The following is a 72,089-nucleotide window of genomic DNA, read 5'->3' as shown; positions in this document are numbered from 1 at the left end:
GATTACAATCACCTTAGCCAAATACATTTAAACTAAGTTTTTCAAAATTCCTGACATTTACTCCTAGAAACAATTCCCTGTCTTTGGTCAGTTAGGATCACCACTTTATTTTAAGAATGTGAAATGTCAGAATAGAGAGAGAATGATTTATTTCCGCTTTTATTTCTTTCATCACATTTCCAGTGGGTCAGAAGTTTACATACACTCAATTAGAATTTGGTAGCTTTGCCTTTAAATTGTTTAATAACTTGGGTCAAACATGTTGGGTAGCCTTCCACAGGCTTCCCACAATAAGTTGGGTGAATTGTGGCCCATTCCTCCTGACAGAGCTGGTGTAACAGAGTCAGGTTTGTAGGCCTCCTTGCTCGCACACGTTTTTCAGTTCTGCTCACAAATTTTCTATGGGATTGAGGTCAGAGCTTTGTGATGGCCACTCCAATACCTTGACTTTTTTGTCCTTAAGCAATTTTTCCACAACTTTGGAAGTAGCCTGGGGTCATTGTCCATTTTGAAGACACATTTGCGACCAAGCTTTAACTTCCTGACTGATGTCTTGAGATGTTGCTTCAATATATTCGCATAATTTTCCCCTCCTCATGAGCGCCTTTATTTTGTGAAGTGCACCAGTCCCTCCTGCAGCAATGCACCCCAAAAACATGATGCTGCGACTACCGTGCTTCACGGTTGGGATGGTGTTCTTCGGTTTGCAAGCCTCCCCCTTTTTCCTCCAAATATAACAATGGTCATCATGGCCAAACAGTTCTATTTTTGTTTCATCAGACCAGAGGACATTTCTCCAAAAAGTACGGTCTTTGTCCCCATGTGCAGTTGCAAACCGTAGTCTGGCTTTTTTATGGTGGTTTTGGAGCAGTGGCTTCTTCCTTGCTGAGCGGCCTTTCAGGTTATGTCGATATAGGGACTCGTTTTACTGTGGATATAGATACTTTTGTACCTTTTTCCTCCAGCATCTTCACAAGGTCCTTTGCTGTTGTTCTGGGATTGGTTTGCACTTTTCAAAACCAAAGTACGTTCATCTCTAGGAGACAGAACGCGTCTCCTTCCTGAGCGGTATGACGGCTGCGTGGTCCCATGGTGTTTATACTTACGTACTATTGTTTGTACAGATGAACAGTGGTACCTTCAGGCATTTGGAAATTGCTCCCAAGGATGAACCAGACTTGTGGAGGTCTACAATTTTTTCTGGGGTCTTGGCTGATTTCTTTTGATTTTCCCATGATGTCAAGCAAAGAGGCACTGAGTTTGAAGGTAGGCCTTGAAATACATCCACAGGTACACCTCCAATTGACTCAAATGATGTCAATTAGCCTATCAGAAGCTTCTAAAGTCATGACATCATTTTCTGGAATTTTCCAAGCTGTTTAAAGGCACAGTCAACTTAGTGTATGTAAACTTCTGACCCACTGGAATTGTGATACAGTGAATTATAAGTGAAATAATCTGTCTGTAAACAATTTTCGGTAAAATGACTTGTGTCATGCACAAAGTAGATGTCCTAACCGACTTGCCAAAACTATAGTATGTTAACAAGATATTTGTGGAGTCATTGAAAAACACTTTACATTTACATTTTAGTGACTTACAGTAGTGAATGAATACATTTCATACATGTTATCTCCGTACTGGTCCCCCATGGGAATCGAACCCACAACCCTGGCGTTGCAAACACCATGCTCTACCAACTGAGCCACTGTTGGTGTGTTAATGACTCCAACCTAGGTGCATTTAAACTTCTGACTTCAACTGTAATATCGTATGCTTTCTTGAATTTGCTCTGGATTCAGGGACTGTGAAAAGACCCTTGGTGCAATGTATGGTGGGATAAGTGTCTGTGTCAGAGCTGTGTGTAAATTGACTGTGCAAACAACTTGGGATTTTCAACACAATGTTTCTTACAAAAAGAAGAAGTGACGCAGTCAGTCTCTCCTCATCTCTTAGCCAAGAGAGACTGGCATGCATAGTATTTATATCAGCCCTCTGATTACAATGAGGAGCAAAACGTGCCGCTCAGTTCTGGGCCAGCTGCAGCTTAACCTGTTAGGGCTAGGGGGCAGTATTGACATGGCTGGATAAAAAACATACCCGATTTAATCTGGTTACCACTCCTACCCAGTAACTAGAATATGCATATACTTATTACATATGGATAGAAAACACCCTACATTTTCTAAAACTGTTTGAATGGTGTCTGTGAGTATAACAGAACTCAAATGGCAGGTCAAAACCTGAGAGATTCCTTTACAGGAAGTGGCCTGTCTGACCATTTCTTGAACTTCTTTTCCATCTCTATCATTTACCAAGGATCTCTGCTCTAACGTGACACTTCCCACGTCGTCCATAGGCGCTCAGAGCCCGGGAAAAAACAGAATGTCGTCATTCCAGCCCCAGGCTGAAACACATTATCGCCTTTCTCAAGTGGCCGATCAAGGGACACTGGGCTTATGCGCGTGACCCCGACCGCCCCCGCCTTTGGGATTTTTTCCTCTGTTTGCCGAAAAGGAGATTCCCTGTCGGAATATTATCGCTTTTCTACGAGAAAAATGTCGTAAAAATTGATTTTAAACAGCGGTTGACATGCTTCGAAGTACGGTAATGGAATATTTAGAATTTTATTGTCACGAATTGCGCCATGCGCGCGACACTTCTTTACTATTTCGGATAGTGTCTGGAACGCACGAACAAAACGCCGCTATTCGGATATAACGATGGATTATTTTGGACCAAACCAACATTTGTTATTGAAGTAGCAGTCCTGGGTGTGCATTCTGACGAAGACAACAAAAGGTAATCAAACTTTTATAATAGTAAATATGATTATGGTGAGTGCTAAACTTGCCGGGTGTCTAAATAAGCGAGCCCGTGATGCCTGGGCTATGTACTTAGAATATTACAAAATGTGCTTTCACCAAAAAGCTATTTTAAAATCGGACATATCGAGTGCATAGAGGAGGTCTGTATCTATAATTCTTAAAATAATTGTTATGCTTTTTGTGAACGTTTATCGTGAGTAATTTAGTAAAATGTTAGGGAATTCCCCGGAAGTTTGCGGGGGTATGCTAGTTCTGAACGTCACATGCTAATGTAAAAAGCTGGTTTTTGATATAAATATGAACTTGATTGAACAAAACATGCATGTATTGTATAACATAATGTCCTAGGGTTGTCATCTGATGAAGATCATCAAAGGTGAGTGCTGCATTTAGCTGTCTTCTGGGTTTTGGTGACATTATATGCTGGCTTGAAAAATGGGTGTCTGATTATTTCTGGCTTGGTACTCTGCTGACATAATCTAATGTTTTGCTTTCGTTGTAAAGCCTTTTTGAAATCGGACAGTGTGGTTAGATTAACGAGAGTCTTGTCTTTAAATGGCTGTAAAATAGTCATATGTTTGAGAAATTGAAGTAATAGGATTTTTAAGGTTTTGAAAATCGCGCCACAGGCTGGCAGTGGCTGTTACGTAGCAAGCGTCCCACCTAGCCCATAGAGGTTAACTAGGTCTTTCCTTGCAGTGCTGGACCATATGACTGGACAATAATCAAGATTAGACTAAACTAGAGCCTGCAGAACTTGCTTTTTGGAGTGTGGTGTCATAAAAGCAGAGCATTTCTTTATTACAGCCAGACCTCTTCACATCTTTACAACCATTGAATATATATGTTTTGAACATGACAGTTTACAATCTAAGGTAACGGCAAGTCATTTAGTCTCCTCAACTTGTTCAACAGCCACACCATTAATTGCCAGATTCAGCCGAGGTATAGAACTTAAGGAATGATTTGTACCAAATACAATGCTCTTAGTTTTAGAGATGTTCAGGGCCAGTTTATTACTGGCCAGCCATTCCAAAATAGACTGCAACTCTTTGTTAAGGGTTTCAGTGACTTAAAAAAAATTAATAATAATATTTCACCTTTATTTAACCAAGATAAAGCACAGCAGATTGACACATACAACAACACAGAGTTACACATGGAATAAACAAACATAGTCAATAATACAGTAGAATTAAAAAAAATATGTAAATAAAAAACTCCATTAGCTGTGGTTGCTGATGCATATATGGTTGAATCATCAGCATTGTTTAATGCCAGTGGCAGGTCATTGGTAAAAATAGAAAAGAGTAGAGTGCCTAGAGAGCTGCCCTGCGGTACACCACACTTTACAAGTTTGACATTAGAGAAGCTTCCATTAAAGAAAACCCTTTGAGTTTTATTAGATAGATAGCTCTGAATCCACAATATGGCAGAGGTTGAAAAGTCATAATGCATACGTTTTTTCAACAACAGGTTATAGTCAATAATATCAAATGCTGCACTGAAATCTAACAGTACAGCTCCCACAATCTTCTTATTATCAATTTCTTTCAACCAATCATCTGTCATTTGTGTCAGTGCAGTACATGTTGAGTGCCCTTCTCTATAAGCATGCTGAAAGTCTGTTGTTAATTTGTTTCCAGAGAAATAGCATTGTATTTGGTCAAACAATTTTTTTCCAACAGTTTGCTAAGAGCTGGCAGCAAGCTTATAGGTCTGCTGTTAAAACCAGTAAAGACCACTTTACACTCTTAGGTAGAGGAATTACTTTGGCTTCCCTCCAGGCCTGAGGATAAAGACTTTCCTCTCAGCTTAGATTAAAAATATGACAGATCGGAGTGGCTATAGAGTCAGCTACCATCCTCAGTAGCTTTTCATCTAAGTTGTCAATGCCAGGTTTGTCATTATTGATCGATAACATTTTTTCCACCTCTCCCACATTAACTTCACAAAATTCAAACTTGCAATGCTTCTTTTCTTTCATTATTATTATTTTTATACATGAATACAATTGCTCGTTGTTGGCATTTCCTTCCTAAGTTTGCTCACTTTGCCAATGAAATAATCCTTAAAATAATTGGCAACATCAAATGGTTTTGCGATGAATAAACCATCTGATTCAATGAAAGATAGAGTTGAATTTGTCTTTCTGCCCATAATTTCATTTAAAGTACTCCAAAGCTTTTGCCATCATTCTTTATATCATTGATCTTGGCTTGATAATACAGTTTCTTCTTCATTTTGTAGAGTTTAGTCACATAATTGCAGTAATTTGCAGTAAGTAATCCAGTCAGATGTGCAGCCAGACTTATTAGCCACTCCTTTTGCCCCATCTCTTTCAACCACAGTTTTCAATTCCTCATCAATCCATGGAGCCTTAACAGTTCTAACAGTCCGTTTCTTATCAGGTGCATGTTTATCAATAATTGGAAGAAGCAATTTCATAAATTCATCAAGTGCAGTGTCTGGATGCTCCTCATTAATCACATCAGAGCAACAAATATTTTTAACATCATCCACATAAGAGTCACAGCAAAATCTTTTGTATGATTATACACACTTATACACTATTTTAGGCCCACCTGTTGGAACTTTGGCTTTCCTGGATATAGCCACTATATTGTGATCACTGGATCCAATGGGTACGGATACAGCTTTAGAATAAAGTTCTACAGTATGAGTAAAAATGTGATCGATACATGTGGATGATCTTGTTACTGTAGTGTTTGTAAACGCCCTGGAAGGTTGATTAACAACCTAAACCAGATTACAGGCACTGGTTACAGCAAGAAGCTTTTTCTTGAGAGGATAGCTTGATGAAAACCACTCAATATTCAGGTCCCAAGAAAATAGACCTCTCTGTTCACATCACATACACTATGAAGAATTTCACACATATTATTTAGATACTGACTGTTAGCACTTGGTGGCCTATAGCAACACCCCAAAAGAAAAGGCTTTAGATGTGAAAAGTGAACCTGCAAGCACAACAATTCAAAAACACTTGATATAAGATTTATATAAACTCAGCAGAAAAAGAAACGTCCTCTAACATGTGTAAATATTTGTATGAACATAACAAGATTCAACAACTGAGACACAAACTGAACAAGTTCCACAGACATGTGACTAACAGAAATGGAATAATGTGAACCTGAACAAGGGGGGGGGGAAATCAAAAGTAACAGTCAGTATCTGATAGTAGTATGATCAAATTAATTATCTAAGTGAGTCTCAGAAACGGCTAATATATGAATGTTATCTGATGTTAGCGAGCTATTTATTTCATGAATCTTATATCTAAGGCTACATATATTAATATGGGCTATTTTCAGCCCTTTCCTGGGTAGCTTATCTTGTTTGGGATAGGGGTTCCGCTAGCGGAACGCTTCGACAACATCCGGTGAAACTGCAGAGCGCGAAATTAAAAGAACAATATTACAAATATTTACCTTTCATACAAGTGCAATACACCAAATTAAAGCCTAACTTCTTGTTAATCTAGCCACCGTGTCAGATTTCAAAAAGACTTTAGGACGAAAGCAAACCATGCTATTATCTGAGGACAGCACCCCATCAAACAAACACATGACAATCATAATTCAACCCGCCAGGCGCGACACAAAACTCAGAAATAACAATATAATTCATGCCTTACCTTTGAAGATCTTCTTCTGTTGGCACTCCAATATGTCCCATAAACATCATAAATGGTCCTTTTGTTTGATAAATTCCATCGTTATATCTCCAAAATGTCCATTTATTTGGCGCGTTTTATTCAGAAAAACACCGGTTCCAACTCACGCAACATGACTACAAAATATCCTATAAGTTACCTGTAATCTTGATCCAAACATTTCAAACAACTTTCCTAATACAACTTTAGGTATTTTTTTATTTTTTAATCAATAAAATTTTAAGATGGGATAAACTGTGTTCAATACAGGACAAAAACAAAGTGGAGCGCCCCAACCACAACAGTACAGTAGACTCGACCCTCGTTCTGAACAGCAATACTTCTTCATTACTCAAAAGAAAAACATCAACCAATTTCTAAAGACTGTTGACATCCAGTGGAAGCGATAGGAACTGCAAGAAAGTGCCTTAAAAATCTAGATCCACATAGAAAACACTGTCACCTCAAAAAAAAGAAATCCTGGATGGTTTGTCCTCGGGGTTTCGCCTGCCAAATAAGTTCTGTTATACTCACATGCATAATTTTAACAGTTTTAGAAACTTTAGAGTGTTTTCTACCCAAATCTAATTATATGCATATCCTAGCTTCTGGGCCTGAGTAGCATGCAGTTTACTTTGGGTACACTTTTCATCCGGACGTGAAAATACCGCCCCCTATCCCAAACAGGTTATCAGAGATAGACATAATACTGAAAAGAGCAAACAAAGCAAGATAAAAAAAATATTTATTCAGCAGTCCATTAACTTCTCTAGGGCCAGTGGAACGATTTCGTCCGACCTACGTAACAGCCAGTGGAATCCCGTGGCGCGTTATTCAAATACATTAGAAATACCTTATCTAACCACACTGTCCGATTTCAAAAAGGCTTTACAACGAAAGCAAAACATTAGATTATGTCAGCAGAGTACCCAGCCAGAAATAATCAGACACCCATTTTTGAAGCTAGCATATAATGTCACATAAACCCAAATCACAGCTAAATGCAGCACTAACCTTTGATGATCTTCATCAGATGACAATCTTAGGACATTATGTTATACAATACATGCATGTTTTGTTCAATCAAGTTCATATTTATATCAAAAAACTGCTTTTTACATCAGCATGTGACGTTCAGAACTAGCATACCCCCCCGCAAACTTCCGGTGAATTTACTAAATTACTCACGATAAACGTTCACAAAAAACATAACAATTATTTTAAGAATTATAGATACAGAACTCCTCTATGCACTCGCTATGTCCGATTTTAAAATATCTTTTCGGTGAAAGCACATTTTGCAATATTATAAGTAGATAGCCCGGAATCACAGGGCTAGCTATTTAGACACCAAACAAGTTTAGCCCTCACCAAAGTCAGATTTACTATAAGAAAAATGTTATTACCTTTTCTGTTCTTCGTCAGAATGCACTCCCAGGACTTCTACTTCAATAACAAATGTTGGTTTGGTTCAAAATAATCCATAGTTATATCCAAATAGCGGCGTTTTGTTTGTGCGTTCAAGACACTATCCGAAAGGGTAAAGAAGGGTGACGCGCACGACGCGTTTCGTGACAAAACATTTCTAAATATTCCATTACCGTACTTCGAAGCATGTCAACCGCTGTTTAAAATCCATTTTTATGCCATTTTTCTCGTAAAAAAGCGATAATATTCCGACCGGGAAATCGTGTTTTAGTACAAAGAGAGAGAAAATAAAAACATGGTGTCGCCCCGTGCACGCGCCTCAGTCTGATGGTCCTCTGACAGAGCACTTACCAAAGGCGCTAATGTTTTTCAGCCTGGGGCTGGAATTACATCATTCAGCTTTTTCCCGGGTTCTGAGAGACTATGGGAGCCGTAGGAATTGTCACGTTACAGCAAAGATCCTAAGTTTTCAATAAACAGAGCCAAGAAGCCCAAGGAATGGTCAGAGAGGGTACTTCCTGTACAGAATCTTCTCAGGTTTTTGCCTGCCATATGAGTTCTGTTATACTCACAGACACCATTCAAACAGTTTTAGAAACTTTTGTGTGTTTTCTATCCAAAGCCAATAATTATATGCATATTCTAGTTTCTGGGCAGTAGTAATAACCAGATTAAATCGGGTACGTTTTTTATCCGGCCGTGTAAATACTGCCCCCTAGCCCTAACAGGTTAACTTCTTATGGGACCATAGCATCCCAACTGGCCAACATCCGGTGAAATTGCAGAGCGGGAAATTCAAACTACAGAATTATAAATATTTAACTTTCATAAAATCACAAGTGTAATACATCAAAAACAGACGCCTCACAAGTCCTCAACTGGCAGATTCATTAAATAGTACCCGCAAAACAAAACAAAAATAAAATCCGCAAAACGCCTAGAAGGCCAGCATCCCGGAGTCGCCTCTTCGCTGTTGAAGTTGAGACTGGTGTTTTGCGGGTACCTTTTAATGAATCTGCCAGCTGAGGACTTGCGAGGCTTCTGTTTCTCAAACTAGACACTCTAATGTACTTGTCCTCTTGCTCAGTTGTGCACCGGGGCCTCCCACTCCTCTCAATCTTCCTGTGACCCATCTTCAATTTCTCAGAGATCGTTTCTCTCACTTTGTCCTCAGACTCCGTCCAGGTCTCATGTGGAGATTCTGCAATTCTGTCCACAACCATGTTGTTCATCCTTGATTGTCCCTCAAGATAGTCTGATTTATCTGTCATTGTTACCATGAATTCACACACAGAACAGGATGTCCTCTCTCAATGACTTACAGATTGCTGCCATCTTGCCGTTCTCCTGTTTCAACTCATTGAGCTGACCCTGGGAGAACTGCAAACTGTTCTTTAGGTCCTGGACCTCTCTGGTCAGGTCGTCCATTATTTTATTAGTAGAATCCACGTGTATTTGGACAAAACACTTGAAGCTATTTTCTTGTTGTTGTAACAACTGCTTGTAGGTCTCTTTTTGTTTGAGACACCAATGTCCTCAACGGTACATCCCGCCGGCTTTGGTCTTTGCCATGGTAGCTAGCAACGTAGGTTACACTGTTACTCCTCGCAGTTCCAGACAGGGCAGGGAAGATTGAAAACAACAAACAGCATGGATCTAGACAGCCACAAACCTGGGACAATTCGCGGTCCCAGCCACAATGGCTGCAATGGCGTTGTGGGCTGCATTCAAGAAAACCCTGCTAGCTTGATATGCAGCTAGCTAGCAGCTAGGCTAGCTGCGACACCAAATAGCTCCTCAGACCCGTCCTTGGTCAGCAGGATCACTGGAGAGAGACAAGCAGTCCCAGCAACTGATGCCAACTGCCTCACGGGATCCAAACTAAGAAGCTAGCACATGAGTGCACATAGAGTGCACATACACTGCTATACAGCATAGTACACTACAGTACAGTAGAGTACAGTACATTAGAGTGAGGTAGTATACAGTATAGCGCTATACAGCAGAGTACAGTACAGTACAGTAGAGTGCTATACAGCAGAGCATAATACAGTAGCATAGTACAATAGAGTGCAGTAGTATAATGTAGAGTGCTATACAACAGAGTACAGTACAGTATATTTCAGTGCTACAGTAGAGTGCTATCCAATAGACTACAGAACAGTATTTGTATTTTTTGTATTCATTAAGGATCCCCATTAGCTGCCGCCAAGTAGTATACAGTAGAGTGCAATACAGAAGAGCACAGTACAGTAAAGTAAAAAAGTATACAGTAGGGTGCTTTACAGCAGCGTACAGTACAGTGGAGTACAGTAGATTGCAGTAGTATACAGTAGAGTGATATACAGCAGAGTACAGTACAGTAAAATAGAGTGCTATACAACAGAGTACAGTACAGTAGAGTGTAGTAGTATACAGTAGACTGCTATACTGCAGAGTACAATAGAGTAGAGTACAGTGCAGTAGTATATGGTAGAGTGCTATACAGCAGAGTACATTACTGTAGAGTGCTATATAGCAGAGTACAGTACAGTAGAGTGCAGTATTACACAGTAGAGTGCTATACAGCAGAGTACAGTACAGTACAATACATTACAGTGCAGTGGAATACAATAGAGTGCTATACAGCAGCGTACAGTGCAGTGCAGTGCAGTAGAGTGCTATACAGCAGGATACAGTACAGTAGAGTACAGTACAGTAGAGTGCAGTAGTATACAGTAGAGTGCTATATAGCAGAGTACAGTACAGTAGAGTACAATACATTAGAGTGCAGGGTATACAGTAGAATGCTATACAGCAGAATACAGTACAGTAGAGTACAGGACAGAGTGCAGTAGTATACAGTAGAGTGCTATACCACAGAGTACAGTACAGTACAATAGACTGTTATACAGCAGAGTATAGTATTTATTTACTTATTTTATTTAACCTTTATTTAACTAGGCAAGTCAGTTAAGAACAAATTCTTATTTATAATGACGGCCTAACCCCCCGGCCAAACCCTCCCTTAACCCGGAGGATGCTGGGCCAATTGTGCGCCGCCCTATGGGACTCCCGATCACGGCAGGTTGTGACACAACCTGGGAACGAACCAGGGTCTGTAGTGACGCTTCTAGCTGTGCAACGCAGTGCCTTAGTGGGGTATGCATAGGTATCTGAGGTGTGTGCTTGGTGCATTCGGTGCAGTCAACCTGTCAATACCTCTCACAAATACAAGAAGTGATGAAGTCAATCTCTCCTCCGCTTTGAGCCAAGAGAGATTGACATGCATATTATTAATGTTCGCTCTCTGTGTACATCTGAGGGCCAGCCGTGCTGCCCTGTTATGAGCCAATTGCAATTTTCCTAAGTCCCTCTTTGTGGCACCTGACCACATGACTGAACAGTAGTCCAGGTGCGACAAAACTAGGGCCTGTAGGACCTGCCTTGTTGATAGTGCTGTTAAAAATCTCTTAAGGATTGGCCCCTTTTTTTCAATTTTCGGCTAAAATGACATACCCAAATCTAACCGACTGTAGCTCAGGCCCTGAAGCAAGGATATGCATTTTTTTGGTACAATTTGAAAGGAAACACTTTGACGTTTGTGGAAATGTGAAAGGAATGTAGGAGAATATAACACATTAGTTCTGGTAAAAGATAATACAAAGAAAAAAACAACCGTGTTTTTGTATTCTTTTGTACCATCATCTTTGAAATGCAAGAGAAAGGCCATAATGTATTATTCCAGCCCAGGTGCAATTTCGATATTGGCCTCAAGATGGCATCAGTGTATGTGCAAAGTTTTACCCTGATCCAATGAACCATTGCATTTCTGTTCAAAATGTTGTATCAAGACTGCCCAAATGTGCCTAATTTGTTTATTAATAACTTTTCATGTTCAAAACTGTGCACTCTCCTCAAACAATAGCATGGTATTATTTCACTGCAATAGCTACTGTAAATTGGACAGTGCAGTTAGATTAACAAGAATTTAAGCTTTCTGCCAATATCAGATATGCCTATCTCCTGGGAAATGTTCTTGTTACTTACAACCTCATGCTAATCGCATTAGCCTACGTTAGCTCAACCATCCCACAGGGGACCCACCAATCCTGAAGGCAGAACAATGCTTTATTATGGACAGACTTCTCCCCATCTTAGCTACTGTTGTATTAATATGTTTTGACCATCACAGTTTACAATCCAGGGTTACTCCAAGCAGTTTAGTCATCTCAACTTGCTCAATTTCCACACTATTCATTACATGATTTAGTTGAAGTTTAGGATGAATGATGATTTGTCCCAAATACAATGCAATTCGTTTGTGAAATATTTAGGACTAACTTATTCCTTGCCACCCATTCTGAAACTAATTGTAGCTCTTTGTTAAGTGCTGCAGTCATTTCAGTCACTGTAGTAGCTGACATTTATAGTGTTGAGTCATCTCTATACATAGACACACTGGCTTTACTCAAAGCCAGTGGCATGTCGTTAGTAAAGATTGAAAAAAGTAAGGGGCCTAGACAGCTGCCCTGGGAAATTCCTGATTCTACCTGGATTATGTTGGATAAGCTTCCATTAAAGAACACTTTCTGTGTTCTGTTAGACAGGTAACTCTTTATCCACAATATAGCAGGGGGTGTAAAGCCATAACACATACGTTTTTCCAGCAGCAGACTATGATTGATAATGTCAAAAGCCTCACTGAAGTCTAACAAAACAGCCCCCACAATGTTTTTATCATAAATTTCTCTCAGCCAATCATCAGTCATTTGTGTAAGTGCTGTGCTTGTTGAATGTCCTTCCCTATAAGTGTGCTGAAGTCTGTTGTCAATTTGTTTACTGTAAAATAGCATTGTCTCTGGTCAAACTGGTCAAACTAAGGGTTGGTAACAGGCTCATTGGTTGGTTATTTGAGCCAGTAAAGGGAGCTTGACTATTCTTAGGTAGGGGAATGACTTTTCTTTCCCTTCAGGCCTGAGGGCACACACTTTCTAGTAGGCTTAAATTGAAGATATGGCAAATAGGAGTGGCAATATCGTCCGCTATTATCCTCAGTAATTTTCCATCCGAGTTGTCAGACCCTGGTGGCTTGTCATTGTTGATAGACAACAATAATTTGTTCACCTCTTCCACACTCACTTTACGAAATTCACAATTACAGTGCTTGTCTTTCATAATTAATATGGTCAGATATACTTGGATGTGTAGTGTCAGTGTTTGTTGATGGCATGTCATGCCTAACTTTGCTAATCTTGTCCATTAATAAATCATTAAAGTAGTTGGCAATATCAGTGGGTTTTGTGATGAATGAGCCATCTGATTCAATGAATGATGGAGCACAGTTTGCCTTTTTGCCCAAAATCTCTTCTTTTTATTCAGTTTAGTGACGTGATTTCTCAACTTGCAGTATGTTTGCCAATCGGTTGTGCAACCAGACTTATTTGCCATTTATTTGCCTTGTTCCTCTCAACTTGTTGTGGAAATTCAACACAGGGACATTCAAAGTCAATCTTAAATGAATCATTGTTTATTATTAGCACACTGGAGAGGTTCCAAAAAACTCAGTACATATGTCTATCAGGAGCTCTACCGGGGTAGTCCTGTTAGTTCTGCAGACAAGTTAAATTTGCATGGTTTAGCTTATTCATCATTCATAATTAATTCATCATTAACGTTTGCTTCATTCATGTGACTGACCAATACTGGGTCATGCATGTGACAGACAAAAACCTCATGAGGCTTCTTCACTCTAATCTGAGACCTTGAAACGGAGATATCTTTCATTCTTAAAACAAGGGTTTGGGCGTACTGCAAAATTGCAGATACTGATAGTGAGGTTTCGTTTAATCAGTCACTCGCATGAACACAGAAATTGGTTATTAGAGAAGCACAAACTAAAAAATAAAATAATTCAATTTCTCATCAATCCACAAGGATTTAACTGTTTTTACAGTCATTTTCTCAATGGGTGCATACTTATTAGTAACTGGGATAAGCAATTTCATAAATGTGTCAAGTGCAGCGTCTGGTTGCTTTTTATTACACACCATGGACCAAAAAAATATTCTTTACATCAACAACAGGAATCACTACAAAACTTTTTGTATGACCTCTTATACGCTATATTAGGCCTAGCCTTTGGAACTTTGGTTTCCTCATTATGGCTACTATATTGTGATCACTATATCCGATGGATTTAGATACTGCTTTCAAGCTAATTTCTGCAGCATTAGTAAAAACATGATAGATATAAGTTGATGATTTCATTCCTGTGCTGTTTGTCACTACCCTGGTAGGTTGACTGATAACCTGAACCAGGTTGCAGACACTAGTTACAGTTTTAAGCTTTTTCTTGAGTGGGCAGCCTTATGAAAGCCAGTCAATATTGAAAATCACCCAGAAAATATACCTCTCTGTTGATATCACATACATTATCAAGCATTTCACACAATATCCAGATACTGACTGTTAGCACTTGGTGGTCTAAAGCAGATTCCCACCAGAATGGGCTTTAGGTGAGGCAGATAAACCTGTAGCCATATTACTTCAACAGTATTTAACATAAGATCCTCTCTAAGCTTTACAGGAATTTGATTCTGAATATAAACGGCTATACCTCCAACTTTTGGCAATTCTGTTCTTTCTGTAGATCTTATAACCATGTATTGCTACCACTGTGTCAACAAATATATTATTTACAGTTGAACGTAAACATCGGACGTTTACATACACCTTAGCCAAATACATTTAAACTCAGTTTTTCACAATTCCTGACATTTAATCCGAGTAAAAATTCCCTGTCTTTGGTCAGTTAGGATTACCACTTTATTTTAAGAATGTGAAATGTCAGACTAATAGTAGAGAGAATGATTTATTTCAGCTTTTATTTTTTTCATCACATTCCCAGTGAGTCAGCAGTTTACATACACTCAATTCGTATTTGGTAGCATTGCCTTTAAATTGTTTAACTTGGGTCAAACGTTTCGGGTAGCCTTTCACAAGTTTCCCACAATAAGTTGGGTGAATTTTGGCACATTCCTCCTGACAGAGCTGGTGTAACTGAGTCAGGTTTGTAGGCCTCCTTGCTCGTACACACTTTTTTAGTTCTGCCCACAAATTGTCTATAGGATTGAGGTCAGGGCTTTGTGATGGCCACTGCAATACCTTGACTTTGTGTTCCTTAAGACATTTTGCCACAACTTTGGAAGTACGCTTGGGGTCATTGTCCATTTTAAAGACACATTTGCGACCAAGATTTAACTTCCTGACTGATGTCTTGAGATGTTGCTTCAGTACATCCACATAATTTTCCTTCCTCATGAGGCCATCTATTTTGTGAAGTGCACCAGTCCCTCCTGCAGCAAAGCACCCCCACAACATGATGCTGCCACCCCCGTGCTTCATGTTTGGGATAGTGTTCTTCGGCTTGCAAGCGTCCCCCTTTTTCCTCTAAACATAACAATGGTCATTATGGCCAAACAGTTCTATTTTTGTTTCATCAGACCAGAGGACATTTCTCCAAAAAGTATGGTTTTTACTGTGGATATAGATATTGTTGTACCTGTTTCCTCGAGCATCTTCACAAGGTTCTTTGTTGTTGTTTTGGGATTGATTTGCACTTTTCGTACCAAAGTACGTTCATCTCTAGGAGACAGAATGCTTCTCCTTCCTGAGCGGTATGACGGCTGCATGGTCCCATGGTGTTTATACTTGCGTACTATTGTTGGTACAGATGAACGTGGTTCCTTCAGGCGTTTGGAAATTGCTCCCAAGGATGAACCAGACTTGTGGAGGTCTACAATTTTTTCTGAGGTCTTGGCTGATTTCTTTTGATTTTCCCATGATGTCAAGCAAAGAGGCACTGAGTTTGAAGGTAGGCCTTGAAACATATCCATAGGTACACCTCCAATTGACTCAAATGATGTCAATTAGCCTATCAGAAGCTTCTAAATCCATGACGTAATTGTCTGGAAATTTCCAAGCTGTGTAAAGGCACAGTCAACTTAGTGTATGTAAACTTCTGACCCCCTGGAATTGTGATACAGTGAATTATAAGTGAAATAATCTGCCTGTAAACAATTGTTGGAAATATTACTTGTGTCATGCACAAAGTAGATGTCCTAACTGACTTGCCAAATCTATAGTTTGTTAACAAGAAATTTGTGGAGTGGTTGAAAAACGAGTTTTAATGACTCCAACCTTAGTGTATGTAAACTTCCGACTTCAACTGTGAGTTTCAGAGATTGTCAGATTATGAATGTCATCTGTTACTAGGAAATTATTGATTTCACGAACCTTGTTTCTTAAGCTACATATGTTAACGTGGGCTATTTTAGCACTTTTCTGGGATGCTTGTTTGTTTTTATTAATTTACTGGGGAGTTTAGTAGAGGTGCTCAGGTTATTTTTGTTAATGCAGGGTGAGCTGCACACAGTGGACTTCCTGCTAGGTTACACCGCCTCAGTGCTAACAGTATAACTCTGTTTCATAGGCACATGATTACTGCACACAATAGCTGTACTATCAGCAGAGGCATTCAGGGCATAAATTAGGTTACTTACATTGTGTCTTCCAGCGCCCCTGGGATAATGTACATTTTCTGAAGCATTATGACAAGTCATTGTCTCAATGACGAGTCATTGTCTAAACACAGCCTTATAATGCTGTGAAAGGATCCAGGAACACAAATGATTTGGGTGGATCCCATCCTCCTTATTATTTGAGCTTTGTTTCCAGACGGTTTCAAAAGTGTCAGTAAATGTTACACCCACAGAGCTGCAATAGTCTCGTAGCCAGTTATGAAGTGCTAAAAGTCTGCTGAATCGTTCAATGACACGATTTAGAGAGGGCAGAGGGCCAGATATTATGGAGCGTTTGTTGACGTCAAGGAGTGACCCAATCAGTTCTTTAAAATCCATCTTCAGCTGTTCTAAGCTGCCCTTCATAATGTCATTGAATCCCACATGAACTATGATAGACTCAATTTCCTGATGCTGTTTTAAAATGTAGTGCTATAAAGTAGATTATCAACTGGGTGGTTCGAGTCCTGAATGTTGATTAACTGACAGCCGTGTTATATCAGACCGTATACCACGGGTATGACAAAACATTTATTTTTACTGCTCTAATTACGTTGGTAACCAGTTTATAATAGCAATAAAGCACCTCAGGGGGTTGTGGTATATGGCCAGTATATCACGGCTAAGGGCTGTGTCCAGGCACTACGCTATGCGTTGTGCCTAAGAACAGCCTTTAGCCGTGGTATATCGGCCTTATACCACTGTCACATGTGCTCCCTCTTTGGCCTCAAGGTCACCAGGCTGCTCGTGATGGCGCACACCTGTCACCATCGTTAAACGCACCTGTGCCTCATCACTCACCTGGGCGCCATCACTTCCCTGATTACCTCCCTATATATGTCACTCCCCTTGGTTTCTTCCCCAGGCGTTATTGTTTCTGTGTCATGTCTGTGCATTGTCCGTGTTTCTTATTTTGTATTATGTTGTGTTTATTTATTAAAACACTCTCCCTGAACTTGTACATCATTACAACCTCACCCCATCGTGCCTTATTGCTTAAGTATAGAAGAGTACTCTAGTATATAGTACAGCAGAGTACAGTACAGTAGAGTACAGTAGTATTCAATACAGCAGAGTACAGTACAGCAGATTACAGTACAATACAGTACAGTTCAATAGTATTCAGTACAGCAGAGTACAGTAGAGTGCTATACAGGAGAGTACAGTACAGTAGAGTACAGTACAGTACTATACAGTAGTATACAGTAGCATGCGATAAAGCAGAGTACAGTGCAGTAGAGTACAGTACAGTAGAGTACAGTAGTATACAGTAGAGTGCTATACAGCAGCATAGAGTACAGTACATTAGAGTGCAGTAGTATACTGTAGAGTGCTATACAGCAGAGTACAGCTAGAGTAAAATAGACTAGTTTACAGTACAGCAGAGTACAGTACAGTAGAGTACAGTACAGTACAGTACAGCACACTACAGTACAGCAGAGTACAATGCAGTAGAGTACATTACCATACAGTAGAGTGCTGTACAGGAGAGTACAGTACAGTAGTATACAGTAGAGTGCTATACAGCAGAGTACAGTACAGTACATTCAATTGCAGTAGTATACAGTGTAGTGCTATAAAGCAAGTACAGTACAGTACAGTACAATAGAGTGCTATACAGCAGAGTACAATACAGTAGAGAGCAGTAGTATACAGTAGAGTGCTGTACAGTAGAGTACAGTATAGTACAGTGCTATACAACAGAGTACAGTACAGTGGAGTAGTTTACAGAAGTATACAGTACTTCTACCCTCCATTCCATTTCCCTTTACTTCTTTCCTCTCCTTTCATTATTCTGTTATTTCTCCAACTCCAACTCCTTTCCTTCCTTTTCTTTCTCCACTTCGCTTCCTAGTCACATATTACATTTAGATTTTTGTAATTTACACAAACACAAAATGCATATTGTTTCAGGAAAGGATGTGACTCATTGGTTTAGGTTCCTCCTGTTTTATAATCAGCAGGGTCAATGTTTGTACCATGTTTTGTGCTGCTACCATGTTGTGCTGCTGCCATGTTGTGTTGCTGTTGTACCATGTTGTTGTCATGTTGTGTTGCTACCATGCTATGTTGTTGTCTTAGGTCTCTTTTAATGTAGTGGTGTGTTGTTTCTCTTGTCCTGATGTGTGTTTTGTCCTATATTTTTATTTTATTTTATTTTTAATCCCAGCCCCGTGCCCGGAGGAGGACTTTTGACTTTTGGTAGGCCGTCATTGTAAATAAGAATTTGTTCTTAACTGACTTGCCTAGTTAAATAAGGTTAAAATAAAAATAAAAAAATAAATGTACAGTATAGTGACAGGAAGAGGTTCCGGTTTTCTACTAACATCATTATGTATAGGATGTATAACCTACTGACAGACAGGATAGCCTTAAATGGCCTTAAATGAGGTAGAAAATAGGCCCAATACAGCTGAATATGATCAATTGTGTTGTGTTAGCTTGTGTCTGTCTGTTCATAGCGGATGTATAACTTGATGAAATCCAAGTTATCATTACAGTACAGTGCATTCGGAAAGTATTCAGACCCCTTGACTTTTTACACATTTTGTTACGTTACAGCCTTATTATAAAATTGATTAAATAGTTTTTTTCCTCATCAATCTTCACAAAATACCCCATAAGGACAAAGTAAAAACAGATTTGTAGAAATGTTTGCAAATGGAAATATCACATTTACATAAGTAGTCAGACCTTTTACTCAGTACTTCGTTGAGGCACCTTTGGGAGCGATTACAGCCTTGAGTCTTCTTGGGTATGACGCTACAAGCTTGGCACACCTGTATTTGGGGAGTTTATCCCATTCTTCTCTGCAGATCCTCTCAAGCTCTGTCAGCTTGGATGGGGAGCGTGGCTACACAGCTATTTTCAGGCCTCTCCAGAGATGTTAGATCGGGTTCAAGTCGGGCTGTGGCTGGGCCACTCAAGGACATTCAGAGACTTGTCCCGAAGCCACTCCTGTGTTGTCTTGGCTGTGTGCTTAGGGTTGTTGTCCTGTTGGAAGGTGAACCTTCGCCCCAGACTGAAGTCCTGAGCGCTCTGGAGTAGGTTTTCATCAAGGATCTCTCTGAACTTGCTCTGTTCATCTTTCCCTCGATCCTGACTTGTCTTCCAGTCCCTGCTGCTGAAAAACATCCCCACAGCACGATGATGCCACTACCATGCTTAACCGTAGGGATGGTGCCAGGATTCCTCCAGACGTGACGCTTGGCATTCAGGCCAAAAAGTTCAATCTTGGTTTCATCAGACCAGAGAATCGTGTTTCTCATGATCTGAGAGTCCTTTAGGTGCCTTTTGGCAAAATCCAAATGGGCTGTCATGTGCCTTTTACTGAGGAGTGGCTTCTGTCTGGCCACTCTACCATAAAGGCCTGGTTGCTGGAGTGCTGCAGAGACGGTTGTCCTCTTGGAAGGTTTTCCCATCTCCACATAGGAACTCTGGAGCTCTGTCAGAATGACCATTAGGTTCTTGGTCACCTCCCTGACCAAGGCCCTTCTCCCCTGATTGCTCAGTTTGGCCGGGCGGCCTGCTCTAGGAATCTTGGTGATTCCAAACTTCTTCCATTTAAGAATGATGGAGGCCACTGTGTTCTTGGGGACCTTCAATGCTGCAGACATTTTTTGGTACCCCTTCCCCAGATCGGTGCCTTGACAAAATCCTGTCTCGGAGCTCTGCGGACAATTCCTTCTACCTCATGGCTTGGTTTTTGCTCTGACATGTACTGTCAACTGTGGGAATTCATATAGACAGGTGTGTGCCTTTCCAAATCATGTCCAATCAATTGAATTTACCACAGGTGGACTATAATTAAGTTGTAGAAACATCTCAAGAATGAGCAATGGAAAAGAGATGCACCTGAGCTCAGTTTCAATTCTCATAGCAAAGGGTCTGAATGCTTATCTAAATAAGGTATTTCTGTTTTTTATTTTTAATAAATGTGCAAACATTTCTAAACATTTCTCGCTTTGCCATTATTGGGTATTGTGTGTAGATTGATGAGTATTGTGCGTAGATCTTTTACTTGATCCATTTTAGAAAAGGCTGTAACGTAACAACATTTGGAAAAAATCAAGGGATGTGAATACTTTCTGAATGCACTGTATGTGACATTATTTGATGTTGACGGCAGGGCCTACAGCTGAAAACTCTAAAGTGGGTTAAGTGTGTTCACTGTGCTTTACTGTTCATAGCGGATGAAGGCTATTACTTGTTGATAATCTCTGAGATGAGCTTTAGATAAGGCCTAATAGCTGAATGCCATGCAGTGGGTTGTTTTGTCCACTTGACTCTGCCCTTACAATGTACAGTATGTATAGCCTGTTGATATGAGAATTAAAATAGGCCCTATAACTGAATATTCCCTGTAACCAGTGGTGTACATTCATGGATTCCAAGTGAAACATTGACCAAGAACATTGACCCTGACTCACCTATTGCTGCTACACAGCTGATGCACCCTGGACTGTTTCAATAACACAGTACCTCATTTTGTTTACCTGTCGGCCCCAGCCTCGAACTCAGGTCCTGTATGTACCTAACTGACCCGAACTGCCCATTCATCGCCATTTACTCGTTGTTGTCATAGCTCTCCTGATCAACACCTGTGATTGCTTTATGCCTCTCTCTAATGTCAATATGCCTTGTCTACCGCTGTCTTGGCTAGTTCGTATTGTTTTATTTCATTGTAGAGCCCTCAGTCCCGCTCAAAATGCCTTAGATTGCTCTTTTGTCCCACCCCACACACATGCGGAGACCTCAACTGGCTTAACTGGTGCCTCCAGAGACGAAACCTCTCTCATCGTCACTCAACGCCTAGGTTTACCTCCACTGTACTCACATCGTACCCTACCCTTGTCTGTACATTATGCATTGAATCTATTCTACCACGCCCAGAAATCTGCTCCTTTCATTCTTTGTCCCCAACGCACTAGACGACCAGTTCTTCTAAAGCCTTTAGACATACCCTTACCCGACTCCTCCTCTGTTCCTCTGGTGATGTAGAGGTTAACCCAGGCCCTGAAGACCCGAGTTCCACTCCTATTCCCCAGGCACTACCATTTGTTGACTTCTGTAACCGTAAAAGCCTTGGTTTCATTCATGTTAACATCAGAAGCCTCCTCCCTAAGTTTGTTTTATTCACTGCTTCAGCACACTCCACCAACCCTGATGTCCTAGCCGTGTCTGAATCCTGGCTTAGGAAGGCCACCAAATTTGAAATTTGAAATTTCCATCATCAAATACAACATTTTCTGCAAAGATAGACATACCAAAGGGGGTGGAGTTGCAATCTACTTCAGAGATAGCCTGCAGAGTTATGTCATGTTATCCAGGTCTGTGTCCAAACAGTTCAAGGTTCTACTTTTAAAAATCCAACTTTCCAGAAATAAGTCTTTCACTGTTGCCACTTGTTATAGACCCCCCTCAGCCCCCAGCTGTGCCCTGGACATCATATGGGAATTAATTGCCCCGCATTTATCTTCAGAGTTTGTACAGTTAGGTGACCTAAACTGGGATATGCTTAACGCCCTGGCCGTCCTACAATCTAAGATAGATGCCCTCAATCTTACACAAATTGTCATGGAACCTACCAGGTACAACCCTAAATCTGTAAACACGGACACCCTCATAGATATCATCCTGACCAACCTGCCCTCTAAATACACCTCTGCTGTCTTCAACCAGGATCTCAATGATCACTGCCTCATTGCCTACGTCGGTAATGGGTCCGCGGTCAAACGACCACCCCTCATCACTGTCAAACGCTCCCTAAAACACTTCAGTGAGCAGGCCTTTCTAATCGACCTAGCTCGGGTATCCTGGAAGGATATTGACCTCATTCCATCAGTAGAGGATGCCTGGTTACTCTTTAAAAGTGCTTTCCTCACCATCTTAAATAAGCATACCCCATTCAAAAAATGTAGAACTGAGAACAGATATAGCCCTTGGTTCATTCCAGACTTGACTGCCCTTGACCAGCACAAAAACATCCTGTGGCGTACTGCATTAGCATCGAATAGCCCCCGCGATATGAAACTTTTCAGGGAAGTTAGGAACCAATATACACAGGCAGTTAGGAAAGCAAAGGCTAGATTTTCAAACAGAAATTTGCATCCTGTAGCACAAACTCAAAAAAGTTCTGGGAAAGTCCATGGAGAATAAGAGAACCTCCTCCCAGCTGCCCACTGCAGTGAGGCTAGGAAACACTGTCAGCACCGATAAGTCTACAATAATCGACAATTTCAATAAGCATTTTTCTACGGCAGGCCATGCCTTCCACCTGGCTAGCCCTACCCCGGTCAACAGCTCTGCACCCCCCACAGCAACTTGCCCAAGCCTCCCCCATTTCTCCTTCATGCAAATCCTTTCTAAAGTCTTTGAAAGCCAAGTTAACAAACAGATCACCGACCATTTCGAATCCCACCATTCCTTCTCCGCTATGCAATCTGGTTTCCGAGCTGGTCATGGGTGCACCTCAGCCACGCTCAAGGTCCTAAACGATATCATAACCTCCATCGATAAAAGACAATACTGTCTTCATCGACTTGGCCAAGGTTTTCGACTCTGTCAATCACTGCATTCTTATCGGCAGACTCAATAGCCTTGGTTTCTCAAATGACTGCCTCGCCTGGTTCACCAACTTTTTCTCAGATTGAGTTCAGTGTGTCAAATCGGAGGGCTTGTCCGGACCGCTGGCAGTCTCTATGGGGGTGCCACAGGGTTCAATTCTCGGGCCGACTCTTTTCTCTGTATATATCAATGATGTCGCTCTTGCTGCTGGTGATTCTCTGATCCACCTCTACGCAGATGACTCCATTTTGTATACTTCTGGCCCTTCTTTGGAAACTGTGTTAATAACAAACCTCCAGACGAGCTTCAATGCCATGCAACACCCGTGGCATCCAACTGTTCTTAAATGCAAGTAAAACTAAATGCATGCTCTTCAACCAATCGCTGACAGCACCCGTCTGCCTGTCTGGTATCACTACTCTGGACGGTTCTGACTTAGAATATGTGGACAACTACAAATACCTAGGTGTCGAGTTAGACTGTAAACTCTCATTCCAGACTCAAATTAACCATCTCCAATCCAAAATTAAATCTAGAATCGGCTTCCTATTTCGCAACAAAGCATCCTTCACTCATGCTGCCAAACATACCCTCGTAAAACTGACTAGCCTACCAATCCTCGACTTCGGCGATGTCATTTACAAAATAGCCTCCAACACTCTACTCAGCAAATTGGATAAAGTCTGTCACAATTCCATCCGTTTTGTCACCAAAGCCCCATATACTACCCACCACTGCGACCTGTATGCTCTCGTTGGCTGGCCCTTGCTACATATTCATCGCCAAACCCACTGGCTTTAGGACATCTATAAGTCTTTGCTATGTAAAGCCCCGCCTTGTCTCAGCTCACTGGTCACCATAGCAGCACCCACCCGTAGCACGCGCTCCAGCGCGTATATTTCACTGGTCATCCCCAAAGCCAACTTCTCCTTTGGCCGCCTTTCCTTCCAGTTCTCTGCTGCCAATGACTGGAACGAATTGCAAAAATCACTGAAGCTCGAGTCTTACATCTCCCGCACTAACTTTAAGCATCAGCTATCAGAGCAGCTTACCGATCATTCTACCTGTGCACAGCCCATCTGTAAATAGCCCACCCAACTACCTCATCCACATATTGTTATTTATTTTTTGCTCCTTTGAACCCCAGTATCTCTACTTGCACATTCATGTTCTGCACATCTTTCAATCCAGTGTTTAATTGCTAAATTATAATTATTTGGCCACTATGGCCTATATATTGCCTTACCTCCCTAATCTTACTAAATTTGCACACACTCTATATAGACTTTTATATTGTGTTATTGACTGTACGTTAGTTTATCCCATGTGTAACTCTGTGTTGTTTGTGTTGCACTGCTTATCTTTATCTTGGCCAGTTCGCAGTTGTAAATGAGAACTTGTACTCAACTGGCCTAGCTGGTTAAATAAAGGTGACATAAAAATACATAAAAAAAAGATAAAGGAAAAAGCATATTAAATAATTTAGCATCTTTCGTCTCTCTTCAATTCGCAAGAGGCTGAATGCATCTCAGTAGAGACAGCATCCGAGCAAGCGAAACAGCGCAGCTCTGTCTCTGTATGTATAGTCCATTTTAGCCAGTGCTGTCTGGTCAAAAATAGTATAATATTGTTGCCGCCTGTAGCATTGAATGCAAGGGAAGCCATTTGGCCTTTCTTGATAAAAAATATATTATAATAATAGCCAACCAGCGTTGAGGTAAACTGAATTAAACTCAACTTTAAATGGTACTGGCGCACCAAAAAAAAGTGTCAAGGGAAGCCAGTTAGGATTTGGCTTCACACCAATCACATTGCAGCAATAGCAAACGTTATAAAAAGAAAAACGTACATTGTTGCATCTCGTTGAGTTGTTGTCCTCCAGTCTTTAGGTAGCGAGCTAGCAAAAATGATCCCTTTCTTAAATTAGCCGTGGATGGAGATAGGGATTTGGACTTGTGGTTTTACTTAATTCTTCATATTGGCCAATGATTATAACAGCAATTCTGATCCAGTCACAAATTCATACATTGTGCCCCTTGCCTGATAGGATGGAATTTCAATATGTATCTAGATGTAGTAGGCTAATGTTAACTAGCGGGCTCATCATTTCCTGTGTCATGAAAGGAAGTTAGGCTAACGAACAAGCATTTTAGCCAGGTAGTCTTGGACAACAAAAATGAAAAGAGTCATAGACCGTTTCGGCAACATGAAAGAGAGGTGGATGGCATTGGCATTTCTCTACAAGTAGGGTGAGACAACATGTTTTTTTCCTACTTGCAAGCAAGCACGCATGCACACACACACACACACACACACACACACACACACACACACACACACACACACACACACACACACACACACACACACACAAATCAGTACTATGGACAGCCGCATCATATTTAGTTTATGTTAACTGGACTAAATTGTTTTTGGTATCTTTTAGTTGTTGCTTTATTAGACTAAGTGTAGGTGATTTCATGATGTTGAAATGTTAGTTGAAATGGTGTTGGCTGGAATAATGGAGGCTGCTCCTGTTTTCTTTGCGTCTTGCGGTTTTGTGACGAAACAAAGGTGCCTCACGCTGCCTTTAGGCCTATATATCATGGTGGTGAGGTATATGAACGAAAAGGTTATAGAGCAAACAATGCAATTATCACATCACATAGGTTGTAATATGGCAAGTTTTTCCTGGCTTTGATTCCCCAGGGATTTTACCCACACACCACTAATGCCTATAACTGAACATCTCTAAAACTAAGAGCATTGTATTTGGTACAAAACATTCCCTATGTTCAAGACTTCAGCTGAATCTGGTAATGAATGGTGTGACTGTTGAACAAGTTGAAGAGACTAAATTATTTAGTGTTTACCTTAGATTGTAAACTGTCATGGTCAAAGCATATAGATTCAATGGTTGTAAAGATGGGGAGAGATCTGTCCGTAATAAGAGATGCTCTGCTTTTATGACAGCACACTCCAAAAAGCAAGTCCGCAGGCTCTAGTTTTGTCTTATCTTGATTATTATCCAGTCGTGTGGTCGGGTGCTGCAAGGAAAGACCTAGTTAACAAGAAGTTAAGCTTTTAAATGATGTATGACACTTGTATTTTCATGAATGTTTAATATTACGATTTCTGTAATTTGAATTTAGCACTCTGCAATTTCACCGGATGTTGGCCAGGTGGGACGGTAGCGTCCCAATGATCCGTAAGAAGTTGAAGTGGCCAGTGATAGGAGTCTCTATGTAGGCAGCAGCCTCTCTGAGTTAGTGATTGCTGTTTAGCAGTCTGATGACCTTGAGATTGAAGCTGTTTTTCAGTCTCTCGGTCCCAGCTTTGATGCACCTGCTCTCAATTGTGCATCTGTAAAAGTTTGTCAGGGTTTTAGGAGACAAGCCAAATTTCGTCAGCCTTCTGAGGTTGAAGAGGCGCTGTTGCGCCTTCTTCACTGCACTGTCTGTGTGAGTGGACCATTTCAGCTTGTCTGTGATGTGTACCCCGAGGAACTTAAAACTTTCCACCTTATCCACTACTGTCCCTTCGATGTGGATGGGGGGATGCTCCCTCTGCTGTTTCCTGATGTCCACGATCATCTCCTTTGTTTTGTTGACATTGAGTGAGAGGTTATTTTCCTGACACCGCACTCCCTGTAGGCTGTCTCATCATTGTTGGTAATCAAGTCCACTACTGTTGTGTCATCTGCGAACTTGATGATTGAGTTGGAGGAGTGCATGGCCACGCAGTCATGGGTGAACAGGGAGTACAGGAGGGGGCTGAGCACTCACCCTTGTGGGGCCCCAGTGTTGAGGATCAGCGAAGTGGAGATGTTGTTTCCTACCTTCACCACCTGGGGGCGGCCCGTCAGAAAGTCCAGGACCACAGAGTTCTGTTAAACTCACAGACATCATTCAAACAGTTTTAGAAACTTCAGAGTGTTTTCTATCCAAATATACTAATATATTATATGCATATTCCAGTTCCTGGGCCCGAGTAGTAGGCCGTTTAATTTGGGTACGTTTTATATACTGCCCCCTACCCTAGAGAGGTTAAAATCCCCAGTTACAATAAATGCAGCCTCAGGATATATGGTTTACAGTTTACATAGAGTCCAGTGAAGTTCCTTGAGCGTCATCATGGTGTCTGCTTGAGAGGGGTATATACACAGCTGTGACGATAACTGTCGAGAATTCTCTTGTGAGATAATATGGCCGGAATTTGATTGTAAGGAATTCTAGGTCGGGTGAGCAGAAGGACTTGAAATCCTGTATGTTGTTATGATTACACCATGAGTCATTAATCATGAAGCATACACCCCCGTCCTTCTTCCCAGAGAGGTGTTTATCGCTGTTGGCGCGACACATGAAGAAGCCCGGTAGCTGAACCGACTCCGACTACGTATCCCGAGAGAGCCATGTTTCTGTGAAGCAGAGAATGTTGCAATCTCTGATGTCTCTCTGGAAGGCAACCCTTGCTCTAATTTCATCTACCTTGTTGTCAAGAAACTGGACACTGGCGAGTAGTATACTTGGAAGCAGTGGGCGCTATGCACGTCGAAATCTGCTTCTTCAGCGGCGACGTTGTTTTGGGTTGGCTTCTGGGATTAGATCCACTATCCTGTGTGGTGGTCCGAACAAAGGATTTGCTTCAGGAAAGTTGTACTCCTGGTCATAATGTTGATAAGTTGACGTCGCTCTTACAATTGAAGTCGGAAGTTTACATACACTTAGGTTGGAGTCATTAAAACTCGTTTTTCAACCACTCCACAAATTTCTTGTTAACAAACTGTAGTTTTGGCAAGTTGGTGAGGACATCTACTTTGTGCATGATAAAAGTAATTTTTCCAACAATTCTTTACAGACATATTATTTCACTTATAATTCACTGTATCACAATTCCAGTTTCCATGCACTAAGTTGACAGTGCCTTTAAACAGCTTGGAAAATTGTAGAAAATGATGTCATGGATTTAGAAGCTTCTGATAGGCTAATTGACATCATTTGAGTCAATTGGAGGTGTACCTGTGGATGTGTTTCAAGGCCTACTTTCAATCATGGTTAAATCAAAAGAAATCAGCCAAGACCTCAGAAACAAAATTGTAGACCTCCACAAGTCTGGTTCATCCTTGGGGGCAATTTCCAAACGCCTGAAGGTACCACGTTCATCTGTACAAACAATAGTACGCAAGTATAAACGCCATGGGACCACGCATCCTTCATACCGCTCAGGAAGGAGACGCATTCTGTCTCCTAGAGATGAACGTACTTCGGTGCGAAAAGTGCAAATCAATCCCAGAATTACATTTACATTTACATTTAAGTCATTTAGCAGACGCTCTTATCCAGAGCGACTTACAAAATGGTGCATTCACCTTATGATATCCAGTGGAACAACCACTTTACAATAGTGCATCTAAATCTTTTAAGGGGGGGTTAGAAGGATTACTTTATCCTATCCTAGGTATTCCTTAAAGAGGTGGGGTTTCAGGTGTCTCCGGAAGGTGGTGATTGACTCCGCTGTCCTGGCGTCGTGAGGGAGCTTGTTCCACCATTGGGGTGCCAGAGCAGCGAACAGTTTTGACTGGGCTGAGCGGGAAATAAGAGCAAAGGACCTTGTGAAGATGCTGGAGGAAACAGGTACAAAAGTATCTATATCCACAGTAAAACGAGTCCTATATCGACATAAACTGAAAGGCTGCTCAGCAAGGAAGAAGCCACTGCTCCAAAACCACCATAAAAAAGCCAGACTACAGTTTTCAACTGCACATGGGGACAAAGATCATACTTTTTGGAGAAATGTCCTCTGGTCTGATGAAACAAAAATAGAACTGTTTGGCCATAATGACCATCGTTATGTTTGGAGGAAAAAGGGGGAGGCTTGCAAGCCGAAGAACACCGTCTCAACTGTTGTCGGGGTGCTACTGGTGCACTTCACAAAACAGATAGCATCATGAGGAGGGGAAAATTATTGTGGATATATTGAAGCATTATCTCAAGACATCAGTCAGGAAGTTAAAGCTTGGTCGCAAATGGGTCTTCCAAATGGACAATGACCCCAAGCATACTTCCAAAGTTGTGGAAAAATGGCTAAAGGACAACAAAGTCAGGGTATTGGAGTGGCCATCACAAAGCCCTGACCTTAATCCTATAGAAAATTTGTGAGCAGAACTGAAAAAGCGTGTGCGAGCAAGGAGGCCTACAAACCTGACTCAGTTACACCAGCTCTGTCAGGAGGAATGGGTCAAAATTCACCCAACTTATTGTGGGAAGCTTGTGGAAGGCAACCTGAAACGTTTGCCTCAAGTTAAACAATTTAAAGGCAATGGTACCAAATACTAATTGAGTGTATGTAAACTTCTGACCCACTGGGAATGTGATGAAAGAAATAAAAGCTGAAATAAATCATTCTCTCTACTATTATTCTGACATTTCACATACTTATAATGAAGTGGTGATCCTAACTGACCTAAGGCAGGGAATTTTTACAAGGATTAAATTACAGGAATTGTCAAAAACTGAGTTTAATGTTGAGGACAGGCGTTCTGCTAGCGGACATCCAATGGAACAACAGGGCGCGAAATACAAAACATCAAAAATCTAATAATTTCAATTTCTCAAACATACGACTATTTTACACCATTTTAAAGAAACACTTCTCCTTAATGTAACCACATTGTCCGATTTCAAAAAGGCTTTACAGCGAAAGCAAAACATTAGATTATGTTAGAAGAGTACGTAGACAAAAATAACCACACAGACATTTTCCATGCAAGGAGATGTGTCACAAAAACCCAAAATACAGCTAAACTGCTAAACTGAAGCACTAACGTTTGACGATCTTCATCAGATGACACTCCTAGGACATCATGTTACACAATACATGTATGTTTTGTTCGATAAAGTTCATATTTATATCCAACAGCATTTTACATTGGCGCGTGATGTTCAGGAACTGTATTCCCACCAAAACCTTCGGTGAATGAGCAAATCAATTTACAAAATACTCATCATAAACGTTGACAAAATATATAACAATTATTTAAAGAATTATAGATACACTACTCCTTGATGCAACCGTTGTGTCAGATTTTAAAATAGCTTTACGGAGAAACACATTGTTCAATATTCTGAGTACGTAGCTCAACCATCAATGCAAGCTATACAGCTACCCGCCAAGTTCTGGCATCAACAAAACTCTGAATTAGTGTTATAAATCATTCCTTACCTTTGCTGATCTTCAGCGGAATGCACTCCAAGGACACCTACTTCCACAAGAAATGTTATTTTTGTTCGAAATACTCCATATTTATGTCCAAATACCTCCGTTTTGTTTGTGCGTTCAGATCACTATCCAAAGGCATAATGCGCGAGCGTAATTTGAGACACGAAAAGTCAAAATGTTCCATTACCGTTCGTAGAAACATGTCAAACATTGTTTACAATCAATCTTTAGGGTATTTTTAACGTAAAAATTTGATAATATTCCAACTGGACAATAGTGTATTCATTCCAGGAGAAAAAGAAGGTACGGCGCGCTCGCGGGCTCGTGCATCACAAGCCCTTTGTCCTCAGGCAGTCCACTCATTGACTGAGCTACTATTCTCTGCCCAGTAACAGGAGAAGGATGAAAAAACATTCTAAAGGCTGTTGACAGCCAATGGAAGCCTTAGGAAGTGCAACGTGACCCCACAGACACAGTAGTTTTGATAGGGATTCAAAAGAAGAACTACAATTCTCAGATTTCCCACTTCCTGGTTGGCTTTTTCTCAGGTTTTTTCCTGCCATATGAGTTCTGTTATACTCACTGACATCATTCAAACAGTTTTAGAAACTTCAGAGTGTTTTCTATCCTAATCTACTAATAATATGCATATTCTAGTTTCTGGGCCCGAGTAGTAGGCAGTTTAATTTGGGTACATTTTTCATCCGCCCGTGAAAATACTGCCCCCTATACTCAACAGGTTAAATGTATTTGGCTAAGGTGTATGTAAACTTCTGACTTCAACTGTATATACAACAGTTGACCTAAATTGTTTGTGTTTATGAATTCATGTAGCTCTGTCCTTGAGCTGTTCTTGTCTATTAATGTTTTGTATTTTGTCATGTTTCATATTTTGTGTGGACCCCAGGAAGAGTAGCTGCTGCAAATACCAAATGTAACTCATTTCAGGAAACTAGGCGTAAGTCGCAAATCAGAGACATTTGAAGGTTTATTTAGCTTTTTGAATCAAAATGTGTTTTTGGGGCAGAAATGCCTTTTGGAACATTTGCACTTTCATGTGCCTTAATAACAAACTTGTATGCCATCTGTAAATACAAATAAATTATGAGCATAGTTGGTTTAGCCACAGAAAAAAACAGGAACCTTCCCGCTAGCCAAGATTGGCTGAAATATTGAATGGGCTGGACATGCCGAGAGATGAGTTTCGGATTGATTTGCCATGTAGCATCTTCTGTCTATAAAGTAAGCTGCTCGTTATGTGTAGATAATCCTTTCTACTGCAGTTTTTTCAAAAGATATAACGTTAGCCATGGACAACTGCAAATGTGTTGCTAATGCTCTCAATAACATAGCTGCCCTGAATTTATCAGATGCTATCGACAAAGGTCAGTGGGAAAAAGTTGTGATGGACTACTTTCAAGAGGACGATCGTACCATACTGACTCTCTCTGACTTTGAGAATGAATCAGGCAATGAGGAAATCCCAGATTTGTTATTTATTTTTTTACCCCTTTTTCTCCCTAATTTCGTGGTAGTTACAGATCCAATTGGTAGTTACAGATTTGTCTCATCGCTGCAACTCCTGTACAAACACGGGGAGAGGCGAAGGCTGAGAGCCGTGTGTCCTCCGAAACACAACCCAACCAAGCCGCACTGCCTCTTGACACAATGCCCACTTAACCCAGAAGCCAGCCACACAAATGTGTCAGAGGAAACACTGTACACCTGGTGACCGTGTCAGTGTGCACTACGCCTGGCCCGCAACAGGAGTCACTAGTGCACGATGGGACAAGGACATCCCTGCTGGCCAAACCCTCCCCTAACCCAGACGATGCGGGGCCAATTGTGCGCCAACCCATGGGTCTTCCGGTCGTGGCCGGCTGCGACCGAGCCTGGACTCAAACCCAGAATCTCTAGTGGCACAGCTAGCACTGCAATGCAGTGCCTTAGACCACTGCACCACTTGGGAGATCCCTGATTTAGGTAAAACAACAGGTCAAGGGGCTGTGAGACATGGGTTTAACTTTAGACACATGAATAGTGGGATGTATATGGAGGGTACGGGGCAACAGAAGACGAACAGCAGAGGAGCTAATGACCTTGGAGATGGGGTAAGGGCCAATAAACTGGGGGGAAAGTTTGCGGGACTCCATCCAGAGGGGCAGATCCTGGGTGGACAGCCAAACCTTCTGCCTGAGATGATACAAGGGAGCTGGGGTCCGGTGGCGGTCTGCTTTATGTGGATATGTGAAGGGGGTCTTGAGAAGGGCCGACCAGGCTCTCTTCCAGGTACGACGACAGCGGGGGACAAACATCTGGGCCGAAGGTATGCCGACCTCTTCCTCTTGCTCAGGGCAGAGCGAGGGATGATATCCCAGGGAACACTCAAAGGCCGAGAGACCCATGGCAGAGCAAGGAAGGGTATTGCGAGAATATTCGACCCACACTAGTTGCTGGCCCCAGGTGGTTGGGTTGGCGGAGACCAAGCAGCGAAGAGTTGTTTCCAAGTCTTGATTGGCTCGCTCTGACTGGCCATTGGTCTGGAAGTGGAACCCGGAGGACAGGCTGGCCGACGACCTAATGAGTGTGCAGAATGCCTTCCAGAACCAGGACGAGAACTGAGGACCCTGTTCAGAGACCATGTCTACTGGGAGTCCATGGATTTGAAAGACGTGCTGAACCATGAGCTGGGCCGTCTCTTTGGCAGAGGGTAGCTTGGGGACAGCAATGAGGTGAGCGGCATTGGAAAACCGATCCACTACTGTCAGGATGGCGGTGTTGCCATCAGATGGGGGGACACCCGTGACAAAGTTCAGGGCTATGTGAGACCATGGACAGTGAGGGACAGGCAGAGGTTGAAGGAGACCAGCCGGAGCTTGCCGAGGAGTCTTGTTCTGCGCACAGACCGTGCATGTGGCGATGAATGCGAAGACTTCAGGAATCATGGTAAGCCACCAAAAGCATTGTTTGAAAGGCCGGGGTCCGACGGGAGCCAAGGTGGCAGGCAAGCCTGGAGGAGTGGGCCCTCTCCAGGACCGAGGAGTGGACTGCGTCAGGAAAAACATCCGGTTATCTGGGCCCCAGATTCTCTGGAGAATCCCAGGAAATGTTGTAGCTGCATCCTGGACATTGCCTGGGGCCAATCCTCCACTGCTCTCACCTTCTCGGGATCCATCTGTATACTCCCTGCAGCGATTATGTAACCCCGGAAGGGGATAGTGTAGCGATGGAATTCGCACTTCTCCGCTTCCACAAAAAGCTCGTTCTCCAGGAGGAAATCTGTCGGACGTGGAGCACGTGTTCTTGAGCGGAGGCAGGACGGATAAACCCGGCAGCTAGGGAGTCCTCAATGTAGGTCTCCATAGCCTTGGTCTCCGGACCCGACAGAGAGTACAGTTGTCCCTGGGGCGGAGTGGTGCCTGGGAGAAGGTCAATCCCGCAGTCATAGGGTCGGTGCGGCAGAAGCAAAGTGGCCCGGGCCTTACTAAACACCTCCTGGAGGTTTTGGTACTCCGCGGGAATGGCAGAGAGGTCCAGGGCAACTTCTGAGCCCCCAGGAAGACTTCCCGGGTCAGGCTGCACTGACTTCAAGCACTGAGCGTGGCAGAACGGGCTCCAACCCATGATGGCACCAGCACACCAGTCAATAAGGGGATTCTCTGGAGCGAAGAGAATCCCAATACCATGGGAACCTGAGAAGACTTAATGAACAATAATTGGATCGCTGTGGTTCCCTGACACACGTAGGTTGATGGGAGTGGTATTGTGGGTGACCCGGCCTATAGAGCACCAGTCCTGCACGATATCGTCCATGGGAATGGAGAGAGGCTGAGTGGGGATTCCTAGCTCGGAGTAGCGTCCATAAAGCTCTCATCGGCCCCAGTCAATGGGTACTTGGAGAGATCTCAACTAATTTCCCCACTGCAAAATGACGAGTAAGGTGAGCCTGGTCTTTTAGTGGACAGGTGGAGCCAAAATGACCAGTAGTCCCGCAATACTGGCAACTCTTAGTGTGAATCCATTATAGCCATTCGGCTAAAGACATCCTAGCTCTGCCTAGTTGCATTGCCTTGGGAAGAGATGAATCAGCAGCCTTCGGAGACTCTGGGGGAACTCAGGTAGCCTCGGGTTCTCTTGGAAATGGAGCCATCAGGGACTTCCGGGATGCCTCGAGGCAAGATGGAATCATTGGGCGGGCGAGTGAAATCAACACCTTCCGGTTTGGAGCGAGCAGTCGCACTACGCTTCGCTCCACAGGTAATATTACACTTCACTACATTACAACGGCTTGAGTTGTTTGATCTGAGCAATTCTTCTTAGCTAGCTACATAGCCGTCTTTGTATCAAAGATAATTGTGTAGTTTAGAGTAATTGAGTAATTATCGAGGCTAGCTATCTTCGTCCTCCTAACGTAGTCAACACTGCTAGCTGCTAGCTAGCTAGTCATCACTGCTAGCTAGCCAACTTCTACCGACTAGCAGCACTGTAGAAACTATTACATTACAATGTAACGACTTGATTAGTGTGGTGTTAGTGTTAGTTAGCCAGCTACATAGTTGTCTTTGCTGTCTCTGTATCTATGATAATTGTGTAGTTTGAGTAATTATCGAGGTGAGCTAGCCAGCCGCGACGCGGCGCCAGACTTAGTCAACACACCAAGTCATCATTAACCCACTGTTAGCTAGCCAACCGTTACCGACTAGCAGCGCTGTAGATACTAATACTTTACAACGGAAGGATTTGACTAGTGCAGTGTTAGCTAGCTAGCTACTTAGTTGTCTTTGTCATAGCTTGATAATTGTGTAGTCTAGTAATTACCGAGGTTAGCTAGCCAGCCATCGAGGTTAGCTAGCCAGCTATTTCCGTCCCCCGCGACGCCATTTTTCCTAACCCAGCCAACTATTACCGACGAGCAGCATTGTAGAAACTAAATACATTACAAGGAACTTCTTGATTAGTGTTATGTTAGCTAGCTAGCTACAAAGTTGCTTTGTATCATGACAAGGTGTAGTACTGAAACTATCGAGGTTACCTAGCCAGCTACACGTTCAAAGTCAACAACGCAGCCACTGCTAGCTAGCCTACTCCACCAGCCAGCAGTACTGTATCATTTTAGTCAATAAGATTTTTGAAACGTAAGCTTAACTTTCTGAACATTCGAGACGTGTAGTCCACTTGTCATTCCAATCTCCTTTGCATTAGCGTAGCCTCTTCTGTAGCTTGTCTACTATGTGTCTGTCTATCCCTGTTCTCTCCCCTCTGCACAGGCCATACAAACGCTCCACACCGCGTGGCCGCTGCCACTCTAACCTGGTGGTCCCAGCGCGCACGACCCACGTGGAGTTCCAGGTCTCCGGCAGCCTCTGGAACTGCCGGTCTGCGGCCAACAAGGCTGAGTTCATCTCAGCCTATGCTACCCTCCAGTCCCTAGACTTCCTGGCACTGACGGAAACATGGATTACCACAGATAACACTGCTACTCCTACTGCTCTCTCCTCGTCTGACTACGTGTTCTCGCATACCCCTAGAGCATCGAGCCAGCGGGGTGGTGGCACTGGAATCCTCATCTCTCCCAAGTGGACATTCTCTCTTTCTCCCCTGACCCATCTGTCTATCTCCTCATTTGAATTCCATGCTGTCACAGTTACCAGCCCTTTCAAGCTTAACATCCTTATCATTTATCGCCCTCCAGGTTCCCTTGGAGAGTTCATCAATGAGCTTGACGCCTTGATAAGTTCCTTTCCTGAGGATGGCTCACCTCTCACAGTTCTGGGTGACTTTAACCTCTTACATCTAGACGTTCCGCTAGCGGAACACCTGCTCCTATATCCAATGATAGGCGTGGCGCGAATTACAAATTCCTCAAAAATACAAAAACTTCAATTTTTCAAACATATGACTATTTCACAGCATTTTAAAGACAAGACTCTCCTTTATCTAACCACACTGTCCGATTTCAAAAAGGCTTTACAGCGAAAGCAAAACATTAGATTATGTCAGCAGAGTACCAAGCCAGAAATAATCAGACACCCATTTTTCAAGCTAGCATATAATGTCACAAAAAACAAAACCACAGCTAAATGCAGCACTAACCTTTGATGATCTTCATCAGATGACAACCCTAGGACATTATGTTATACAATGCATGCATGTTTTGTTCAATCAAGTTCATATTTATATCAAAAACCAGCTTTTTACATTAGCATGTGACGTTCAGAACTAGCATACCCCCCGCAAACATCCAGTGAATTTACTAAATTACTCACGATAAACGTTCACAAAAAACATAACAATTATTTTAAGAATTATAGATACAGAACTCCTCTATGCACTCGATATGTCCGATTTTAAAATAGCTTTTCGGTGAAAGCACATTTTGCAATATTCTCAGTAGATAGCCCAGCCATCACGGCTAGCCATTTAGACACCGACCAAGTTTAGCCCTGATCAAACTCCGATTTACTATTACAAAAGTTTCATTACCTTTGTTGTCTTCGTCAGAATGCACTCCCAGGACTGCTACTTCAATAACAAATGTTGGTTTGGTCCAAAATAATCCATCGTTATATCCGAATAGCGGCGTTTTGTTCGTGCGTTCCAGACACTATCTGAAATGGTAAAGAAGGGTCGTGCGCATGGCGCAATTCGTGACAAAAAAATTCTAAATATTCCATTACCGTACTTCGAAGCATGTCAACCGCTGTTTAAAATCAATTTTTACGACATTTTTCTCGTAGAAAAGCGATAATATTCCGACAGGGAATCTCCTTTTCGGCAAACAGAGGAAAAAATCACAAAGACGGGGGCGGGCAGGTCACGCGCCTAAGCCCACAGTCCCTTGATCGGCCACTTGAGAAAGGCGATAATGTGTTTCAGCCTGGGGCTGGGATGACGACATTCAGGTTTTTCCCGGGCTCTGAGCGCCTATGGACGACGTAGGAAGTGTCACGTTAGAGCAGAGATCCTTAGTAAAAGATAGAGATGGCAAAGAAGTTCCAGAAATGGTCAGACAGGCCACTTCCTGTAAAGGAATCTCTCAGGTTTTGACCTGCCATTTGAGTTCTGTTATACTCACAGACACCATTCAAACAGTTTTAGAAACTTTAGGATGTTTTCTATCGATATATAATAAGTATATGCATATTCTAGTTACTGGGTAGGATTAGTAACCAGATTAAATCGGGTACGTTTTTTATCCAGCCGTGAAAATACTGCCCCCTAGCCATAAGAGGTTAACCTCCCCACGTTTACCTTTGACTCATTCCTCTCTGCCTCCTTCTTTCCACTCCTCTCCTCTTTCGACCTCACCCTCTCACCTTCCCCCCCTACTCACAAGGCAGGCAATACGCTTGACCTCATCTTTACTAGATGCTGTTCTTCCACTAATCTCATTGCAACTCCCCTCCAAGTCTCCGACCACTACCTTGTATCCTTTTCCCTCTCGCTCTCATCCAACACTTCTCACTCTGCCCCTACTCGGATGGTATTGCGCCGTCCCAACCTTCGCTCTCTCTCTCCCGCTACTCTCTCCTCTTCCATCCTATCATCTCTTCCCTCTGCTCAAACCTTCTCCAACCTATCTCCTGATTCTGCCTCCTCAACCCTCCTCTCCTCCCTCTCTGCATCCTTTGATTTCCTCTGTCCCCTATCCTCCAGGCCGGCTCGGTCCTCCCCTCCTGCTCCGTGGCTCGACGACTCACTGCGAGCTCACAGAACAGGGTTCCGGGCAGCCGAGCGGAAATGGAGGAAAACTTGCCTCCCTGCGGACCTGGCATCCTTTCACTCCCTCCTCTCTACATTTTCCTCTTCTGTCTCTGCTGCTAAAGCCACTTTCTACCACTCTAAACTCCAAGCATCTGCCTCTAACCCTAGAAAGCTCTTTGCTACCTTCTCCTCCCTCCTGAATCCTCCTCCCCCCCCCCTCTCTGCTGATGACTTCGTCAACCATTTTGAAAAGAAGGTTGACGACATCCGATCCTCGTTTGCTAAGTCAAACGACACCGCTGGTCCTGCTCACACTGCCCTACCCTGTGCTTTGACCTCTTTCTCCCCTTTCTCTCCAGATGAAATCTCGCGTCTTGTGACGGCCGGCCGGCCAACAACCTGCCCACTTGACCCTATCCCCTCCTCTCTTCTCCAGACCATTTCCGGAGACCTTCTCCCTTACCTCACCTCGCTCATCAACTCATCCTTGACCGCTGGCTACGTCCCTTCCGTCTTCAAGAGAGCGAGAGTTGCACCTCTTCTGAAAAAACCTACACTCGATCCCTCCGATGTCAACAACTACAGACCAGTATCCCTTCTCTCCTTTCTCTCCAAAACTCTTGAACGTGCCGTCCTTGGCCAGCTCTCTTGCTATCTCTCTCAGAATGATCTTCTTGATCCTAATCAGTCAGGTTTCAAGACTGGGCATTCAACTGAGACTGCTCTTCTCTGTGTCACGGAGGCTCTCCGCACTGCTAAAGCTAACTCTCTCTCCTCTGCTCTCATCCTTCTAGACCTATCTGCTGCCTTTGATACCGTGAACCATCAGATCCTCCTCTCCACCCTCTCCGAGCTGGGCATCTCCGGCGCGGCCCACGCTTGGATTGCGTCCTACCTGACAGGTCGCTCCTACCAGGTGGCGTGGCGAGAATCTGTCTCCGCACCACGTGCTCTCACCACTGGTGTCCCCCAGGGCTCTGTTCTAGGCCCACTCCTATTCTCGCTATACACCAAGTCACTTGGCTCTGTCATATCCTCACATGGTCTCTCATATCATTGCTATGCAGATGACACACAATTAATCTTCTCCTTTCCCCCTTCTGACAACCAGGTGGCGAATCGCATCTCTGCATGTCTGGCAGACATATCAGTGTGGATGACGGATCACCACCTCAAGCTGAACCTCGGCAAGACGGAGCTGCTCTTCCTCCCGGGGAAGGACTGCACGTTCCATGATCTCGCCATCACGGTTGACAACTCCCTTGTGTCCTCCTCCCAGAGTGCTAAGAGCCTCGGCGTGACCCTGGACAACACCCTGTCGTTCTCCACTAACATCAAGGCGGTGACCCGATCCTGTAGGTTCATGCTCTACAACATTCGCAGAGTACGACCCTGCCTCACACAGGAAGCGGCGCAGGTCCTAATCCAGGCACTTGTCATCTCCCGTCTGGATTACTGCAACTCGTTGTTGGCTGGGCTCCCTGCCTGTGCCATTAAACCCCTACAACTCATCCAGAACGCCGCAGCCCGTCTGGTGTTCAACCTTCCCAAGTTCTCTCACGTCACCCCGCTCCTCCGCTCTCTCCACTGGCTTCCAGTCGAAGCTCGCATCCGCTACAAGACCATGGTGCTTGCCTATGGAGCTGTGAGGGGAACGGCACCTCCGTACCTTCAGGCTCTGATCAGGCCCTACACCCAAACAAGGGCACTGCGTTCATCCACCTCTGGCCTGCTCGCCTCCCTACCACTGAGGAAGCACAGTTCCCGCTCAGCCCAGTCAAAACTGTTCGCTGCTCTGGCACCCCAATGGTGGAACAAGCTCCCTCACGACGCAAGGACAGCGGAGTCAATCACCACCTTCCGGAGACACCTGAAACCCCACCTCTTTAAGGAATACCTGGGATAGGATAAAGTAATCCTTCTAACCCCCCCTTAAAAGATTTAGATGCACTATTGTAAAGTGGTTGTTCCACTGGATATTATAAGGTGAATGCACCAATTTGTAAGTCGCTCTGGATAAGAGCGTCTGCTAAATGACTTAAATGTAAATGTAAATGTCAAACAGGGCTTCTGGGTTCCAGGCACTCTCAGCTGTCAACGTACAGAAATCCACCTCATAGTCTGCCACACTGTGGGGGTCTTGTCGAAGCTGGAGTAACTTCTGGGCAGCCTCTCTCCCGGACAATGGAGCATTGAATACTTTCTTTACCTCCACCACAAACTCCTCCAGACTGAAGCATACAGCCAACTTCTGTTCCCATACTGCCGTAACCCAGGCGAGAGCCCTCCCAGACATCAGCGTGATGAGGTATACTATCTTAGAGCAGTCCTAGGGGAAGGAGCAGGGCTGCAGCTTGATGATGAGAAAACACTGAGCGAGAAATGCCCTCTCTCCATCGAAGCGTTCCGGGGGGAGGTAAGCGGGGTTCCCGTGAAACCGGGGTGGCCGGGAGGCTGCGCTGCAAACAGCTGGGTTACTGAGGGGCTGGGAGGTTACCGTCGTGGTAGGCTGCCTAACAGGCAACCTGCGGAACTGCTCTATCAATGTGTTCAACGCTCAGTCGTGGCGTTCGGCCAAGGTCTGGAACCCTTCCATAAGACCATGAAGCAACTCCTCGTGCCTTTCGATGGTAGCTCATTGGGAGGAGATGGTGTTGCGGAGTTGGTGCGAGTCTGCTGGATCAGTCATGGCAAGTTCGTACTATCACGTTTTAGGGAATACCCAGATGCAGACAGTGTCGAAGTAACAAAAGTTTATTACTGGATCAGGCGCAGGCAAATCGACAGGTCAAGGGCAGGCAGAGGTCAGTAATCCAGATCAGAGTCAAAGGGTACAGAACGGTAGGCAGGCTCAGGATCAGGGCAGGCAGAATGGTCAAAACCGGGAAAACTAGAAAACAGGAACTATAGACAAAGCTAGGAGCAAGGGGGAAAACGCTGGTAGGCTTGACGGACAAAATGAACTGGCAACAGACAAACAGAGAGCACAGGTATAAATACCCTGGGGATAACGGGGAAGATGGGCGACACCTGGAGGTGGGTGCACAAAGACAGGTGAAACAGATCAGGGTGTGACACTGGTAGAAGCAGAGTATGATAAGGAGATGAATACAGTTCTGGCGTTTGATTGCAAATATAGAGGGAGTCGAAAAGAGAACACAGAAGGCTGTTGTATAAAACACCTGTCTCCAGATTACATCTTCAAACTAAGGGCAACCATGGCATCCGTGGCAGAGAGGGAGAAAGATCTGATTATTCTTATGGCATTGCACACGGTCAGTGTGAACCAGAATGACTTGACGAGCCAAGCAACGAGCCAAGCAAGCTGTACAAATAAAATGGAAATGACACAGGACGTCATATTTCATGAAAGTGGTTGCAGTCTGCCATGAAGCGTTCATCCATGTATACAGGTCAGTCTAACTACAGTTTCAGATATTTTAAGTTTCTAATATTGTCAGAAAGTTGTTTTCATTGCAAGTTAAAGCTTACTATTAGCTAGCTAGCTGACGTAAGGTGGATGGCTCGCTAGCTAACATTAGCGTTAAATGTATGATCTGTGTAGTAATATTATCTCAGAAAGAAATTTGCAATCCTAGTTATAGCCTAATGTTAACTAGCTGACATTGAATGTATTTGGTTAACTTTAGCTAGCTATGATAATCGGTTTGTATTGCTATTACTCTATGTATTGGGATTATGGTTCATTGTTTAGCTAGCTAGCTACATGTCTAAACAAAAGACCCCAAGTTACAGCATACTGTTAGGTAGCTAGCTGACGTTAGATGGCTGGCTCGCTAGCTAACATTACATGTATGATCTTTGTAGTAATATTATATCAGCAAGCCATTTGCACTGATAGTTATAGCCTAATGATAGCTAGCTAACTAGCTTACATTGAACGTATTTGGTTAACTTTAGCTAGCTATGACAATCGGTTTGTAGTACTAGTACTGTATGGATTAGGATTATGGTTCATTGTTCAGCTAGCTACATGTCTAAACAAAAGACTCCACTTCACCAGATGACCCATCAAGTTAGCCAGGTTTGTCTGATGGTGATTATGGCTGTCTATTGTATAATAATGCAAAAATGTTTGTGTCTGGAATTTGTCTTTCAGCATCAGTAGAACACGCCTGACTCTCCTCCACCAGTCATACAAGGAGAATGTTCTAATGCCTCCCATCAAAAAGAGCTGGCCTAAGCAAGAACAGGTTACACCTGAGGACTTGCAGATGGTTGGACTGGAGGATGGTACAGTGCTGGTAGAAAGCTATGGCTGGCAACAACACCTGACTCCGTACTCCAGGCCTCTGCCACAGATCAAGTAGTACTAGCACTTCAGGTGAATATCATTGTAATTGCATTGTATGAGGTTATTCTTTGTATCTAAACTTGGGAGGTGAATTGATATTAAGCAAGGTTGTAATGTATTTTTTTACAGCTTCGATGCTCTGGAGCCTGGTGTTGTTCAGATTCAGTCGGGACCAGGTTTCAGCTGCTGCGCAACGCTGACATCCTTTCTCCCATAGATGGTCTGCCTGTACAAGCACCACCTGGACTGGACACTGCTAGACAAACTTATCTTTTTGAGAAGATAAGAGAGTTTTGCAACAAAGATGCTATGGACATCACATGTCCTGCACCAAAGTCAAGGGCAGGACAGAAACAGGCAAATATAGATATAGATTAGATATAGACAAGACAACAAATATAGATTACCTTGTTCATGCGTGGTTCCGACGGACCAGTTCATCGCTGGGGGCGAGTTCCCAGTCATCAGCACTATCTGCAGTTCCTCTATGGACATTCACATGATTCTCTTCTAACACACACGCCATACGTTGCTGTTAGTATTTCTTTTTTTATCCTGCTGCTGAGCCACTTTACCCCTGATTGTATGCATACAACTACCTCATCTATCGCCAGTATCATTGATATTGTTCTTGTACATACTGTATGTTATTTTGTTCTTTCTCTACTGGCATTGACACTTTCTTTCTTTATATTGACACTATATATTTTTGATATTGCTACTATGCAAGTAACCATTTCGCTGTACTGTTTACACCTTCTGTAGAGACCCATCCACTTAGCAAGCTGTGGCTGGGGGTTATAGCATTTCTTTCACATTACCCATTAATTTAGACAAGTGTCTGGGTAAGCGTCATCTAATATTATATATATTTTTTATTTTATTCTTAATTATTGAATATTTAAAACATACAATATACTTGCAGTGAAGCCTCTCAGCAACTACATCACATTAGTCATCTAACAGACTCCCATCCAGAGCGACACACAGAAGCAACCAGGGTCAACACCCTGCTCAAGGGCACGTCGACAGATCTCCCAGAAGGTCAAAAACGGGGATCCGAAACAGCGATCCATCAGCCACCGGCCCAAGGTCCCAACTGCCAGGTCAATAGGCCTCCAAGATCCCTCCACAGTTCCCCAAGAGCTGCCCCTCAACCATCCGACCCCCCCCAAGACAAATAAAATAATTCCATTTCCCACCCCCAAGACCCTCGTCCCCAAGCCTCCCGTCCCCGATGCACCAACAACCAACAAAACGAACAAAAGAGAAAAAAGACAAAGACAAAGGAAAACAAAAATGCAAAAAACTAACGACATCAAGGACAACAAAAATCATAACAGCGTAATCTAATATTTATAAAATATTTGTATCTGTACACTTTCTGTAAACCTTGAATTTTTTCTTATTGTACGCTACTACTTTTACCACTTTTAGTCTTAATCTTTACCACACTACAAGACCTTTAGCACATGACCACACATGTGAATCTGTAAAGCGATGGGTGGGGCTAAGGCTTAAGAGGGTGTGATCAATGCTAAATGGGGGTACACAAAAAAGCTCTCCAGTAGGTGTACCAAAACATTCAGGGCTCATTCAAAACATTCTCAAAACATGGGGTTAAAAGTTTAACAACTTTCAAAGCACAATGACTTTACCATTGTTCCTCAAATGCAGTGTATGATATACCATTTTGTAGCCCTGAGTCATTTTATCCAATGTAAAAAACACAATTTCAAATGTTTCTACATAAGACCGAATCAAAGCAGTCGGTCACAAATGGTCTCACAGCTCAAGCTTTCACCATCACCCGTCATGACCTGAAAGTGTCTGCTTGTTCCTTTTTGTATTAACACACACACACACACACACACACACACACACACACACACACACACACACACACACACACACACACACACACACACACACACACACACACACACACACACACACACACACACACACACACACACACACACACACACACACACACACCAGTGTATCAGCTCAAACAGATATATGATATATAAGGACTTGCTGGATACGGCCGAGAGCATACTAAGACAGCACATAGACACACACAGGTACACACAGGCGCACACACAGGCACATTACCCATGCATGCACGCACGCACTCACAAAATTATTTTCGGTCTCTAAACTCACTGGCGTAAAGACACTAAACCCACTGGCGTAAAGACACTGCATCAGACATAAGGGCTATCCAATACTGCTCGTGAGAAAAAGAATGGCTATGACAAAACTCTATAGATTTGAATTGATAAACCAACACTTACCCTGATGTATTCAATAATATTGAGTTTACCATTTGTTGGCTAGTTTGGGGTTGATGCCTAATCAAGGGTAGGCCTGGAAGGCATGAATTGCCTTCAGAGTTGATTATTAACCCAACAACCTAAAAGGACAGTATCTCACTGCCTCTATTGATCAGTTAAATGGATCTTAAAGGTGCATGTGGGTGTACCAGTGTGTGTGAGAAAGAGAGCGATAAAAAGAGAGCGAGAGATAAAGAGAGATAATTAAAGAGAGAGAGGGAAAGAGAGAGAGGGGGATAAAGAGAGATAATTAAAGAGAGGGTGATAAAGAGAGAGATAATTAAAGAGAGAGAGATACAAAGAGAGAGAGATAAAGACAGAAAGAGAGAAAGAGAGTTAGAATTAAAGAGAGGGAGAGATAGAGAGAGAGCTAGAGAGATGAAGGGAGACAGATAAAGGGAGACAGAAAGAGTGATAGAAAGAGAAATAAAGACAGTGAGAGAGATAGAGAGACAGAGAGAGAGAGAGAGAGCGAGAGAGAGAGAGAGAGAGAGAGAGAGAGAGAGAGAGGTATTAGGGAGACAGAGATAGGGAAAAACAAAGAGAGAGAAAGATAAAGAGAGAGAAAATATATATAAAGAGATAAATAGAACAAGAGAGAGAGAGAGAGAATGTGCGTGTGGGGTATGGGGTACGGGGGTATGTGTGTACATCTAGAATTCTAGGAAATGTATTGGTAAACGACATACAGTGTAGCACAGCACAAATAAATATAAAATACAATTATATTTGTCACATGCGCCGAAGACAACAGGCGAAATGCTTTCTTACGAGTCCTTAACCAACAATGCAGAGTTTTAAAAAAGTAAGTAAACTAAGTTTGCTAAACTAAAGGAAATATTGTAACACAATAACAATAACAAGGCTATACACAAGGGGTACCTGTAACAAGTCAATGTGTAGGGGTACGGGGTAGTAGAGGTAATTGAGGTAATATGTACACTACCGTTCAAAAGTTTAGGGTCACTTGATGTAATTGTTTGTCCATTAAAATAACATCAAATTGATCAGAAATACAGTGCAGACATTGTTAATGTTGTAAATGACTTTTGTTGCAGCAACCATCACTCCTGTGATGGCATGTTGTGTTAGCTAATCCAAGTTTATAATGTATGTAAAGTTTATAATTTTAAAAGGCTAATTGATCATTAGAAAACACTGTTGCAGGTATGTTAGCACAGCTGAAAACTGTTGTGCTAATTAAAGAAGCAAGATTAAAGAAGCAATAAAACTGGCCTTCTTTAGACTAGTTGAGTATCTGGAGCATCAGCATTTGTGGGTTCGTTTACAGGCTCAAAATGTCCAGAAACATAGAACTTTATTCTGAAACTCTTCAGTCTATTCTGAGAAATGAAGGCTATTCCATGCAAGAAATTGCCAAGAAACTGAAGATCTTGTACAACGCTGTGTACTACTCCCGTCACAGTACAGCGCAAACTGGCTCTAACCAGAATAGAAAGAGTGGGAGGCCCTGGTGCACAACTGAGCAAAAGGACAAGTGCATTAGAATGTCTAATTTGAGAAACAGACACCTCACAAGTCCTCAACTGGCAGCTTCATTAAATAGTGCCTGCAAAACACCAGTCTCATCGTCAACAGTGAAGAGGCGACTCTGAGATGCTGGCCTTCTAGGCAGAGTTGCAAAGAAAAAGCCATATCTCAGACTGGCCAATAAAAAGAAAAGATTAAGATGGGCAAAAGAACACAGACACTGGACAGAGGAATGGCCAGCACAGTCACCGGATCTCAACCCTATTGAGCTGTTGTGGGAGCAGCTTGACTCTTTGGTACGTAAGAAGTGCCCATCAAGCCAACTCGTGGGAGGTGCTTCAGGAAGCATGAGGTGAAATGTCTTCAGATTACCTCAACAAATTGACAACTAGAATGCTAAAGGTCTGCAAGGCTGTAATTGCTGCAAATGGAGGATTCTTTGACGAAAGCAAAGTTTGAAGGACACAATTATTATTTAAATTAAAAATCATTATTTATAGCCTTGTCAACGTCTTGACTATATTTCCTATTGATTTTGTAACTCATTTCATGTATGTTTTCATTGAAAACAAGGAAATTTCGAAGTGACCCCAAACTTTTGAATGGTACATGTAGGGTAAAGTGACTATGCATACTGTAGATAATAAACAGAGTTGCAGCAGCCTGTGTGAAGCGTGTGAAGGAATGTGTGTGTGTGCATGCGTGCTTGTGTGTGTGTGGCGTCAATATGCATGTGTGTGTGGTGTCAATATGCATGTGTGTGTGTGTGTGGCGTCAATATTCATGTTTGTGTGTGTATGTGTGTGTGTGTGGCGTCAATATGTATGTCTGTCTGTGTGTATAGAGGTCCTGGATGGCAGAGAGCTTGGCCCCAGTGATGTACTGGGCCGTACGCACTTACCTCTGTAGCGCCTTGCGGTCGGATGCCGAGCAGTTGCCATATCAAATGATGATGCAACCAGTCAGGATGCTCTCGATGGTGCAGCTGTAGAACATTTTGAGGATCTGAGGAACCATGCCAAATCTTTTCAGCCTCTTGAGGTGAAATAGGCATTGTCGTGCCCTCCTTACGACTGTGTTGCTGTGTTTGGACCATGATATGTCCTTAGTGATGTGGACACCGAGTAACTCTCAACTTTCGCCACTGCAGCCCCATCGATGTCCTCTTTTTCCTGTGGTGCACGATCAGCTCCTTTGTCTTGCTCACGTTGAGGGAGAGGTTGTTGTCATGGCACCACACTGCCAGGTCTCTGACCTCCTCCCTATAGGCTGTCTCATCGTGGTCGGTGATCAGGCCTTCCATCGTTGTGTTGTCAGCAAAAGTAATGATTGTGTTGGAGTCGTGCATGGCTGAACAGGAGTACAGGAGGGGATTAAGCACGCACCCCTAGGGGCCCCCGTGTTGAGGGTCAACGTGGCGGAGGTGTTCTTGCATACCCTCACCACCCGGGGGTTGCCCGTCAGGATGTCCATGATCCAATTGCAGAGGGAGGTGTTCAGTCCCAGGGTCCTTAACTTATTGATGAGCTTGGAGGGCAGTATGGTGTTGAATGCTGAGCTATAGTCAATGAACAGCATTCTCACGTAGGTGTTCCTTTGGCCCAGGTGGGAAAGGGCAGTGTGGAGTGCAATAGAGACTGTGTCATCCGTGGATCTGTTGGGGCGGTATGTGAATTGAAGTGGGTCCAGGGTTCCTGAGATGATGGTGTTGATGTGAGCCATGACCAGCCTTTTAAAGCATTCCATGGCTACAGATGTGAGTGCTACAGCCGGTAGTCATTTTGGCAGGGTACCTTGGCATTCTTGGCACAGGGTCTATGGTGGTCTGCTTGAAACATATAGGTATTACAGACACTTGCCAGCTAGTCAGTGCATGCTCTGAATATGTGTCCTGTTAATCCGTCTGGCCCTGTGGCCTTGTGAATGTTAACCTGTTTCAGGTCTTACTCACATTGGCTACGGAGAGCATGATCACACAGTCATCCAGCACAGCTGGTCCTCTCATGCATGGTTCAGTGTTGCTTGCCTCGAAGCGAGCATACAAGGCATTTCGCTCGTCTTTTAGGCCCATGTTACTAGGTCGCTTGCGGCTGAGTCTATATTTGTCCTGTTTTGTAGGGCAAAGTAGCACAAAGTAGCACAATTAGTCAGGAGCCTGTAAAACAGTGGCCATCCCCTCCGACACCATTCTGCCTCTCTTACAACAAATATAATTCAAAAACTTTGTCTTAATAAAATTAATTCCAGTTGATATCTGAATACAGTACTGTAGCAGTGTCACGTCCTGACCAGTAAAAGGGGTTGTTTGTTATTGTAGTTTGGTCAGGGCATGGCAGGGGGTGTTTGTTTAGTGTGTTTCGGGGTTTTTGGTTTATGTTCTATGTTTTCTATTTCTATGTGGTTTTCAAATTTTTCTATGTCTATGTTAGTTTTGTCAATTACCTCCAATCAGAGGCAGCTGTTTGTTGTTATCTCTGATTGGAGGCCATATTTAAGTGTGTTTGTTTTCACTTGTGTTTGTGGGTGGTTGATTCCTGTTTAGTCTATGCACCTTACGGGACTGTTTCGTCGTTTGTTTTGTGTAAGTATTTTGGTTTCCTTCAATAAAAGAAGATGTTCACAATACCCGCTGCAGTTTGGTACACTACCTATAACGATGCTTGTGACAAGCAGTCCAAAGCTATTGATGAGCTTTTTTTCAACAACTGCTGCTATGCAGTCCTGAATTCCTCTGCAGGTTACTGTGCATTGCCTCAATAAATGGCTTTTGTCTATAGCAATGCCATAGTCAGACAGATGATAAAAACAACTAATTTCTCACATATTGTGTGAGTGAGTGAGTGAGTGAGTGAGTGAGTGAGTGAGTGAGTGAGTGAGTGAGTGAGTGAGTGAGTGAGTGAGTGAGTGAGTGAGTGAGTGAGTGAGTGAGTGAGTGAGTGAGTGAGTGAGTGAGTGAGTGAGTGAGAGAGAGAGGTCAAACAGACGCATGTGTATGGCTCATTCAAGGTTAGTCTTCCACAGCTGCACAGACGCCCACAGAGCGTGAGAGTCCACTTCAAAAGAGACTTGCAATATACCCATATACCAGCTACAGGCTTTATAACTGACATAGAGAAGACATCTCTGGGAGTTAAATGTGAGCTTTATCGCGTATGATCTCTCTTTATTGAGTTAAAGTCTAGACTGGTGAAAGGCGCTGGTCAGCAGAAGGAGGCCCAGCAGTGAGTGATTATATACCTTACATCTCCACAGGGTTTTTGGGCACCTGCCCACGCATCTGATGATGTGTGTTTAAAGAACATCACAGAGCATTATTTAAGTGGAGAGAGAGAGAGACTGTATTGAGAGTAAGTGGCTATTGTGTGTGTGTCCAATCCATCCATGCTACAAAGGAGTGGTTCGATAGATAATTACATAGGATGAGAGATGTTTTGTGGAACTATATAAAGTTTCTCAAGTGAATCTAAAACTCGAAGCTTGAAGTCAGTTTGATGGATTGGAGTGTACTGTATATGTGATATTGCTCATCAATTTGAGAGTGAACGTGATTTGAAATGGTGAAGAGGAGCGAAGAGCACTTAACTAACCTCTAGTGGGAGTAATGCATGTACATGCAGGAGACTTCGAGAAATCTTAAGTGTCTAGTTCCCTTAAAGGCAGAGGAAGAAGAAATGAACGGAGAGATGAAGCCAAAGAGAGAGTCAGAGAGAGATAGAGAGAGATAGTGGAAGACTACAATCCACATCAGCTCAAACCCACCTCAGGGTAGCATTTGAACAAGAGGCCCTTAGGGTATGAGTCGAACGACGAGGAGTATCCATTAGTGAGAACATGTAAAGAGCACCCCAGTGCAGTGTGGGTAAGGGTAAGGCGGCCCCTCACACAGGCTGCATCACAAATGGCACCCTATTTCCTACATAGCACACTAGTAGTGGACTATATACGAATTGGGTACCATTTGGCACGCAACCATACTGTAACAATGTCACAGACGGACCTAACCCTCTTTATTCCAGTATACAGGAGTGGAGGGGAGTTCTGAGCTCTGCTCACTAATGTTCACTTGAACAAATGTTCATGTGCAGGCAACACGTAATGGCTGGCTGAGTGCTGAGAGCAGGGAGGATATGGATAAGGGTTTAACAACGCAGGCCTGTCCCGGACCCCATTAGAAAGCCTTTAGTGTCAGAGCTGAAGCGCTAATTACAGTACAGTGAGCATATTACTGTACCAAGCCTATATTTGTGGGGTTAATGTTACGCTAGGTAATGCTAGGCTAGTTACTATGACCACACAGCTAGGATTGAGGCTAATGCTAACAGTGCTAAGTGAGAATGTATCAGTGCTGACGTCCACAGACAGGACTGACTGCAGCTCATTCCTCAGCTCAGACAAGTGCCAGGGCCTAGGGATATCTGTCAGGTTCCTCTCATCAGAGTGGTTAGCCATTTAGCGCACTAACCCCTCCGGCCCTCAGCAGAATTAGTCCAGATCTCATATATAAACTGAAGCTAAAATCATCAAAAATCCTGAGACTGGGGCTCAGAGTGAAAGGAATATGGTTTTGCATCTTTTTTTCAGTGCTACTGACTAAGACCGCAGCCAAAATCTTACACAAGCAGTGAAACAGATCAAACCATTTTTATTAGACAGATAATTATGAGAGATAGCAGAGCAACATCATAAAACCCTTCTGTCCCCAGGCACCCCTCTCCGACACACACACACACACACACACACACACACACACACACACACACACACACACACACACACACACACACACACACACACACACACACACACTTTACTAACCCACCACAACACCTTAGTGAGATCCTTGGAGTGATTGGAGGAGACAGATAGTAATCAAGATGAGACAGAGGAGTAATCAGAGAGACAGATGAGGGATAGAGGAAGAAAGTGGGCATGAGTGTAGGTGGGAAAGAAAAAAGAGATGGCGGTAAATGCAGAGAGACAAAGAGGTAGAGAGAGCGAGAGAGGGGATGGCACAAGAGAGAAGGAGGGTAAGCAAGGAATGCAAAGAGACAGAGGTAGACTTAACCTTGCGAGAGAGAAAGAGAGTGGTGGAAGAAGCTCTTTAAAGGACAAGGGAGCAGGGAGGGGGTGCAGATGTACTGGGTAAAAGAGAGAGATTAAGAATGGAGGAGAGGTGGCAGGAGCGATGTAGAGAGAGAGAGAGGGGAAGAGAGGGAGGCACAGGGGGAGGCACAGGGGGAGAGTGAGAGTAAAGGCATATAGAGAAAGCAAGAGGCAGAGAGAGAGAGATAGAAGGAAGGACAGAGGGGGAGAGAGAGAGTGAGAGAGAGAGAGAGAGAGAGAGAGAGAGAGAGAGAGCAAGCGAGAGAGTGATGACGATTGCAAAAACCTAAGAAAGAAATTGAGGAACCTATCCAACCAAAAACACAGAGATCCAGAAAACCTGAGCCTACACCTTCACTATGGTGAAACACTAAAACAGTACAGAAATACACGAAGGAAAAAAGAAAGAACAGCACATCAGAAATCAGCTCAATGTAATTGAAGAATCCATGGAATCTAACCACTTCTGGGAAAATTGGAACACACTAAACAAACAACAACATAAGAGCTATCTATCCAAATTAGAGTGTGGATAAACCACTTCTCCAATCTTTTTGACCCTATAACAAAGAACAAACAGCAATAACAAATACATGACTAATTAAAAATCTTAGAGTCAGTTATTAAAGATTACCAGAACCCACACTGGGCGAAAAGGGTCTATAACACTTTTATATTTTAGAGAACACAGACCATTTCCAATGCATATTTTGAGTTTTCTGGATATGCACCACATCCTGACAAATTCTGAATCCAGATGTCTTTTAGACATGGTATTGGGATTATTCCAAATATCACACATGAACATACCTTTGGCCGGATATGGACTCATTCAGTATCCTGTGATATGTGGCATCCTATTTTCTCTCTTCATGTTGACAAATACTGACTGTATACATTGCATATCTGTGTTTTCTCAGCACATTCACTATATTAAGCTATATTTATTCCTGATATGCTTCTCTTGGCTGAGGTCCATATCCAAATCTTGATATGCAAAAAAAAGGATGTATTCTGATGCATTTATTGGATTTCAGTACCTGCTCAATAATTTGACAAAATATATGAAATCCATATTTTTTTCATAATCATATCATTTTTGGATATCATACATGGTATGGCCGGATATTGACTCATTAGATATCCTGAGGTAGGTCTATGTGGACATATCATTTTCTCTATATGATGACAAATACTGACAGTAGGCCTACATAGTATACATCATTTTCTCTGCACATAAATACGTATAGTCTTGACTGAGGTCAGGTATAGCATCTTGATATGCTTTTTGATATGCTAAAAATAAGGACTATTTCTGATGCATTTCTGAGTTATGAGGACATGCTCAATAATTTCACAAACATTAATTCCATATAATTTTTTCAGACAATAGCTATAATTTTGTATTCCCTCTGCATAAAGGCGAGCGCAAACCGCAAGCTAACAGCACTGTAACTGGTAGCCTAGCAACAAGAATCACATATTTTCTGGATTCTCCAAATTCATGTAATGAATTACAGGACAAAATACAAACCCTTCAAACCAAAATAGCCTATGGTATTGAAGGTATCCTAAATGAAATGATATACAGACCACAAATTCCAATTGGCTATACGTAATCTGTTTAACTATATCCTCAGCTCTGGCATGTTCCTCAATTCTTGGAACCAAGGAATGATCACCCCAATCCACAAAAGTGGAGACAATGCATGGCTACCACAGCATTCCGCAGCGATATGCCATCCCATCTGGTTTGTGCTTAGTGAATAAATCACCGACAGTGTCATCAGCAAAGCACCCACACACCATCACACCTCCTCCATGCTTCATGTGGAAACCACATATGCGGAGATCATCCGTTCACCTACTCTGCGTCTCACAAAGACACGGCGGTTGGAACCAAAAATCTCAAATTTGGACTCATCAGACCAAAGGACAGATTTCCACCGGTCTAATGTCCATTGCTCGTGTTTCTTGGCCCAAGCAAATCTCTCCTTATTGGTGTCATTTAGCAGTGGTTTCTTTGCAGCAATTCGACCATGAAGGCCTGATTCACGCAGTCTCTTCTGAACATTGATGTTGAGATGTGTCTGTTACTTGAACTCTGTGAAGCATGTATTTGGGTTGCAATTTCTGAGACTGGTAACTCTGGGTCTTCCTTTCCTGTGGCGATCCTCATGAGAGCCAGTTTCATCATAGTGCTTGATGGTTTTTGCGACTGCACTTGAAGAAACTTTCAAAGCTCTTGAAATTTTCCTGATTGACTGACTTTCATTTCTTAAAGTAATGATGGACTGTCATTTCTCTTTGCTTAATTGAGCTGTTAATGATATAATATGGACTTGGTCTTTTACCAAAAAGGGCTATCTTCTATATACCTTTCGGTTACTAGTCCAATGCTCTAACCACTAGGCTGCCTGCCGCCTCATGTAGCTGGTTGACAGAATGCCAAGAGTGTGCAAAGTTGTCATCAAGGCAAAGGGTGGCTACTTTGAAGAATCTAAACAATTAAATATATTTGGATTTGTCTAACACTTTTTTGGTTACTACATGATTCCATATGTGCTATGTCATAGTGTTGATCTCTTCATTATTATTAAACAATGTATAAAATAGTAAAAATAAAGAAAAACCCTTGAATGAGTAGGTGTGTCCAAACTTTTGACTGGTACTGGATATATCAACAAATTGGCGAGGGCTCTAGAAAAGTCTGATGCACCTGACCTCACCCTAGTAGAGTCTGAAGTCAAATGTTTACTGTTTGCACATCATCTGGTGCGTCTGTCCCCAACCAATGAGGATGTACATCAGCACCTAGATATTCTGTACAGATTCTGTCAGACTTGGATCCTGACAGTTAATTTCAGTAAGACAAAAATAATGGTGTTAAAAAAAAGTCCAGTTGCCAGGACCACAAATACAAATTCCACCTAGACACTGTTGCCTTTAACTATAACTACCTCGTTCTAAACATCAGCATCACAGGTAACTTCCACAAAGCTGTGAATTATCTGAAAGACAAGACAAAAATTGACCTTTTATTCCATCAAAAGGAACACCAAATTTGACATCCCAATTAGGATCTGGTTAAAAATACTTGAATCAGTTATAGAACCCATTGCCCTCTATGGTTGTGAGGTCTGGGGTCCACTCACCAACCAATAATTCACAAAATGGGACAAACACCAAATTTAGACTGCATGCAGAATTCTCCCCCCAAAAAATCCTCCGTTTACAACCTAAAATACCAAATAACGCATGCAGAGCACAATTCGGACGATTCCCGCTAATTACTAAAATCCATAAAAAAATCTATTAAGAGTGATTAAATATTCAGAGAGGGAGAGAGAGAGAGACCCAACCAAATATTGAGAAAACATGATTTGGTTATTTGCCCCTATTTTGCCCTAAAGAGACTGACCCAAAATGTTAAAAAGCTTTGACTATGTACAGACTACATGAGTGTGGCCTTGCAATCAAGAGAGGCCGCCATAGGCAGACCTGGCTCTCAAGAGAAGACAGGCTATGTGCACACTGCCCACAAAATGAGGTGGAAACTGAGCTGCACTTCCTAACCTCCTGCTAAACGTATGACCATAATAGAGACACATATTTCCCTCAGATTACACAGACCCACAAAGAATTTGAAAACAAATCCAGTCGTGATTAACTTCCCTATCTATTTGATGAAATATCTCAGTGTGCCACCACAGCAGCAAAATGTGTGACCTGTTGCCACAAGAAAAGTGCAACCAGTGGAGAACAAACACTATTGTAAATACAACCTTTATTTATCTGTTTATATATTTTCCCTTTCATACTTCAACTATTTGCATATAGTTACAACATTGTACATGCCAATAATATAACATTTGAAATTACTATATTCTTTTAAAACGTTTGTGAGTGTAATGTTTACTAATGTTTCCCTTGTTAATTTCCCTTTTGCTGAGAGAGAGAGAGAGAGAGAGAGAGAGAGAGAGAGAGAGAGAGAGAGAGAGAAAAGTGTAGTGATCAGCGTGGGGCTGTGACCCCACTTAGTGGAGCTGCTGAAAGCTTTCCGCTTCACTGAGACACCGCATGGAAACACACACACAGTGTGCCACGGAGCATCCTACAAGAACACACGCAACAAGCCATACTAATGAGAACACACACACACACAAACCAACAATTAGCCTATAATTAACATACCTGCAATGTCCTTGCAATCTGAACAAAGTTATTGTGTGTGCGTGTGTGTGTGTCAGGGTTTCTGTTCAACGAGCTCTCACAGTCAGAATTAGACGTTCATCCATGTTTCTGAAACGTCAAATTTCGAAGTGTTTAAGGGTAAGTTTTGTCATTAACTCTGCATTTATATGGTTAGTGTTAAGTTCAGGCATTAACTCCAAGTTCATAAGGTTATGCGTTAACTCCAAATGGTTAAGTTAATGGTTAAGGTTTGGGATAAGCTTAAAATAAAAACATAAAAAACAACCTTTCTATTGCTAGATCAGAACTTGCGAACTTTGGAATCAGAGGCAGATGCTTACACCCATCTGCCAATCCTGTCTACAACGCCCTAGCAAAGCCGAAACCTACTTGAAGGTAACAGCGATCACGGCTGTCCCTAGTGGCCAGTTTCCACGTCATCTGCCGATGTCCTCAGACATGGATGGACGTCTTATACTGACTTGTATCACGGGTGACCTGGCTGTTCCGTTAGCCGGCTTTTGGACAAATGAAAACAACATTTTGACAATAAATAAAAATGAATGGGAGAAAAAAAATCCCATTGTAAAATAATGCTTTTTATTCATTGATGGAAATACCAGTCGATGGAAATACATTTGACCATAATGCTTATCGGTCTATAGCTTAATTTGCATAAATTGGCTTGTGTGTATTTTCATTAGTCATCATGCATCTTATTTATCCAACAGAACCATTACATGCACACAGCATACGGAGCCTATTTTGTGCAGGATTTCCCCTGCAGCTTCTCAGCTGGTTGCTGCTGGAGTAAAACATGTGCTTTTATAAGCCCATTCAGTACACAATTTTTTGGGGGAGGGTAATAATATGACTGTCACGAACTTCAAATGAGCGGACCAAGGCGCAGCGTGCATTAAATTCCACATCTTTTTAATACAAAGTGAAACTAGAACCAAAACCACAAAACTTACAAAGACCGTGCCGCCATAGTGCCCAAACACACTAACACAAAACAATATCCCACAAAGCAGGTGGGAGATAGGGCTTCCTAAATATGATCCCCAATTAGAGGCAACAATTACCAGCTGCCTCTAATTGGGAACCATGCAAAACCACCAACATAGAAATACACATTCTAGTCACACCCTGACCTAAACCACTATAGAGAATCCAAGGGTTCTCTATGGTCAGGGCGTGACAATGACATTTTTATTTTGTCCTTATTTTTTTTTTTACTCCACATACAAATGTATGCATACAAACAACAATTTGCAGATGCACACAAACAATGACTACATCTCATCTGCCCAGACCCGCATGCTCACAACTTCATCCCTAGTGCCTGCATAATTGTTTGCCACTTGGCCTTAAATTATATCCATTTCTTTTTCTCGGTCGCCTATGCTATTTCAATATTTTAAAAATAAATAATTCGATTTTTCCATTGTGTTAATGATGGCGGATTGATTAATTTCCATGTTTTAATATACGTTTTTCAAGATGAGTGATGAAAAGAGAATCATCCAGCCCATTGGGTATCTCACTACACCCCCATATGTCATGTCTTGAAATTTGCAGACAGATTAAAAGTAACTTTACATTGTAATAATTCTGACAGAGACATTTCCAGCTCCACCCACAACTTCCAGACTTTATAGCATTCCCAGAAAGCATGGATAATTTAGTCATTATTCGTTTTACCCTTAAGACATGACTCTGCCATTGTGGTGTGGAATTTGTGAATTTTTGTATAATAAATTCTATACATTAGTTTATACTGGATTAAGAATACATTTTTGTTACGTTAGTTATGCTCCAACTTTCCCTCCATATTGTGCCAACATCAGTTCTTTTTAAGTCTTGGTTCCAATAGTTAATATTTTTTTCTAAGAAATTGTCAGTTGGATATGCTCTCTGCAAGGTTTTGTATATCTTCCCTATCATAAGATTCCATCATGTCCTTCTGTGAAGGGAGTAGTACACAGCGTTGTATGAGATCTTCAGTTCCTTGGCAATTTCTCGCATGTAATAGCCTTTATTTCTCAGAACAAGAATAGACTGACAAGCTTCAGAAGAAAGTACTTTGTTTCTGGCCATTTTGAGCCTGTAATCGAACCCACAAATGCTGATGCTGCAGACACTCAACTAGTCTAAAGAAGGCCAGTTTTATTGCTTCTTTAATCAGAACAACAGTTTTCAGCTGTGCTAACATAATTGCAAAAGGGTTTTCTAATGACCAATTAGCCTTTTAAAATTATAAACTTGGATTAGCTAACACAATGTGCCATTGGAACACAGGAGTGATGGTTGCTGATAATGGGCCTCTGTACGCGTATGTAGATATTCCATTAAAAATCTGCCGTTTCCAGCAACAATAGTAATTTACAACATTAACAATGTCTACACTGTATTTCTGATCAATTTCATGTTATTTTAATGGACAAAAAAATTGCTTTTCTTTCAGAAACAAGGACATTTCTAAGTAACCCCAAACTTTTGAACGATAGTGTACATTTACATAAGTATTCAGACCCTTTACCCAGGGTCTTCTTGGGAATGACGCTACAAGCTTGGCACACCTGTATTTGGAGGAGTTTCTCCCATTCTTCTCTGCAGATCCTCTCAAGCTCTGTCAGGTTGGATCGGGAGCGTCGCTGCACAGCTATTTTCAGGTCTCTCCGGAGATGTTCGATTGGGTTCAAGTCCGGTCTCTGGCTGGGCCACTCAAGGACAATCAGAGACTTGTCCCTGAGCCACTCCTGTGTTGTCTTGGCTGTGTGCTTAGGGTCATTGTCCTGTTGGAAGGTGAACCTTTGTCACGTCCTGACCAGTAGAGGGTGTAGTTGGGTCAGGACGTGGCAGAAGGGAGTAAGTGTTTTATTGTTTCATTTAATTTTGGCCGTGTGACTTCCAATCAAGCACAGCTGTAGAGGGTTGTGGTTGATTGGGAGTCACACATAAGTTGCCTACATTTCCGTTGTGTGGTGTGGGTAATTGTGCTTGTCACTGTTGTTGCACCTGACAGGACTGTGTTGGCTGTCAGTTTTGTTGTTTTGTTAATTGCATAGTGTTCGTAACATTAAAAATGACGAACCCTAACTCCGCCGCATTTTGGTCCACTTCTTCCGTAGACAGCCGTTACAGAATTACCCACCAAACCAGGACCAAGCGGCGGAAGAGGAAGGAGCAGCAGGACTACTGCGTTATGGACAAATGGACATGGGAACAGATCCTGGACGGAGAGGGACCATGGACTCAGGCTGGGGATTATCGCCTCCCGCAGTGGGAGATTGAAGCGGCGAGAGCGGAGAGGCGATACTACGAGGAGAGAGAGCGCAACGAGCGCGAGAGGCAGCCCCAATATTTTTTTTGGGGGGGGCACACGGGACAGTCGGTGGAGCTGAGGTCGGAACCAGAGCCAGTCGGGATGACATTGGAGGTGAGCGATGGCTATGAGACAGAGACTGTGACGGGGTTAATGGGAAAATTAGGAGAGAGAGAGATGAGAGAGCTGCTAGTGTGGTGCATAAAGTACGGCATTCGCCCTAATGAGCGTGTCGTGGGTATGATGTCACCTGAGGCAGCTCTCCATACTCGTCCTGAGGTGCGTGCTGGTTGTCTGGTAAAGACTGTGCCTGCGCCCAGAAACAGGCCTCCTCCATGTCTTCCCAGCCCTGCACATCCTGTACCTACGCCCAGAACCAAGCCTCCTGCATGTCTTCCTATCCTGGTCAAGCCCGTGCCTCCTCCACGGACCAGTACTCCAGTGGGTCTCTCTATCCTGGTCAAGCCCGTGCCTGCTCCACGGACCAGTACTCCAGTGGGTCTCTCTATCCTGGTCAAGCCCGTGTCTCCTCCACGGACCAGTCCTCCAGTGGATCTCCCTATCCTGGTCAAGCCCGTGTCTCCTCCACGGACCGGTCCTCCAGTGGGTCTCTCCACCCTGGTCTCTCCTGTGCCACCTCCTCAAGCCAGGCCTCCGTTATGTCTCCCCAGCCTGGTGAATCCTGAGTCGGAGCTGCCCGCCAGTCAACAGTCGTTAGAGCTGCCCGCCAGTCAACAGTCGTCAGAGCTGCCCGCCAGTCAACAGTCGTCAGAGCTGCCCGCCAGTCAACAGTCGTCAGAGCTGCCCGCCAGTCAACAGTCGTCAGAGAGGTCAGACTGCCCTGAACTGCCGGAGTGGCCAGACTGCCCTGAACTGCCGGAGTGGCCAGACTGCCCTGAACTGCCGGAGTGGCCGGACTGCCCTGAACTGCCGGAGTGGCCGGACTGCCCTGAACTGCCGGAGTGGCCGGACTGCCCTGAACTGCCGGAGTGGCCGGACTGCCCTGAACTGCCAGAGTGGCCGGACTGCCCTGAACTGCCAGAGTGGCCGGACTGCCCTGAACTGCCAGAGTGGCCGGACTGCCCTGTTCTGCCAGAGTGGCCGGACTGCCCTGTTCTGCCAGAGTGGCCGGACTGCCCTGTTCTGCCAGAGTGGCCGGACTGCCCTGTTCTGCCGGAGTGGCCGGACTGCCCTGTTCTGCCGGAGTGGCCGGACTGCCCTGTTCTGCCGGAGTGGCCGGACTGCCCTGTTCTGCCGGAGTGGCCGGACTGCCCTGTTCTGCCGGAGTGGCCGGACTGCCCTGTTCTGCCGGAGTGGCCGGACTGCCCTGTTCTGCCGGAGTGGCCGGACTGCCCTGTTCTGCCGGAGTGGCCGGACTGCCCTGTTCTGCCAGAGTGGCCAGACTGCCCGGTTCTGCCAGAGGTGCCCGCCTGCCCTGATCTGCCAGGGTGCCCGGCCTGTCAGGATCAGCCCGAGTGGTCCTCCTGCCCTCCGGTCCAGCCCGAGTGGTCCTCCTGCCCTCCGGCCCAGCCCGAGTGGCCCGCATGCCTTCCGGCCCAGCCCGAGTGGCCCGCATGCCTTCCGGCCCAGCCCGAGTGGCCCGCATGCCTTCCGGCCCAGCCCGAGTGGCCCGCATGCCTTCCGGCCCAGCCCGAGTGGCCCGCATGCCTTCCGGCCCAGCCCGAGTGGCCCGCATGCCTTCCGGCCCAGCCCGAGTGGCCCGCATGCCTTCCGACCCAGCCCGAGTGGTCCGTCTGCCAGGGTCAGCCCGAGTGGCCCGTCTGCCCGGCGCAGCGATCGGGCGCCAACAGAGTGGGCGACGCCGAAGGTGGAGCGAGGTCCACGTCCTGCACCTGAGCCACCTCCAGGATAGGTGGGTTGGGGAGGGAGGGTGTAGCACAGTGCCGTCGGTGACGGCAGCCACCCTCCCTTCCCTCACTTATTGTTTAGGTGTTCCTTTTTGTTGGGGATTTTTTTGTGTTTTCCTTTTTTTAGGTGCATCCCGGGGTCTGCACCTTGAGGGGGTACTGTCACGTCCTGACCAGTAGAGGGTGTAGTTGGGTCAGGACGTGGCAGAAGGGAGTAAGTGTTTTATTGTTTCATTTAATTTTGGCCGTGTGACTTCCAATCAAGCACAGCTGTAGAGGGTTGTGGTTGATTGGGAGTCACACATAAGTTGCCTACGTTTCCGTTGTGTGGTGTGGGTAATTGTGCTTGTCACTGTTGTTGCACCTGACAGGACTGTGTTGGCTGTCAGTTTTGTTGTTTTGTTAATTGCATAGTGTTCGTAACATTAAAAATGACGAACCCTAACTCCGCCGCATTTTGGTCCACTTCTTCCGTAGACAGCCGTTACAACCTTCGACCCAGTCTGAGGTCCTGAGTGCTCTGGAGCAAGTTTTCATCAAGGATCTCTCATCTTTCCCTCGATCCTGACTAGTCTCTCGGCCATTTCAATTTATAGGATTCATAAAATATTTAATAAATATAGTACGCAACATCCGATCTGGACCAAACCTTTTCTTAATAATGATTAAGAAGTGGGGGATCCAAATAAATGGTAAAAGGCCACCCATGGACCTCCGAAAACCAACACCAAGCATACCCCAATGGCCAGTATGGATTAACATGGTTAGTCGGGATCCCAGGGCTGTCTCAGGAACACTCTTCACATTTCTCCCCAAAAAATAAATGACAAGGCCTAGGAAATTACATTTTCATCCAATGTCACACTAATGCAATTCCACAAAATACACAACATGTGCAGTAGCAGATTAGCATATTATCGAAATAGGCTTTTGCAATGTAGCCTTTAGCCTAGAGTATTTACTTCATACAAAGTTGCCATAAATTCAAAGCACATGCATAATTGACACTACCGGACTGCACATGCGACCCGAATGCAGTTATTAATCCTACAGGAAACCCATACAGTATAGCCTATAAAATAACGTGTGCCTCTTTAAGTTGTCATTGTGACTCTTCAGAGAGTAACAAATTTGATAGGCCTCTATGCACAATTTACTACATAGGCATCTCTGTCACAGAAATTAAGTTTGTTAATAACAATTCCCGAGAGGCATGAGGGAAAAGTCTATCTTCTCCTGTCCTGGAGTCTAGGCTATTTTCCTATCTAGTCCTAATCCCACTGCAAGTTTGAAATCTAAAATCCAGACTCCTGCCTCGCATGAAAATTCCAAAATTTATTCTGTAATCAATAGGTTGCATTATCAAAGCACGTATTTCGCCTATGCATGTCAAAATACTGCTAAAACATTTCTTCCGCATCTCTATCTGTCCTGTATTACTGCCATATGAGAGCTAGAATGTGTAATCAACAAATGGTATAAGAGTAGATATGGGTATGTTTAAAACAGAGTTGATCACCGTTAAGATACCTTCATATTTAAACTATTTCCACTCTTCATCTCCCCGTTATTCATGAGCTGATCTGCTATCTGTATACTCATCAACTCATTTTGCCAAATATAGGAGATATTCTGTCATTCTTTGTAGAAAGTTATCGAGCAGGCTTAGCAGCTTTGGTCATTTGACTTTTGTTTGCCATAAAAAATTGTGAATGATTCGACAACGCTAAACTCGGAGTGCATTCTGTGCGCTCTGTGTCGAGATAGACAACTGCTGAAATGCAATGAATGAATTAAGGAACATAATAACGCTCTGAATTTATGAACAGCCCTGTTCGGAATTCAGAACAATGTCATTGGTGATCAAACATAGTTACTCTATCATTACTAAATATCAGTTTAATTTGCTCTGATATCTTTTGGGGAGAACCCTGGCTTAGTTACCATATCTTGGTTTTAAATGCTTTAAATGAGCACTTCAGATTTTTGGGGTATTTCCTGCGAATCTAGGGATAAATATGAATTATGCTCGGTATTGAAACTTGGATCAAGCAGCGTACCCGGGTGGAGATGGATTCCTGGTCTTTGGAGGAGAGGATAGACTGGACTTGTGGGCAAGTATTGTAGAGATACAGAAGCCTGCTGGTGAAGCAGGTAAAGGAAGCGAGAGAGGAACTAGCACGGCAAGGACGGAAGCATGAGAGGCAGCCCCCCAAAATAATTTGGGGGGGCACACGGGTAGATTAGCGGAGTTAGGGTTGAGACCTGAGCCAACTCCCCGTGCTTATCGTGGTGAGCATGTGACTGGTCAGGCACCGGGTTGTGCGTTGATGCGCGATGTATCTCCAGTGCGCATCCACAGCCCAGTACGTCCTGTGCCTGCTCCTCGCACTCTCCCTCCAGTGCACCTCCACAGCCCAGTACGTCCTGTGCCTGCTCCTCGCACTCTCCCTCCAGTGAGTCTATTCAGCCTTGTATGCCCTGTGCCTGCTCTGCGCACTCGGCCTCCAGCGACGTTCCCTAGTCCAGAGCTCCCAGCAACGTTCCCCAGTCCGGAGCCTCCAGCGACGTTCCCTAGTCCGGTGAGACCTGTTCTGGCTCCACGTATGAAGCCTCCAATGATGATCCATGGTCCGACGCCTCCAGTGATGATCCATGGCACGAAGCCTCCAGTGATGATCCATGAGCCTGTAGCGACGGTCCCCAGTACGGAACCTCCTGACACGGCCCACATTACGGAACCTCCCGAGACGGCCCACAGTACGGAACCTACCGAGACGGCCTGCAGCCCGGAACCTCCCGAGACGACCTGCAGCCCGGAACCTCCCAAGATGGCCTGCAGCCCGGAACCTCCCGAGACGGCCTGCAGCCCGGTACCTCCCGAGACGGCCTGCAGCCCGGAACCTCCCGAGACGGCCTGCAGCCCGAAACCTCCCGAGACGGCCTGCAGCCCGGAACCTCCCGAGACGGCCTGCAGCCCGGAACCTCCTGAGACGGCCTGCAGCCCAGAACCTCCTGAGACGGCCTGCAGCCCAGAGTCTTCAGCGGTGGCCTGCAGCCCAGATTCTTCAGCGGCGGCCTGTAGCCCATAGTCTTCAGCGGCAGCCTGCAGCCCAGAGTCTTCAGCGGCGGTCGGCAGTTCAGAGCCTCCGGCGATGATCCACGGTTTGGTTCCTCCGGCGACACAGAAGCAGGGGGGATCAGCGGGCGGAGTGGGGGCTACGCCCAGAACCAGAGCCGCCGCCAAGAATAGATGCCCACCTGGACCCTCCCCTACAGGTTCAGGTTTGCGGCCGGGAGTACGCACCTTTGAGGGGGGGAGGGTACTGTCACGCCCTGACCTGAGAGAGATGGTTTATTTCTCTATTTTCTTTAGGTCAGGGTGTGGGGTGGGCATTCTATGTCATTATATTTCTATGTTTTGGCCAGGTATGGTTTCCAATCAGAGACAGCTGTCTATCGTTGTCTCTGATTGGGAACCATACTTAGGCAGCCTTTTCCCTCCTGTGTTTGTGGGTAGTTGTTTTCTGTTTTGTGTTTCTGTACCTGACAGAACTGCGCGCTTTCGTTTACCTTTGTACGGAACCTCCTGAGACGGCCCACAGTACGGAACCTCCCGAGAGGTTCGAGTGTTAGTTTGATTTAAATAAATAATCATGAACAAGTGCCACGCTGCATCTTGGTCACCTCTCTATGATGATCGTTACAGGTGGGCTATCGGTAAGCTGCTCAGACAGCTGATGCTTAAAGTTAGTGAGGGAGATATAAGTCTCCAGCTTCAGTGGTTTTTGCAATTCGTTCCAGTCATTGGCAGCAGAGAACTGGAAGGAAAGGCGGCCAAAGGGGGTGTTGGCTTTGGAGCTGACCAGTGAAATATACCTGCTGGAGCACGTGCTATGGGTGGGTGTCACTATGGTGACCCGTGAGCTGAGATAAGGTGGGGCTTTACCTAGCAAAGACTTATAGATGACCTGGAGCCAGTGGGTTTGGCGACGAATATGTAGCAAGGGCCAGCCAATGAGAGCATGCAGGTCACAGTGGTGGGTAGTATATGGGGCTTTGGTGACAAAACGGATGGCACTGTCATAGACTACATCCAATTTGCTGAGTAGAGTGTTGGAGGCTATTTTGTAAATGACATCGCCGAAGTCAAGGATTGGTAGGATAGTCAGTTTTACGAGGGTATGTTTGGCAGCATGAGTGAAGGAGGCTTTGTTGCGAAATAGGAAGCCAACTCTAGATTTAATTTTAGATTGGAGATGCTTAATGTGAGTCTGGAAGGAGAGTTTACAGTCTAACCAGATAACTAGGTATTTGTAGTTGTCCACATATTTTAAGTCAGAACCACCCAGAGTAGTGATGCTAGTTGGGCGGGCGGGTGCGGACAGCAATCTGTCGAAGAGCATGCATTTAGTTTTACTAGTATTTAAGAGCAGTTGGAGGCCACAGAAGGAGTGTTGTATGGCATTGAAACTTATTTGGAGGTTTGTTAACACAGTGTCCAAAAAAGGGCCAAATGTATTCAGAATGGTGTGGTCTGCGTAGAGAATGGTCTGCGTAGAGGTGGATCAGAGAATCACCAGCAGCAAGAGCGACATCATTGATATATACAGAGAAAAGAGTCGGCCCGAGAATTGAACCCTGTGGCACCCCCAGAGGTCCGGACAACAGGCTCTCCGATTTGACACACTGAACTCTATCTGAGAAGTAGTTGGTGAACCAGGCAAGGCAGTCATTTGAGAAACCAAGGCTATTGAGTCTGCCGATAAGAATGTGGTGATTGAAAGATTCGAAAGCCTTGGCAAGGTCGATGAAGACGGCTGCACAGTTCTGTCTTTTATCGATGGCGGTTATGATATCGTTTAGGACCTTGAACATGGCTGAGGTACACCCATGACCAGATTGCATAGTGGAGAAGGTACGGTGGGGTTCGAAATGGTCGGCAATCTGTTAACTTGGCTTTCAAAGACTTTAGAAAGGCAGGACAAGATAGATATAGGTCTGTAACAGTTTTGGTCTAGTGTCTCCCCCTTTGAAGAGGGGGATTACTGCGGCAGCTTTCCAATCTTTAGGGATCTCAGATGATACGAAAGAGAGATTGCATAAGACTAGGCATCCCGCTAGCGGGACACATGTCGACAACATCCGGTGAAATTGGAGGTCACGCAATTCAAATAAATAATCGTAATATTAAACATTTATTATGTCGTGTCTTTGGCTATGCCGGATTAAGTGATATGACATGCTATTCTATAAAATCCTTTCTCTGTAATTAATATTACCTGATTAAGCTAATCATGTAAATGTAATTAACTAGAAAGTCGGGGCACCACGAAAGAATGTTTATAGAGCTGTTATCTTCCGAATAAACTCTTAAAGACCTAGTAATATTTTACATCAATAGCAGTCAATATTAATCGTCATCGTATTTCAGTCTCATCTGAAAGTTGTAAATTCTTGGTTATCTTCACGAACCCTGGCTAACAAGTTGAATCAGCAATACAAAATTGGGTTTAATTATTTATTTACTAAATACCTAACAAATCACACAGAATTACATATACACAGAATGCAAATTATGTCATACAGAAAACGGCCCTGGTGGACAGAGCCGACATGACGGCTGGTTACACAAATGGAGGGGGTTGTGTTTGAGTGAAAGAGCGGGAAGACTGAGGAACAAAGGGAGAAGCTATGCTATCGGAAAAACAGTATCTTATGCATTCTAAATTACCACCCATTTGGAGAAAGAAAATGCAATCAATATTTACTCTGAGCTGCGCTTCGGTAGGTTGGTCGTAGATGCTGGCCGTGTTGGCCAACAGAGATCTTCCTGTCCTCGGAAGAATGTCACTGGTGGTAAATTGGATACGTTGTAGTATCGTCGTTGTGTGTTAGACTGGATACGTCGTCCGTGCTTTCCTAGCCCACGTTTACAGCTGCTGTTGCTAACTCAATGGCTAGGATGTCTCACTTCTTTAGTGAAAAAGAGTTCAAAGTTCATACCATTCACAACCAAAGCTCACGCTGAGGTTGGCTTAGTTCTGTAGTTGACATGTTAGTCCTTTTTAACATATGGACCGTCGTCCTATCGTCCTCGGAACAGAAGGTTACATTTTCGTCAAGGGCTTATATGGTGGAGGGAGAGAAGGGTGTGTTTCATAGTTTATAACCCATGTCTCTTCCACTGATTGAGCAGGGCTCTAACCTTATGAAAACCCAATTCTCTCATTTGGAAGCTAAAATTACATTTAATCTTTTCACAAATAGTTTCATATTCAAACATTTAAATTGCACAAGAATTCCATGTGAATCTGATAACTAGAATGTGTAGACTTTCCCAGATACAGTTTATGTCGTCCTGTCATCAGTCATAATGTCTCAACCGAACTGCCATCGTATTCATTACGTACCAACGCATATTTTCAACTGGTTCTATTACCGAAATATGGTTCCTTTCCCCCCACTTGGTTGATGTTCCCAGACTCTCTATGTTTAACAAAGGCTATTCAAGAGTCCTTCAGTAGAGTCAGAGAGAGAGGGAAGGGAGAAAGGTATTTATGGGGGGATCATAAACCTTACCCACAGGCCAACGTCATGACAATGAACATGCAAGTATCTTATATCGTTTAAAAGCTTAAATAATTGTTAATCTTACTGCATTGTCCGATTTACAGCGAAAGCATATGCAACTGTTTGAGTACGGCGCCCCACATCAACATATTTTTCAACCAGTACAAGGTTCATTTATTCACAAATAGCGATTAAATAAATTACTTACTTTGAAGATCTTCCTCTGTTTGCAATCCCAAGGGTCCCAGCTACCTGAATGGTCATTTTGTTAGATAAAATCCTTCTTTATATCCCAAAAAGTCTGTTTAGTTGGCGCCATCGATTTCAGTAATCCACTTGTTCAACATTCAGACAAAGGAGTCCAAAAAACTACCGCTAAACTTTGTTCAAACAAGTCAAATTACGTTTCAATTTAATCCTCAGGTATCCTAAAATGTAAATAAACTATAATTTCTCATAAGGAAAGAAATATGTTCAATAGAAAAGTAAAATTAGTAAGCGCGTGTCCTCTTCGTCGTGCGCCAACAGACTGATGTTGTATCGGGACTCTTTGTACAAAAACTCAAAATTCTTGCTCGTTTTTGAAGAAACAAGCCTGAAACAATGAACTGTTGACATCTAGTGGAAGCCATAGGAATTGCAATCTGGGAGCTTGAATTACAAAGAACCTATAGCTTTCCATTAGAAGAACCTGGGAGCTAAAAAAAAAAATTCAGGTTGGTTTTTCTTTGGATTTTCGCCTGCCATATCAATTGTGTTATAGTCTCATACATGTTAATATTTCTACAAACTTCAAAGTGTTTTCTATCCAATGCTACCAATTATATGCATATCCTGGCTTCTGGGCCTGAGTAACAGGCAGTTTACTTTGGTCACGTCAGTCAGGCGGAAATTGAGAGAAATAGACCCTATCCCTAAGCAGCCAGTTTAAGTCACCTAACAGTACGAACTCTGAAGATAGATGGGGGGCAATCAATTCACATATGAAGTCCAGGGCACAGCTGGGGGCTGAAGGGGGTCTATAACAAGTAGCAACAGTGAGAGACTTATTCTGGAAGGTTGGATTTCCAAAGGTAGAAGCTCAAACTGTTTGGGCACAGACCTGGATAGTTTGACAGAACTCTGCAGGCTATCTCTGCAGTAGATTGCAACTCCGCTACCTTTGGCAGTTCTATCTTGACGGAAAATGTTTTAGTTGGGGATGGAAATTTCAAATTTTTGGTGGCCTTCCTAAGCCAGGATTCAGACACAGCTAGGACATCAGGGTTGGTGGAATGTTCTGAAGCAGTGAATAAGACAAACTTAGGGAGTAGGCTTCTGATGTTAACATGCGTGACACCAAGGCTTTTACGGTTACAGAATTCAACAAATGATAGCACCTGGGGAATAGGTGTAGTACATGGGGCTACAGGGCCTGGGTTAACCTATACATCACCAGAGCAACAGAGGAGGAGTAGGATAAGGGTACGACTAAAGGCTATAAGAACTGGACGACTAGTGCGTTGGGAACAGAGAATAGAAGGAGCAGATTTCTGGGTGTGGTAGAATAGATTCAGGGCATAATGTACAGACAAGGGTATGGTAGGATGTGAGTACAGTGGAGGTAAACCTAGGCATTGAGTGACGATGAGAGAGGTTGCATCTCGGGAGGCACCAGTTAAGCCAGGTGAGGTCTCTGCATGTGTGTGGGGTGGGACGAAAGAGCTATCTAAGGCATGTTGATCGGGACTGGGGGCTCAACAGTGAAATAAAACAATAAGAACTAACCGAAACAGCAGTAGACAAGGCACTAGGCTACATGGGGCAGCAAGTAGCCTAGTGATTAGAGCGTTGGACTAGTAATCGAAAGGTTGCAAGATCGAATACCTGAGCTGACAAGGTAAAAGTCTGTCGTTCTGCCCCTGAACAAGGCAGTTAACTGACTTGCCTAGTTAAATAAAGGTAAAATTAAAAAATAAACATTGACATTAGAGAGAGGCATAAAGCAATCACAGGTGTTGATCAGGAGAGCTAAGACAACAACGGGTAAATGGCAATGAACGGGCAGAGAGAGTCAGTTAGATACACACAGGACCTGATTTCGAGGCTGGGGCAGACAGATAAACACAATGAGATACTGTGTTAGTGAACAATCCAGCAGGCTTTAGCTGTGTAGCCGAGTGATCATATGAGCAGCAATAGGTGAGATAGGGAGCTGTTTGGTAGTCGCTACTACGCTAGGCGAGTGGGAGACACGGCGTTCAGAAATCTAGCAGGCCGTGGATAGCAGATGGGTCTTCGGAGACATCGCAACGGAAAAGCCTGTTGAAACCACATCGAACAGACCAGTTGTGATGGATTGGCGGGGCTCCGTGTTGACAATAAAGGGTCCAGGCCAATTGGCAAAAGAGGTGTTGTAGCCCAGGAATTAGCTGGTATTCTTCATCGGCTAGCCGGAGATGGGTCTAGCTCAAGGCTAACTGGTGCTTGCTTTAGGACAGAGGCATTAGCCAACAATAGCCACTCGGTTGCAGCTAGCTAGCTGTGATGATCCGGTGTAATTGTCCAGAGCTTGCTGCAGGAGTCCGGTGATGTGGTAGAGAAAAGCAGTCTGATTTGCTCTGGGTTGATATCGCGCTGTGCAGACTGGCAGGTGTGCGAGCTAAAGGTGAAGACAGCTAGCCATGGCTAGCAATGACTAATAGCTAGTAGCTAGTTAGCTGGCTAGCTTCTGATGGGGGTTCCAGTTATAAAGTATAAAAATAGCAGATCCGTACCACATTGGGTGAGGCGGGTGGCAGGAAAGTATATTTAGTTCGTAGATGGAAAGTGAGATTAAAATATATACGAAAAAACAAAGAAACAGACTATTTACTATTTACACCGGACAAGACAAACACACGTCCAACTGCTATGCCTCTTGGTTACACAAATCAAACTTTATTTGTCACATGCGCCGAAAACAACAAATGAGAGCGCCTGGGGAATAGGTGTAGTAGTGGGGGCTACAGGGCCTGGGTTAACCTCTACAGATTAACTATTTACACAGGACAAGACAAACACGTCCAACTGCTACGCCTCTTGGTTACACAAATCAAACTTTATTTGTCACATGCGCCGAATACAACAGGTGTAGACCTTACAGTAAAATGCTTACTTACAAGTCCTTAACCAACAATGCAGTTTTAAGAAAATACCCCAAAAAAAGTATGAAAAGTAACAAATAATTGAAGAACAGCAGTAAAAGAACAATAGCGAGGCTATATACAGGGGGTACCGGTTAGTCAAGGTAATTGAGGTAATATGTACATGTAGGTAGAGTTATTAAAGTGACTATGCATGGATAATAACAGAGAGTAGAATCAGCGTAGAAGGGGGGAGGGCAATGCAAATAGTCTGGGTAGCCATTTGATTAGATGTTCAGGAGTCTTACGGCTTGAGGGTAGAAGCTGTTTGGAAGCCTCTTGGACCTAGACTTGGAGCTCCGTTATTGCTTGCAGTGCAGTAACAAAGAGAACAGTCTATGACTAGGGTGGCTGGAGCCTTTGACAATTTTTATGGACTTCCTCTGACACCGCCTGGTATAGAGGTCCTGGATGGTAGGAAGCTTGGCCCTGGTGATGTACTGGGCCGTATGCACTACCCTCTGTAGTGCCTTGCGGTCAGAGGCCGAGCAGTTGCCATACCAGGTAGTGATGCAACCAGTCTTGATGCTCTCAATGGTGCAGCTGTAGAACCTTTTGAGGATCTGAGGACCCATGCCAAATCTTTTCAGTGTCCTGAGGGGAATAGGTTTTGTCGTGCCCTCTTCACGACTGTCTTGGTGTGCTTGGACTGTGTTAGTTTGTTGGTGATGTGGACGCCAAGGAACTTGAAGCTCTCAACCTGCTCCACTACAGCCCCGTTGATGAGAATGGGGGCTTAATTAAATGAGTTGACTCTTCACATGGGATGATTTCACTGAACAACAAAAGAAAGGGAATATTGAATGATCCCCAATGATCCATCGCATCTCCCAAATGTGTTTTAAACATACTGTACATCTGTAAAATGTCATGAATCCCGCTTACTGAGTCTGTTTCCTGAGGTTCCTGAATGCACCCTGTCTGGTTGCCGGGCGATGAAGCTAGGCGGGAGATCTCTCGATTACCCGCACCTGCATCTCATCAGCTATCTGCACACCTGGTCCTGATCATCACCTCTCCACTTCATAAGCTCTGACTTGACATCCATTCCCTGCCGGATCGTTAGCAATGAACATCATTCTCCCGGAACATTCACCCCACCCCTGCCTGGTCGTCGTTGGCTTCTGTGATATCATTGGATCTGCCTATTCAATCTCACCAACTCACCTCCGCTGCCCGCTCCGTGGATTATTCTGCTTTCACATTTGAGTCTGTAAATAAATACTCACCTTCGTTCAACTCACCTTGTCCTGGTCTGCTTCTGGGTTCTGCTTTAGAGAATCGTGACATAAAATGATAGTCTAGAAACTAAAGCTTTGGTTGTCTTCCTCTCAGGCTTCCATGTCTTCTTTCTGGACCTCGTCAATGTCCACCTCTTGAACATCACACTCTGAGGCCTCGTCTTCACTGTCACTTTCCAACCTTGTTGAGGATGGCTCGTTGTCAGGCTCAAAAAGCCTAAACTTTGCCAGGATGGCCATCAGTTTTTCAACCCTTGTATTGGTCAGCCTGTTGCATGCTTTGGTGTGTGTGTTCCCAAACAAGGACCAGTTGTGCTCTGAGGCGACTGATGTTGGTGGGATTTGGAGGATGATGGAGGCAACAGGGGAAAGAGCCTCAGATTCACAAAGTCCCTTCCACCAGGTGGCTGATGAGATATGTTGGCACGACTGCCATATTGCATCTCCATCCCAAAGCCCTTGCTTGGAAGTGTAACTTCACCAGACTG

This window comes from Salmo salar, chromosome ssa10 (assembly GCF_905237065.1).
Source record: "Salmo salar chromosome ssa10, Ssal_v3.1, whole genome shotgun sequence".
Lineage (NCBI taxonomy): Eukaryota > Metazoa > Chordata > Actinopteri > Salmoniformes > Salmonidae > Salmo > Salmo salar.
Note: the sequence above shows the minus strand (reverse complement) of the source record.